The sequence below is a fragment of the Vicia villosa genome, linkage group LG5 (genome assembly GCF_029867415.1).
Source record: "Vicia villosa cultivar HV-30 ecotype Madison, WI linkage group LG5, Vvil1.0, whole genome shotgun sequence".
Lineage (NCBI taxonomy): Eukaryota > Viridiplantae > Streptophyta > Magnoliopsida > Fabales > Fabaceae > Vicia > Vicia villosa.
In genome coordinates this window covers 40966096-41038184 of record NC_081184.1, presented here as the reverse complement: position 1 = coordinate 41038184, position 72089 = coordinate 40966096, and the positions used below count along the sequence as shown (strand labels likewise).

Genomic DNA, 72089 nt, shown 5'->3' with positions numbered 1-72089 from the left:
TTTTCAGAAAGCGACTCAATTTGAAAAATAGAATGCTCTTCCAAGGGTTGTTGGTTTGATCCTTGAGCTTGCTGCATGGCATTCATCAAAGTGGAAAGCTGTCCAATTTGTGTTTGCAAAGTCTGAAGAGTAGAATCTATTTGTTGTTGATACTGGAGATTATTCATAGCCATTTGCTTGACAAGGTCCTCTAGTGAAGGTCCGGAAGATGCAAAAGTGGTAACTTGGGGAGGGAAGAATCTTTCTAAGAATACTTTTTTGAGATCATTCCAGCTTGTAACAGAGTTCGGCTCAAGGTAGTATAACCAATCTTTTGCAGCACCTTGAAGTGAGAACGGGAAGACTCTCAGCTTGATATGGTCTTCTGTTATTCCTTTAGGTCTCAATAATGTAGAACAAACAATCTGGAATTCCTTTAGATGCTTATGTGGATCCTCACCTGCAAGACCACTAAACCTTGGCAACAAGTGTATTAAACCAGATTTCAATTCAAAGGGAACAACAACATCAACATATTCAATATATAAACCATTATAATTAACATCAAGCGCAACTAGCTGCCTTAGTGTTCTTCACAGCTACAAATGCGAAACTGCCAACAATGTCCTATAACAGCCATAAACAAATAGAATGAAGGAACACAATTAAAATAAGTTCAGAAATATATAAAAACACAAAATTTAATCTAATTAGATGAAATGAGAATTTTGATAATTTTTTTAGGTTTTTTCGACTCTATGAAAACAGTAAAAAATTCATTAAAAATAGAAAAACGATAAATTTGGCAATTTTGGATTGAATTCCCTTACTCTTCTAGAGTAAGGGAGTATTAATCGCACGATTTTTCTACTTCCAGTAGGCAAAAACTTTTTACAATCGAATACAATTTTTTCAAAAACTGAATTTTTCGACTCTAAACGCGGATTGGCCAAAACCGCGAGGAAACTAAGGCCTAAACGCGAGAACACTAAACCTATGACTCTAAAAACGATTAATAATAACAAGAATCCCCGGCAACGGCGCCAATTTGATCTGCTGTCGCGCGCGGATCAAAAACGAGTTGTTTTGAACAAAACCGTAGAAAGCGACTGTCATACCCCAAATTTGTCCTACCCCTTTACTTCTAACTGGCTTAGGCTTTACATTCATGTACATACAACACTTAGGTCATAATCCATACCCATGCATGCATATCATTGGTATTAATCAAAGACTAGCAAGAAAGAACTCTTATGGCAAAGGAATTTCCTACCAAAGGTGAGGATCTGAAGTGTGATTATGTGGCTTTGTTTTCATTGAAGTCTTCCTGGATTAGGGTTCTTCTCAACTCAAGGCATTGGGGGAGTGTACAAGTTTGTAACTCATCTGGTTGTTCCTAATCAGGGTTTCCTTGACCAAAGTCAACCAGCTGACTTTCTGGTCAACATTTAATCAGGAATGGATTTTATGAGTGAGAAGCTTTCATACTGACTATGCGGATGCATTCATTTGACTGGATTTGACTGGAGAAGATTTAATCGGGAATTTCATCAATAATCGGAGAAAAATCAGAACAGTTGACTTTTGGGTTGAAATCGGAAGAATTAGTCGAATATTGACTTTTGGTGGAAAATCGGTCAAGAAAAGTCGAGGAATGAATAAAATCGGGAGTTTGACAAAAGTTGCCAAAAATAGAAAAAAATCAAAAGTGGAAAGTTCCATACTTAGAAAATTTTTTGGCCCTTAAAAAGTTTGATGAACAGTCCACTTCACCATCAGTTTACACGTGGCAAATGGAACTTTTTGGAGAAATTTACAACATCAAAGTTGTTCCTCTCATGGAGGAGAGCAACTTTGTAGTTGGACACTTTTTAATTTGAAGCTTGGTTGAAGAGTCATAAATGTATGAAGTGGGAGATTTTCATTTGAATCAAGTCATGAGGCTGGGCAGATTGCTGGGCACGCGTGAAGCAATTCATCGAACAGGTGGTGTGCCAATTTCAAGACTGATTATAGAGAGGTACAAGAGTCCATTGATTACAAACTTGACACCCATCAATTCCCCTCCATGTTCTTTACACAATAAGATAAGAATCAATCCAATTGGGTAAGTATGGAATCAATGATGAAGCTCCAAAGTCAAGCCCTTGCCAAGTCACGCATTGACAGATTACCAAGCAAAATCCTGGGCAGCACGCATGCATTTCATCAAATACGTGATGTGCCAAATTTGAAACCAATTTTAGGGCTCTATAAGTCTCCGTTCGGATCAGGCTAGGTACCACAATATTCCTTGCCATGCCCTCTATCCAACAAGTCAAGTACCAGTAATTTTGGTGGCATGGTCATTGAGGTATAAGGTTCTAAAGCGGCGCCTTCGCAAAGTTCCACTTGTACAAGGATGTAGGCTAGATTTCATGTCACGCGCGCGCAAGCCTTAGACAGCAGCAAGGCACCATGTCCCAGCCCATTTTTCTCCCATTCCTAAGCATTGATTCAAGAGATATTCAACATCAAAATCCTTTAATTCCATTCCCTCTTTGTAGTGATACAAAGCTCGACTCAGATGGTGGACCATAGAGAGAAATAGAAGACCTCAAAGTGAGCCTCATGAACATCCAGCCACGAGCCACACAATCCATGCACCATGCTTGCAATCAACTGCATATCACCCTTACAACCAGTCCATACACTACTGCACACATAAAAGAAAAAGCTACACTACGCGCATCCTCACCATAAGCCATACATGCACTCTCACTATATAAGGACCCTCACTCCACAAATTCACACTACACACTTCATTTTTTCTTCTCAGCTTCACATCACAACCGCACACTCTCATTACTCTTCTCTCTTCTCATAACAATCTCCATAACCAACCCTAACAACCTTCATCTTCATCCAACAAACTCCATAACCGAATCTCCTTCTTCAATCATCATCACCACCTTCAACAACCTCCTCCAACCACCATTAGCAACCCTCATCAACCTCCACTCAAAAACCGTCATCATCACTGCCATTACCACCACCATCACTACGTCTTCATCAATCTCTAGCATCAAGCCACGGATTCAAACCTCCTCCATAATCATCTGACTCAACCTCGATCTTCATCATCATCTCCATTCACTATCATCATCATCATCATCATCATATCTTGGCAAAGAGGAGCATAGCTTTGTAGAACTCTCTCCTGGAATCAAGAATTGAACAAGTAAGTGGTTCTATAAACTTCTCAGCATTAGCCACCATGGGATAGGTCATGAAGCATTTGTGCTGCACATTTACACATTCTTTTCATTCTTGGTAATTGGATCTGTTTTGCTCGAATAACTTGCTGTTTGAATGTTAAGATTGCTCGCTTGAGCTTTGTGAATGATTTGAATCTCGTTGTTGTGATTAGTTTGGTTTTTAATGGAAGTTGTTCAAGTTAGGGCTTTGAAAATGTGTTAAGTTCGAATTTTAGGGGAAGAATTAAAGAAAACTGAGTGCAGATTCGGATTCAGGGGAAAATTTTGAGTCGGGAAGTGGTAGACTTTTAAGTTTACGGGCATTTTGTTTTTTTCCGGCGGAGGTTGTGCCGGAGAAGATGACCGGAACAGTAGGTTCCGGCATCTGTTCTTTTTCTATCTTCTCCGAGCAGCTGAGATGGCGCGAGCCTATTGGTCTCTAGGGACTGATTTTGATTCCATTTTGTCCTTAGTACAATCATTGGGAACTGAGATGTTAATATCTTAGTGGCTGGGAGTTTATCTTGTATGTTAGTGATTTAATGAAAATGTGGCCCATTGATACTTATCACATTCTATTCTCATGTTACGTTGTTATTGGAAATAATAAAATGCCATGTTGTATAATTCATATAAGCCATGTCTGTTTGTAATAGAAAAGAAAGTGGAACGTAATAGAAAACGTGACGTAACATGCATGCTGGTTGGAAAATGGAAATGAAATGAGAATAATATGTGGCAGTAGTGAGTGGGTCACGCATCTGGTTGTATGGGCCTTAGCGCCATTACTGTTTCCACCCCTATCTTGCAGGCCCATGCGCCTATTTGACACAATCTCAGTTCATATTGAAAGTGATGTTGCACCCCTCCCCTTTGGTAGTTTAGATCTAGTTCATTTTTATTTTGTTTTCTCTTATTTTTCAACTCATAATTCCCTTTTTAATCACATAAAAAATACATAAAAATTGTTCATAGATATCTTAGGGTATGTAAATAATTGTCATGATTTTTGTTAATTTTTCTTAATTGTTTTAGTCCTTTTAATAAATCCTTTTCTTCACAATACATTTGAATTTCCTTGGATTAACACTTCTTTGTAAATAATTCTCTAATAGACTTAGGATTTAATTTTAGTCTCGATTTTTTTGTATAGAATTAATGGATGTATGTGTGCTTGTGAGTATCATTCGTTTGCTATAATTCTCAATTTTATTTGTCGCATATTGATTTTCCTTTACCTATTCCATGTATAGTTTTTGTTAAATTGTATAGTTTTATTTTCGATTCCCTTGTATAGACAACTTAGATTAGAATTTAGGATACGTTCCCTATTGCATTCTTTTTCTTTTCAACTTTTAAAATATGTAATAAATATCGATGAAGATCATACCGTTACTATATTTCATAGTAGGAAAGAAATGATTGGGGCGTAGGCCCCGATGTATGTTCTTTCCTACTTAGCGGAGAAGAAATGATTGAGGTGTGAAGCCTCGGTGTATTTCTTAACCGTTATTTAGAGAAACGATTGTGGCGTAGGCCTCGATGTGCATTCTCTAAATATTCACAAAAGAACTCCTTTTTGTATCTCTTTTACTTAGCGGAGAAGAAATGATTGAGGTGTGAAGCCTCGATGTATTTCTTAACCGTTATTTAGAGAAACGATTGTGGCGTAGGCCTCGATGTGCGTTCTCTAAATATGCAAAACAAAACTCTTTTTGGTATGATCTAAGTCACAAAGTTAAAATCCCCATAAAAAACACCAATCAAAAACACTTCAAAAAACACTAATAAATGGTCAGATTTAAAACAAAGTAAGGAAGTGATGCGAAGCCTTGTAGTAGGTTCTCGTCATCATGGAATTACCCTTAAAAGATACAAACCAATTCTCTCTCTCTTCCCTCTTTTCTTAAGGGCATTGTTATCTCCGCTCCATTGCATCCTAGGCTGTCCCCTTATGCAAGAGCGCGAGCGTTAACTCCACCCAACTAAAAAACACAAAAACAAACAGAAAATCGTGAGCCGAGCTACGGTAACTCTGATTCCTGAAAAGGATACGTAGGCAGCGGGGTAGGGCCCGTGCGAGTACAATTCTTTATTTTCCCTACATTTTGCATTCATTCGCATTTAGACATAGACATAGTACACACCCTTTAGATAGAAACAAACATAGGTGGATACCATCGAGTACGATGGGCGCGAGGGGTGCTAATACCTTCCCCTTGCGTAACCGACTCCCGTACCTTGATTCTCTGGTCGCAAGACCCTGTTCCTTCCTTTGTTAGGTTTTCTGATATTCCTTTCCCTTATGGGATAAATATATTGGTGGCGACTCTGTTGTTTCATTTTCGCGAGCGTGCGACAGCTGGCGACTCTGCTGGGGAACTAGCTTAGTCAATCCTAGCTTGTGTTTGCTTTCTTTTCTTTGGGTGTTCATTTATTGATTTATTGCTTTATTGCTTTACTGCTTTACTGCTTTATTACTTTATTTCTTTATGCCTCGCATATCATGACTATTTATTGCTTGCATATCATGTTTATTTTCTCGCATTCTGGACTATATTATGGGTCCCCGTGGGGGCCACGTATTTTCTCTGTTTGCAGGTTGGGTGGATTGTTTCTATGAGGTAAAAGGCCCAATACCCAGGCCAGAGTTGACACATAGGACACCTAGGATAGAGTGGATAGTCATGACGCCGATGAGATGTCAGGTCTTGTCTAGTGCGATCATGAGACCCACGCCCAGTCGAGGTCCAAATGGGGTATCATTGTTGGCATGTAGATGCAACAACATTGGTGCCTCAGGAGGACTGATAACGCTGGTTGCCATTTTGACCTACCTTGACCTAGACTACACCCGTGAGTGGGGAGGGATATACATGACAGGTACCGTTGGTGATTATTCTGTTCTGTTGATGACTATTGGTTCTCCTGGTATTCAAAAAGGTGTCGGACCTTTGATCCTGTGACATTTGACCTGTATCTGTAACACCCCATAATTTCAGTTTATTAATTTAATTTGGATTTAAATTAAATAATTGGAATTTTAGTATTTTTATTTGGAATTATTTGGAAAATGATGAAATATTGGCATTGGGCCTAGAGTGGTGGTTAGCAGTAAGGGGGGTGTTAACTAAGCAAGCCCATTATAATATTTTATTTTATTTTTCATAAAATAGAGGAATTGGGAAAAGAGAAGCAGTAGAAGCAGATTTTGGAAAAAGGAGAACACGTGAAAGTGAGAAGAGCCAAAGGGGGAGAAGAACTTCGAAGATTCGACTCTGAGGTAAGGGGGGATTCTTCGGGTTAGTATTCCTTATGTGATTGTAGGTAGTATGATTGATTAGGATTGTTGTCTAGTTCAATCGTACGTGTCGGGTTTGGGAATTTTGTTAGGTTTTGAGAATCTTGTATGAATTGGCATGATTTTGTTGATACTTGTGATATATGATGTTAATACATGTCAATAACTTGTTTGAAATGTGTAATTGTGTGAAAAACAATGATATTTGTGTGTATGTTCGTATGTACCTGAAATTGGGGTATTGGGATATGGTAAATGCTGTCAAAATGGTGATTTTTGCTGTGCAGGTACGTAGGAACCGGTTCCCATGTGGGACGAACCGGTTCCCCCTTGTAAAAACAGAGAAATATGGGTTCTGGGTAGCTGGGAACCGGTTCCCATGTAGGGACAACCCGGTTCCCCATAGTAAAAACCAGAGACGAGACTTTGAAGCTGCCAGGAACCGGTTCCCACGTAGGGACAACCCCGTTCCTGCAGCACTTTTTCTAAAAATGTTTTATCTTTGAAAACTCATAACTTTTGATCCGAGTATCCGATTTATGTGCCGTTTTGGGCGTTGCGAAGCTAATGAGATGCTTTATCTGATGAATTGATAAAATGGGCAATAGCCAACTTTACTTTTTAAACTCGATTTAATTATTAATGAATTGAAAGATAGTATATGTATATGTGCTTATATATATGACTATTGATGCATGTTCTGTATTGGTGATGAGATTGTGATATTTATTGGGTGATGTTGGTTTATAACATGTCGTAAATGAATACATATTTTGTGATTATGTTGTTGGGTTGTTTTGATAATTGGTTACATTGTGTGCAATGATGTTAGATGTAACGATGTATGAACGTGGTGATGATTGATGAATTATGAATGTTAATATACTGTTAATATTAACATGTGAACTGTGGTGAATGTATGTGTGATATGTTTGTATGAATGCTAAGAATATATACATGCTTATTGGTGATGATTTGGTGATGATAATGAGACGATGTGTTACATCGGATTGGTGATGTTGTAAGCATGTTATATGTTGCATTCATTGGCATACATTTTTGGTGATGGATCCCGGTGATGAAAGTGGATCAAAACGGTGGGCATGATTCCCAGTGTGGGGAATCGGTGCTGGATATTTTGGTGAGCATGATTCCCAGTGTGTGGAATCGGTGCTGGATATTTTGGTGAGCATGATTCCCAGTGTGTGGAATCGGTGCTGGATATTTTGGTGAGCATGATTCCCAGTGTGTGGAATCGGTGCTGGATATTTTGGTGAGCATGATTCCCAGTGTGTGGAATCGGTGCTGGATATTTTGGTGAGCATGATTCCCAGTGTGTGGAATCGGTGCTGGATATTTGGTGAGCATGATTCCCTGTGTGTGGAATCGGTGCTGGTTAAACTGTATCTCAGTGATGAGGATATCAGTTGGATGGGTATATCCCATGTATGGTACCACATGCATAGTGTCAGTTTAATCATATGCATTGGTTATAACATGATTGGATGGAATTCAGTGTTATGCCTTGGTGTGTTTATATGATTGATGTATTAAGAATATGTTGTTAATATAACTTGATCATTGGTATAATTGATGAGTTGTGGGCCGATGGCCAATATTGTTGGATTGATGTTTACTTGTTGTAATAATTCTGATTATATGTATGATTGAGTGGATGATAATTACTATGAGATTTTATTGCTTATGATTGCATAATGCTTATTAATTCGAATGAAACTCACCCTTACTTTGATGATTTCAGATTAAGGATGTAGCGGCGTCTTGATTGGGTGAAGATAGCTTATAGGCTAGCCCTTAGTTCGTGTCGAGTCATGCTCTGATTGTAACACTGGGGAACGCTAGTTTAGAGACGAATTATTATGTCGGTCTTTGTTGTTTATAATTGTATTAGAGAACTTGCATGAATGATGATGATTATGCAATGTTATGAATTATAATCCGCTGTGTTGAACATGAATTGTATTTATGTTAAATGGTTCCTCGTGTGGCATGACAAATGACTATAGTATTTTATGTTAAAGAAGTTGTGACATCCTTGTATTTCATGTTTACTCTGAATTTATATTATTTTTCCGTGGGGGTTTTAGAAGGGTGTTACAATAGTGGTATCAGAGCATTGTCGGTCCTTGCGACCAGAGTCTTGTTGTTAATTTCCTTTCGGTATGCGACATGTGTGTGAAACACTGTCGGTACTCAGTGTGTTCTAAATGTTTGCTTGCAGAAGTGGGATTGAAACTAGTGGGGGAGAAGTCATGCTTCTCGGATATGCCTCAGATGCAAGATGTTAGAGAGATGCGTGGGGCAGTAGTACAAGAGTGTGGAGTTATTGTTTTCTGAAGCGAAGGTGACATGGACTGAAGACCGTGGTTGTTGTTCAGTCGGAGTGTCTCGGAGTAGATGATGGTTATTTCTGAGAAATGGAATTTCGAAGTTGTGATGCTTCAAGTGCTACTGATGGACTGTGATGTTGTTGTGTGAGTAGCCCTATGTGAAAGGTCGCTGTTGAAGCAGTGATTAAAGGAAGTATTGTCGTAGACCATGCAATAGGATTACTAGTACGTAATTGAGATGATGGTAGAGGTTATCGATGTTGTTGAGGATGCTTTAAAGTGCGAGTAATGCAAAGAGACGAGTATGATCTCAAGGATAAGAAGGTTGATGATGGCGTACATGAATTTGGTTTCAGGATGTTGCAGAAATCGAACTTCAGCGATGAAATGTGTTGTTTAAGTTTTAAGAAGTTTGGAAGTGAAGAGATATGATGAGGGGTTGTCTGGGATTTGATCGAGTTGAAGAGAATGAGTTTTGGAGTGAGATTTTCGTAAGCAAAACGCAGGAAAACTGCTGAATCGTTATGAAATTTCGAAAATTCATAACTGGAGTTCTGGACATCCGATTTGAGTTCCGTTTGAAGCGTCGGAAAGTTAACGAGATGAACTTTGTTATAAAAATGATTGTAGCAGCTGTAACATATTTAATGGTGTCAGGATGATGTTAGAAAGAGGTGAAGTTACGGTTGCGCTTGCTCTTAGAACTAGACTGTTCGTTGGTGCTGCATGGGATGTCAGTGTCAGAGTTGAACGGAATAAAGGAATAATTAAAGACTTATTGAGAAGCAATTAAATGTACCAATTGAAGAGTTGGAGATATTGTATAGAATGTCGCAGCATGGTGTCGGTGTTGCAAATTTGGATAACGATTGGAAACGTCGTATCTTGAGCTCTGAATGTCGGATTAATGTGTCGTTGATGAATAAGATGATCATGATGATTTAAGCATCGATGGATTTGAGCGATGAGTGAATCAGTAGAAAAAGTGAAATGGACTTTGGAACCATTTGTGGTATATTGTGATGCGTCGTTGATGGGTAGTGTATTGATGTAAAATCAGTAAGTAGTAACTTATGCGTCGGGACGATTGAAAGCGCATGAAAGGAACTATCTGACACATGATTTAGAATTGGCAGCCATGATTTTGTTTTGATGTTGCAGTGACATTATTTGTATGATTCGAGATTGCCTCTAAAAATGTCGATGCGGATGGTGAAAGAGTTGGATTTAATTGAACAATTCAGAGAATTAAGTTTGGTATGTGAAGGTGCTCTTAATAATGCTAGATTGGGTATACTGAAAACTAACTAATGGTATTCTAGACAAGATTAGAGAAAGCCAGAAAGCTGATAAGTCGACCTTGAATTACAAAGGTAAAGACGGCGAATTCAGAATTAACGAGGATGGTGTAATGAGGTCTAGAAGTCGCGTTTGCGTTCAAGATGTTACCGGGTTGAGAATTCTAGAAGAAGGACACCGTAGAGAATTTGTTAATGAGTTGAGTATAAACTCAGGAAGGACACTATTATGTAGTAACAACGGTTTATGCTTAAACATGATTGTCGGCTATCTATTGACAAATTGAGGACTTGATCACCCTTAATCTCTTGTTGATAGTAGGCGGAGTCATATAGATAGTATGAGATTGCTTGTTACCTTAATGGTATAAGATGTGGTGAAGGTTGAGAGGTGAGAATAACCACTCACCATATTGTGGGAACTTATGAGGAAGTGAATATGAAGGGGTGCAAAGCATTGGGTGGTGACTTAAGACCAGTAGTCGTAGTCGTACAGCGAAAGTATGTTGTAAAGTGGTGTTATGAGTGCTACTCGTGAGTAGTGAGAATTAATATGTCGGGGTTCTACATGGAGAATATATGTTGATCTATAGGTTGGATTTGGAATCTCGTAGACATAAGGATGTCGTGCCAAAGGATTAGAACCCTTTTGAATAATTGCCGAGATGATGGATATCCTATTATGGTTGAATGTAGTTAATGAGTATGTGTTCGGAGAAGTTAAGACAACGAGTTGATACTATGTAATGCCATAATAATTTTGTACTGTTGTAAGGTGTTATGTAAATTTCTAAATATAATGAGGAATTACACTCTGCGAATGACGAAGTTGATTTGATTCTTAGTGGAGAGTGGGACTCGGTTGAGCTATCTTGTAAGCAATGGTATATTGAGGATGATGAGCTATGTAATTATAACTACTGATGTGTGCTTGTTCCGATAGTGGGAATGTTTTTAATAGATGAAGTAACTCGGGAACTTGCTCTTAGTAAGTGTAAGTATTACTTTATCGCTCAATTGGAAGAGTGTGCCTAAGGTTGGTACGTGGGTAAATGGAATCTATTACTACAGTGTTGATCAGTTGTGATCATACCATGGATTATGTAATTGTATTATTCAGTTGTTGAGCGTATTGTATGGATCGTACCTCGAAGTTTCATTGTTGTTAACCGTTGGAGTTATAGCAAGTGGTACACCTGGGGATGGTCAAATGAAACGTAAGAACTGAATTGAATGCATGAGATATGCTTGTGTTGGTTATGTCAGATGAATTTTGAGACTCGACCAAGAAGGTGTTAACGGAGAACGGGAGAGTCAAATGAAGCACTCTTATCTGGGACTTTTACTTGAAGTATGTTTTCGAGGACGAAAACTCTTTTAGTGGGGGAGAGTTGTAACACCCCATAATTTCAGTTTATTAATTTAATTTGGATTTAAATTAAATAATTGGAATTTTAGTATTTTTATTTGGAATTATTTGGAAAATGATGAAATATTGGCATTGGGCCTAGAGTGGTGGTTAGCAGTAAGGGGGGTGTTAACTAAGCAAGCCCATTATAATATTTTATTTTATTTTTCATAAAATAGAGGAATTGGGAAAAGAGAAGCAGTAGAAGCAGATTTTGGAAAAAGGAGAACACGTGAAAGTGAGAAGAGCCAAAGGGGGAGAAGAACTTCGAAGATTCGACTCTGAGGTAAGGGGGGATTCTTCGGGTTAGTATTCCTTATGTGATTGTAGGTAGTATGATTGATTAGGATTGTTGTCTAGTTCAATCGTACGTGTCGGGTTTGGGAATTTTGTTAGGTTTTGAGAATCTTGTATGAATTGGCATGATTTTGTTGATACTTGTGATATATGATGTTAATACATGTCAATAACTTGTTTGAAATGTGTAATTGTGTGAAAAACAATGATATTTGTGTGTATGTTCGTATGTACCTGAAATTGGGGTATTGGGATATGGTAAATGCTGTCAAAATGGTGATTTTTGCTGTGCAGGTACGTAGGAACCGGTTCCCATGTGGGACGAACCGGTTCCCCCTTGTAAAAACAGAGAAATATGGGTTCTGGGTAGCTGGGAACCGGTTCCCATGTAGGGACAACCCGGTTCCCCATAGTAAAAACCAGAGACGAGACTTTGAAGCTGCCAGGAACCGGTTCCCACGTAGGGACAACCCCGTTCCTGCAGCACTTTTTCTAAAAATGTTTTATCTTTGAAAACTCATAACTTTTGATCCGAGTATCCGATTTATGTGCCGTTTTGGGCGTTGCGAAGCTAATGAGATGCTTTATCTGATGAATTGATAAAATGGGCAATAGCCAACTTTACTTTTTAAACTCGATTTAATTATTAATGAATTGAAAGATAGTATATGTATATGTGCTTATATATATGACTATTGATGCATGTTCTGTATTGGTGATGAGATTGTGATATTTATTGGGTGATGTTGGTTTATAACATGTCGTAAATGAATACATATTTTGTGATTATGTTGTTGGGTTGTTTTGATAATTGGTTACATTGTGTGCAATGATGTTAGATGTAACGATGTATGAACGTGGTGATGATTGATGAATTATGAATGTTAATATACTGTTAATATTAACATGTGAACTGTGGTGAATGTATGTGTGATATGTTTGTATGAATGCTAAGAATATATACATGCTTATTGGTGATGATTTGGTGATGATAATGAGACGATGTGTTACATCGGATTGGTGATGTTGTAAGCATGTTATATGTTGCATTCATTGGCATACATTTTTGGTGATGGATCCCGGTGATGAAAGTGGATCAAAACGGTGGGCATGATTCCCAGTGTGGGGAATCGGTGCTGGATATTTTGGTGAGCATGATTCCCAGTGTGTGGAATCGGTGCTGGATATTTTGGTGAGCATGATTCCCAGTGTGTGGAATCGGTGCTGGATATTTTGGTGAGCATGATTCCCAGTGTGTGGAATCGGTGCTGGATATTTTGGTGAGCATGATTCCCAGTGTGTGGAATCGGTGCTGGATATTTTGGTGAGCATGATTCCCAGTGTGTGGAATCGGTGCTGGATATTTGGTGAGCATGATTCCCTGTGTGTGGAATCGGTGCTGGTTAAACTGTATCTCAGTGATGAGGATATCAGTTGGATGGGTATATCCCATGTATGGTACCACATGCATAGTGTCAGTTTAATCATATGCATTGGTTATAACATGATTGGATGGAATTCAGTGTTATGCCTTGGTGTGTTTATATGATTGATGTATTAAGAATATGTTGTTAATATAACTTGATCATTGGTATAATTGATGAGTTGTGGGCCGATGGCCAATATTGTTGGATTGATGTTTACTTGTTGTAATAATTCTGATTATATGTATGATTGAGTGGATGATAATTACTATGAGATTTTATTGCTTATGATTGCATAATGCTTATTAATTCGAATGAAACTCACCCTTACTTTGATGATTTCAGATTAAGGATGTAGCGGCGTCTTGATTGGGTGAAGATAGCTTATAGGCTAGCCCTTAGTTCGTGTCGAGTCATGCTCTGATTGTAACACTGGGGAACGCTAGTTTAGAGACGAATTATTATGTCGGTCTTTGTTGTTTATAATTGTATTAGAGAACTTGCATGAATGATGATGATTATGCAATGTTATGAATTATAATCCGCTGTGTTGAACATGAATTGTATTTATGTTAAATGGTTCCTCGTGTGGCATGACAAATGACTATAGTATTTTATGTTAAAGAAGTTGTGACATCCTTGTATTTCATGTTTACTCTGAATTTATATTATTTTTCCGTGGGGGTTTTAGAAGGGTGTTACAGTATCAGTTATTCAGAGGATTGTACAGTGGTTACTAAGATTATATGGACCGTGGATCCCATGCTTTTGCATTACATAACATCATTGCTTTATCCACTCCATTTATGAAAGATCCTAAAGTCTATTTCCAAAAAAAAAAGGAGAAAAGAAAAGAAAAGAAAAGATATGTAAAAGAAAAGGAAATAGAAAAGCAAAAAGAAAAGAGAAGAGATTCTATACAAAAAAAAAAGAGAAGCTTTGATTCCAAAAAAGAAAAATGAAAGTGTGTGAAAAGACTTTAGGATCTCTCATAAACGAAACATGCATTCATACTATCATGCATTTCATGGTTCTCTCAGATACTTATGGGACCCTTTCTCTTCAGATTTCAAGATCAACAACAAATTTGACTTCTCACCGCCACGACTCCAAAATCAACTATGGAACAACTCCGTGAGGAAATGGATGAGATGAGGGAACAAATGGGTCATCTTATGTTGGAGATGCAAGACTTGGTCCATAATCAGGATGCACTAAAAGAAGAGAATAGTCAGTTGAAGACTCAGTTAAGCTTGGTTATGGAAATTCTAAAAACAGTACTAAGAAAGGAAGGGGATGTTGTTCCTACTGCTGCAACAGAAGTCGTTGATCCCTTCTCTTCAGTAGGATCCCTTCCCACTCATGGAATACCTCAGGAAGTTCCTCCACAACTCCATGTGCCATTACCTCCATGCCAATCTGTTCTTCAAGGAGGCCAAATGTGTGGGAAAAAGCCTAAGATACCTCAGAGAATTCTCAATCCTATCCCGATGCTTTACGCTCAGTTACTTCCTTGTTTGCTGGAGCTTCAGTTGGTTGAGCTACGAGAATTGGCTACGCCTGAAAAGCTTCCCCCCAACTTTGATGCCAATGCTCGATGTGAGTTCCATTCTGGGGCACCTGGTCATGATATTGAGAATTGTAGGGCGCTGAAGCAGCAAATTCAAGATCTCATTGATTCAAAAGTGATTTTGTTCACCCCCGAGGGTATGTTTGTTCGAGGAAATGGGGTTCCAACTGCGGTGGAAGAAAAGGTTGATTCATACTTCTATGTCAGATCTACTTCAAATCAGAAGCATAATGCACCATCTTGGGTTCCAGGTTTCCCACCTCATCAGTCTCCATTTGTTTCACAGCCAGATCAAAAGAGGAAGACACCTGAACAGAATGGATACTGGAATCATTGCCATCAACAGGGTCCACAAGTGCCAAGGAGACCACCAAGAAGGATTGAACCAATTCCTATGACCTATAGTCAGCTGCTTTCTCATTTGCTCAAGCATTCTTTGGTCCAACTAAGGGAGTTTAAGCCCCCTCCAATACCAATCCCTCAAGGATATGACTTAAATGCAAGGTGTGAGTACCATTCTGGGACATCTGGACATTCAACTGAGGATTGTAATATTTTGAAACACAAAGTCCAAGATCTCATTGACTCCAAAGTAATATCATTCACTCCAAATGGCCTGCGCATAAAACGAAGAGTTCATGCATAAGTGAATGCCCGTATTCCAGAAAGTATCACAAAAAAAAAAAGGAAGAATAAGCCCAAATGGAGTTAAGGCTCCTCAACATTGGCAATCATCATTTCATTTCCGTATTCTCACTTCAGTATTCCCTATTTTGTTGAAGACTACTTCCTTGTCTGAGTTGGTTGGTATGTAACAATAAAAGCACCACAAATTCTCAAGCAACTTCTTCATAATCTTTTCCAAAAAAAAAAGAAATCAAGAATGTTTTGTAGAAGCATCTCTCATTCTCAAGGTTCTTAGGCTCAGTTGTATCCGTGGAGGTTGGTGTTTCAGTTGGTGTTTGAGTTCTCTTTGCAACAAATAGCTTCTCTAAGTTTGGTGACTACGCAAGGTTCCTCCATGGCAAATACTTCTTCAATGAATATGCTTGGGGATCCCGCACGAGGGATAAGCAAGACGCACTCTTATCTTGAGCATTGCATCATTCGCATTGCTCGAATCCCTAAAAGCATTACAAATTCCTGGATGACTTCGTCAGAATCTTCTTCCGTGTGATAATCAAGAGTGTTCTTCACAATGATTCTCATTCTCAAGGTTCTACTTCATATATCAGTTGCCTTTTCTCAGGATCTCCTTCTCAGTGGCTTTGCTAGTTAACAAGAGACAAGAAGAATATGAGAAATAAATTGATGTGATTGCCTTGTGCTCATTCGTTTCCTTGTTTGTTGGAATCACAATTGGTTAAGATTCTAGTATTGGGTCTTCTTCACCACAAGTGGCTCTCTTGAGTTGATAATCATACAAGATTCTTCCCATTTGTGATGGCGATTACTACTCTAGCAACTATGCTTGGGGCTCCCGCACGAGGGATAAGCAAGACGTACTCTTATCTTGAGCATTGCATCACTCGCATTGCTCGAATCCCTAAAGCAAGGCAAAAGTTTACAACTCATGGGTGACTTTGTTGGAGTTCTCTTTTGAAGTAATTTGAAGTGTTTGGAAGGAACTGCAGAAAGTATTCAAGTTCAACAAGTCCAGACGGAGTCAAGTCTCCTCAACAACGACACCCATTTAGTTTCTTACTGCATTCTCATTGTAATTTTTCATTTGTGTGTTTAAGCATCAATAGCATGTAAAAACTTGTTAATTTCTGAATGGAAATCATAATACATTGTCTATGTTTGTCTTGAAGTAATCCATTCGTTATCACTCATAAAATGTTTTTGGCATTACGATACCAACTTTACTAATTGCTTGCTTATGCAAAAAGCTGAGGGAGAATGATGAAAGATAAAAATGAAAAAATCTCTAATCATGTGTTTTCGAATAAAAACCCTACTGAGGATGTACAGGCATTGTTTCAAACCCCCAAACACCGGAGATATAAGGGAGATAGACCCTCGTTAACCCCTTTGGGCCTTGAAGTAGGAGTTTCTTTTCTAATCATAAAAAACCCTTATTTTAACCTTGGGGCAGGGTAGTTTTCATTTAACTTGATCGAGTGTTCAAAACTCACCAAAAGGGTATGCATCTAAGGATACAACAATGGTTATCCTTCAAAAGGTTGAGGAATGTCAAAACTGCAATGATTATCCTTATTTCATCAAGAGATCAAGAGATGACGATGCCACAATGGTAATCCTTCATCAAATCAAAGGAGTGAGGCGGTCGCGATCACCTCCAACGAATCAAAGATAATGCAAGGTCACACGACTTGTTCAAAAAAAAGAGAAAAAAAATGGCGAAAAAATAATGAAAATAAAAGATGAAAAGAAAATGGCAAAAGAAAAAGATGATGAAATTGCCAAGCAAGAACAAAGTCGTGTGACAATGAATCAGAAGAATAAAAGGTGAGCGACCGCCATGTCCAAGGAACCTCATTGATTCCTCAACCATTTCAAAATTCCTTGTGAGGGACGAACACTCGTATCAAGCTAAATTGAACGTAGGAATGGAGAACATCACGAAGGGGGTGGGTACAAATAATTTTGAGCCTAAAAATCCTTTGTTTCTTTAAACCGTGAACCCAGCCAAGTTACAACCCTTAAAAGTCCTAATTGAAGTAGGGTTTATCTCGAAAAGCACACTCCGATGAGATAGCGTTTAACTGACTCCCAATGAAGCGTGACACATATCCATGTTGGTATCGTATGCTTGCTTTATCTTCCATATGCAAAAGTCGAGGTTGTGTCAACTAGTGATTCGGTCACAAGAGGTTGCAACCTCATTTCATAAAAAGTTTCTTTAAACTTCAAGACTAACATAGGCTTTGCATTAGAATCATCATTCTTAGAATTAACATTCTTTTTGCATGCAAAATATGTGCTTAACATCAAGGAAATTTTCAAAGATCAGAATCAGTGAGTAACTTGATCATGTCAAGGTACAAGAGACTTGAGAACTCCGAGGAGTAAAAGCCAATCATCCCAAATGCTGACCACCAAGAGGCAAGTTATCCAAAGAACTCCGTTGGGCATGAACAATTAATACTTTCTTTGATTACCCTGAGGGGAAGATTTTGAAGACTCTGTTGAGCTTGGTAAAGTTGTTTCCATGTTGTTTGACTTCAAAACAAAGAAAGATTGAGGATGCTAGTAAGATATGCCTAATCAGGGGCAATCAAGTCGAGGAATCTCTCTCAAATTCAACCCATCAGGGGCAATCGAGTCGAGGAATCTCTCTCAAATTCAACCCATCAGGGGCAATCATATCGATAAATCTCTTCAAGCTTTGATTAATCTGGGGCAATCAAGTCGAGGAATCTCTCTCAGATTCAACCAATCTGGGGCAGTTACGTCGAGATTTGACAAATCTCTCCAAGGATCCACTGGGGAAATTTCCTTCATGGGTCATGAAACTTGGGGCACGATCTTCTAAGCTTTATTGGCCTCTCCCTAATCATAGGAGTTCATTTCTCCTGGAACCTGGGTCTCTCCCCAAGCACGGAGTTTATTTCTCCTGAGAGTTTGTTCCATTCCTCAAGTATAGGAGTTTATTTCTCCTAGGAGTTGTTCTACTTCCTTAATCAAAGTTCCTTACCTGAATTTCTCGTCCTCGACATGGTGAAGCGATGGAATCTCCTCGAGCTGAAAAACCTCCAAGCAGTGGCACATGGTGAGGAGTCAGAAATTATTCTTCAAGTCAAAGAAGGTGCATTTTACAAATCAAAGTCCAATATCTGTTGGCACCTCCACATGGTCCTTAACACTAGGGGGATTCTCCCTGGTGTTTACCTCATCAATGCCTTTATTTGGCATCCTGCATATAGTGTTCACTGCATATAACATTGCATCCTCAAAAGCGTAGAGTATCCGTCAAAGCGGATCATTACGCCATAGAAAAATTCAAACATGCATAACAAAGCATAAGCCAGATAATACAAATCCGCACCCAGTCAAGACAATAATACATCCCCACACAAAAAGTTGTCCTTACAAATTCTGATTGATATCTACTACTACATTTCAAATCTCTTCCAACCTCGGTGCCGAGGCGAGGTATCCTCAATCTCTGATGAGTGTCTGACACAATGTCTTCTTTTGTCCTGATGTCGAGTCGATGTTGAGTCATAGATCGTAATAGATCTTATTCTTTCAGTCCTGAAGATCATGCTTAGGTCTTCTCCTGGTGTCGAGTCGATGTTGAGTCATAGATCGTAAGAGATCTTATTCTTTCAGTCCTGAAGATCATGCTTAGGTCTTCCCCTGATGTTGAGTCATAGATCGTAATAGATCTTATTCTTTCAGTCCTGAAGATCATGCTTAGGTCTTCTCCTGGTGTCGAGTCGATGTTGAGTCATAGAACGTAAGAGATCTTATTCTTTCAGTCCTGAAGATCATGCTTAGGTCTTCCCCTGATGTTGAGTCATAGATCGTAATAGATCTTATTCTTTCAGTCCTGAAGATCATGCTTAGGTCTTCTCCTGGTGTCGAGTCGATGTTGAGTCATAGATCGTAATAGATCTTATTCTTTCAGTCCTGAAGATCATGCTTAGGTCTTCCCCTGATGTTGAGTCATAGATCGTAATAGATCTTATTCTTTCAGTCCTGAAGATCATGCTTAGGTCTTCTCCTGGTGTCGAGTCGATGTTGAGTCATAGATCGTAATAGATCTTATTCTTTCAGTCCTGAAGATCATGCTTAGGTCTTCTCCTGGTGTCGAGTCGATGTTGAGTCATAGATCGTAATAGATCTTATTCTTTCAGTCCTGAAGATCATGCTTAGGTCTTCTCCTGGTGTCGAGTCGATGTTGAGTCATAGATCGTAAGAGATCTTATTCTTTCGGTCCTGAAGATCATGCTTAGGTCTTCTCCTGGTGTCGAGTCGATGTTGAGTCATAGATCGTAAGAGATCTTATTCTTTCGGTCCCGAAGATCATGCTTAGGTCTTCCCCTGATGTTGAGTCGATGTTGAGTCATAGATCGTACGAGATCTTTTTCCTTTCGGTCATTGTTTCATACAACCATCCTCTTTGAAAACCCCGTGTCGACACCGCTACCACGTTATAAGCTATCTCCATCCAAATCCATTGTTCACTGTAAATATTGCCACCAAAAAATAAATAAATTTCTCTTTCCCCAGCAGATATAAAAATCAGAATAACACTTACACCATCTTCTTTTTAGGACAAATTTTTGGTACTTTGGTATTTAATCTTCTTCTACCTCGAATGTTCGAAAGGCTAACGCCAATCTCACCTTCAGGTTTAAGATGATTAAATAGGGGCAGCTGTCATACCCCAAATTTGTCCTACCCCTTTACTTCTAACTGGCTTAGGCTTTACATTCATGTACATACAACACTTAGGTCATAATCCATACCCATGCATGCATATCATTGGTATTAATCAAAGACTAGCAAGAAAGAACTCTTATGGCAAAGGAATTTCCTACCAAAGGTGAGGATCTGAAGTGTGATTATGTGGCTTTGTTTTCATTGAAGTCTTCCTGGATTAGGGTTCTTCTCAACTCAAGGCATTGGGGGAGTGTACAAGTTTGTAACTCATCTGGTTGTTCCTAATCAGGGTTTCCTTGACCAAAGTCAACCAGCTGACTTTCTGGTCAACATTTAATCAGGAATGGATTTTATGAGTGAGAAGCTTTCATACTGACTATGCGGATGCATTCATTTGACTGGATTTGACTGGAGAAGATTTAATCGGGAATTTCATCAATAATCGGAGAAAAATCAGAACAGTTGACTTTTGGGTTGAAATCGGAAGAATTAGTCGAATATTGACTTTTGGTGGAAAATCGGTCAAGAAAAGTCGAGGAATGAATAAAATCGGGAGTTTGACAAAAGTTGCCAAAAATAGAAAAAAATCAAAAGTGGAAAGTTCCATACTTAGAAAATTTTTTGGCCCTTAAAAAGTTTGATGAACAGTCCACTTCACCATCAGTTTACACGTGGCAAATGGAACTTTTTGGAGAAATTTACAACATCAAAGTTGTTCCTCTCATGGAGGAGAGCAACTTTGTAGTTGGACACTTTTTAATTTGAAGCTTGGTTGAAGAGTCATAAATGTATGAAGTGGGAGATTTTCATTTGAATCAAGTCATGAGGCTGGGCAGATTGCTGGGCACGCGTGAAGCAATTCATCGAACAGGTGGTGTGCCAATTTCAAGACTGATTATAGAGAGGTACAAGAGTCCATTGATTACAAACTTGACACCCATCAATTCCCCTCCATGTTCTTTACACAATAAGATAAGAATCAATCCAATTGGGTAAGTATGGAATCAATGATGAAGCTCCAAAGTCAAGCCCTTGCCAAGTCACGCATTGACAGATTACCAAGCAAAATCCTGGGCAGCACGCATGCATTTCATCAAATACGTGATGTGCCAAATTTGAAACCAATTTTAGGGCTCTATAAGTCTCCGTTCGGATCAGGCTAGGTACCACAATATTCCTTGCCATGCCCTCTATCCAACAAGTCAAGTACCAGTAATTTTGGTGGCATGGTCATTGAGGTATAAGGTTCTAAAGCGGCGCCTTCGCAAAGTTCCACTTGTACAAGGATGTAGGCTAGATTTCATGTCACGCGCGCGCAAGCCTTAGACAGCAGCAAGGCACCATGTCCCAGCCCATTTTTCTCCCATTCCTAAGCATTGATTCAAGAGATATTCAACATCAAAATCCTTTAATTCCATTCCCTCTTTGTAGTGATACAAAGCTCGACTCAGATGGTGGACCATAGAGAGAAATAGAAGACCTCAAAGTGAGCCTCATGAACATCCAGCCACGAGCCACACAATCCATGCACCATGCTTGCAATCAACTGCATATCACCCTTACAACCAGTCCATACACTACTGCACACATAAAAGAAAAAGCTACACTACGCGCATCCTCACCATAAGCCATACATGCACTCTCACTATATAAGGACCCTCACTCCACAAATTCACACTACACACTTCATTTTTTCTTCTCAGCTTCACATCACAACCGCACACTCTCATTACTCTTCTCTCTTCTCATAACAATCTCCATAACCAACCCTAACAACCTTCATCTTCATCCAACAAACTCCATAACCGAATCTCCTTCTTCAATCATCATCACCACCTTCAACAACCTCCTCCAACCACCATTAGCAACCCTCATCAACCTCCACTCAAAAACCGTCATCATCACTGCCATTACCACCACCATCACTACGTCTTCATCAATCTCTAGCATCAAGCCACGGATTCAAACCTCCTCCATAATCATCTGACTCAACCTCGATCTTCATCATCATCTCCATTCACTATCATCATCATCATCATCATCATATCTTGGCAAAGAGGAGCATAGCTTTGTAGAACTCTCTCCTGGAATCAAGAATTGAACAAGTAAGTGGTTCTATAAACTTCTCAGCATTAGCCACCATGGGATAGGTCATGAAGCATTTGTGCTGCACATTTACACATTCTTTTCATTCTTGGTAATTGGATCTGTTTTGCTCGAATAACTTGCTGTTTGAATGTTAAGATTGCTCGCTTGAGCTTTGTGAATGATTTGAATCTCGTTGTTGTGATTAGTTTGGTTTTTAATGGAAGTTGTTCAAGTTAGGGCTTTGAAAATGTGTTAAGTTCGAATTTTAGGGGAAGAATTAAAGAAAACTGAGTGCAGATTCGGATTCAGGGGAAAATTTTGAGTCGGGAAGTGGTAGACTTTTAAGTTTACGGGCATTTTGTTTTTTTCCGGCGGAGGTTGTGCCGGAGAAGATGACCGGAACAGTAGGTTCCGGCATCTGTTCTTTTTCTATCTTCTCCGAGCAGCTGAGATGGCGCGAGCCTATTGGTCTCTAGGGACTGATTTTGATTCCATTTTGTCCTTAGTACAATCATTGGGAACTGAGATGTTAATATCTTAGTGGCTGGGAGTTTATCTTGTATGTTAGTGATTTAATGAAAATGTGGCCCATTGATACTTATCACATTCTATTCTCATGTTACGTTGTTATTGGAAATAATAAAATGCCATGTTGTATAATTCATATAAGCCATGTCTGTTTGTAATAGAAAAGAAAGTGGAACGTAATAGAAAACGTGACGTAACATGCATGCTGGTTGGAAAATGGAAATGAAATGAGAATAATATGTGGCAGTAGTGAGTGGGTCACGCATCTGGTTGTATGGGCCTTAGCGCCATTACTGTTTCCACCCCTATCTTGCAGGCCCATGCGCCTATTTGACACAATCTCAGTTCATATTGAAAGTGATGTTGCACCCCTCCCCTTTGGTAGTTTAGATCTAGTTCATTTTTATTTTGTTTTCTCTTATTTTTCAACTCATAATTCCCTTTTTAATCACATAAAAAATACATAAAAATTGTTCATAGATATCTTAGGGTATGTAAATAATTGTCATGATTTTTGTTAATTTTTCTTAATTGTTTTAGTCCTTTTAATAAATCCTTTTCTTCACAATACATTTGAATTTCCTTGGATTAACACTTCTTTGTAAATAATTCTCTAATAGACTTAGGATTTAATTTTAGTCTCGATTTTTTTGTATAGAATTAATGGATGTATGTGTGCTTGTGAGTATCATTCGTTTGCTATAATTCTCAATTTTATTTGTCGCATATTGATTTTCCTTTACCTATTCCATGTATAGTTTTTGTTAAATTGTATAGTTTAATTTTCGATTCCCTTGTATAGACAACTTAGATTAGAATTTAGGATACGTTCCCTATTGCATTCTTTTTCTTTTCAACTTTTAAAATACGTAATAAATATCGATGAAGATCATACCGTTACTATATTTCATAGTAGGAAAGAAATGATTGGGGCGTAGGCCCCGATGTATGTTCTTTCCTACTTAGCGGAGAAGAAATGATTGAGGTGTGAAGCCTCGGTGTATTTCTTAACCGTTATTTAGAGAAACGATTGTGGCGTAGGCCTCGATGTGCATTCTCTAAATATTCACAAAAGAACTCCTTTTTGTATCTCTTTTACTTAGCGGAGAAGAAATGATTGAGGTGTGAAGCCTCGATGTATTTCTTAACCGTTATTTAGAGAAACGATTGTGGCGTAGGCCTCGATGTGCGTTCTCTAAATATGCAAAACAAAACTCTTTTTGGTATGATCTAAGTCACAAAGTTAAAATCCCCATAAAAAACACCAATCAAAAACACTTCAAAAAACACTAATAAATGGTCAGATTTAAAACAAAGTAAGGAAGTGATGCGAAGCCTTGTAGTAGGTTCTCGTCATCATGGAATTACCCTTAAAAGATACAAACCAATTCTCTCTCTCTTCCCTCTTTTCTTAAGGGCATTGTTATCTCCGCTCCATTGCATCCTAGGCTGTCCCCTTATGCAAGAGCGCGAGCGTTAACTCCGCCCAACTAAAAAACACAAAAACAAACAGAAAATCGTGAGCCGAGCTACGGTAACTCTGATTCCTGAAAAGGATACGTAGGCAGCGGGGTAGGGCCCGTGCGAGTACAATTCTTTATTTTCCCTACATTTTGCATTCATTCGCATTTAGACATAGACATAGTACACACCCTTTAGATAGAAACAAACATAGGTGGATACCATCGAGTACGATGGGCGCGAGGGGTGCTAATACCTTCCCCTTGCGTAACCGACTCCCGTACCTTGATTCTCTGGTCGCAAGACCCTGTTCCTTCCTTTGTTAGGTTTTCTGATATTCCTTTCCCTTATGGGATAAATATATTGGTGGCGACTCTGTTGTTTCATTTTCGCGAGCGTGCGACAGCGACAAATGACTCGCGTATTGTATCACAAGGATTCTTGTTGATTATTAACCAAAGGTAAATCGATTTAGGGGAGGGTTGTTTTAGATTTCGATTAAACAAAATAGTGAAAATAAGTGATTATCAAAATAAGCTGAAACGATTAATCTACTGTTTTGGCTTCCTAACTTATCATCGATCCAAATAATTTCCAACTCACAAGCGAATTCAATTCCCTTTTCGATTATAACAACAATTATACAAGCGCAATTGATATTATATGATGTATGTTCCTAATTCCCGAATTAAGCAAACAGATTATATATAGCAATCGTGAATTAAGCAAACACGACAAACATACGCGGATTAAGCAAACACGATTAAAGTATAGGAACACGCAACCATCGAAATAAATCAATTTAACCTTGGATAATATTGAATTAAGCAAACAACATATCAAAGATTAGAATTGAAAGGAAATAGATTAATTGGAAAATATAAGAACCTCAAAGTATCGGCGGAAACCGTTTACAGCAGATTAACCTCTAAGAATTAGTTCTTCATGATCAAACATACAAGCTCTCAATCGTGAATAGTAAAATCATGAATAGTGAATAGTGAACAGTGTTTTGTGGCTGCTAGACCTGTTAGGAATCAGCAAAAAAATGTTTATGACCCAACTGGGTTGAATTACAAAACCCGACCCACTACTAGCGACCCGAAACTGAAAATATAAAGTGCTGCAGCTTCAAACGCAAAATTGGGAATTATAGGCTCCGAATCTGACTTTGACTCCAACATTAAATTCGTTGCTCTCTCTCTCTCTCTTAGCTTTCCGGCGATTATTAGAACGCCTCAATCGGACTCCCGAAACTCCAATTATGATCGTTTCCGTGGAGACTGCTAAAGCTGAAAAATAAAGTGCGAAAATTAAATAAAGCTAAAAATAAAATAAATTATAAAAACATATTAAAACATAAAAGTAATTAAAACAAATGGAAGAAATGCTTGAGTACAAACCTGGAAGAACACGTGCATCAAAATGCACTGATCAGTGATAGCAAATCTTTGTTTTCCGCAAGCGTTTATGCATATTGTATGGAAGCATGAGATTTACATTATTGTGTTACAATATGATCTTTGCATATTTCAAATGTGGTATGTATGTTATTTTAGGATTTTCATTTTGTGGAAATCAACATGTGGCACCCTTTTTCCTTATGCATGATTACTCTGTGAGATTGTATGATATATTTGTGGTTAGAAAAGGGGTGTTACATTAGCGGTATCAGAGCATGGTCGACCAGTTGATCAGAGTCGTTAATGTCTTTATTCCCGTTATATTAGATTTGTGTATCTGACACGATCAATACTGTTTTATCTGTTTTGGTTGTTGGTTGTCGTAGGACGATGGTTGCTGGAAGGAACGATGATGCCATTGCCGATGCATTGAGGATGTTGGCTAGATCTCTTGGTCAGATTCCTTAAGCTAATGCTGGAAATCGGAATGGTGATGATGATGAGTATCGTGCTTTGGGGAAGTTCCAGAGGAACAATCCTCCAACCTTTGAGGGAGAGCATGAACCGGATAAAGCTCAAGCTTGGTTGAAGGCGATTGAGAAGATCTTTTGAGATATGAATTGCACCGATGCTCAGAAAGTGCAGTTTGGGACTCACATGCTGGAGAAGGAAGCTGAGGATTGGTGGGGCAATATGGCTCAGAGGTTTGATGAGGAAGGTATTCAGGTTACTTGGGATCTTTTTCGCGATGCATTCTTGGAAAACTATTTTTCAGAAGATTGTCGTGGAAAGAAATAGGTGGAATTCCTTGAATTGAAGCAAGGAAATGGTACTGTTGCTGTATATGCTGCTAGATTTCAAGAGCTTATCAATTATTGTCCTCCCTACAATACTATGAATTCGGAGAGGTCTAAGTGTTTGAAGTTTGTGAACAGTTTGAGGCGTGACATTAAGAAGGAGATTGGTTACCAACAGATTACTCTGGTTAACAAGAGTCGGATTTATGATAAGGATAGTAGGGAGAGTGCTTCTCACTACAAGGCTATTAATGAGAAGAAAGGCCAATTTCATGGGAAATCGTATGATGACAAGAGGAAAGAATCTGGTTTTGGTAAGAAGCCAAGTGGGGGAGGAACTTCTAATCCACTTAAGTGCTTCAAATGTGGTGGTGAAGGACATTGTGTTGTTGATTCTGGTAAGGATTCTGTGACATGTTTCAAGTGTGGCAAGATTGGTCACTAGGCAAACAAGTGTGGAGTTGGTCCGAGTGTGACTTGTTACAATTGTGGAGAGCAAGGTCACATTAGTACCAAGTGTGACAAATCAAAGAAGGATCAAGCGAAGGGGAAAGTGTTTGCATTGTCTGGTGCGAAAGCAACTATCGATGATAGGCTAATCCAAGGTACGTGCTTTATTAATGGTACACCTTTGATTGCTATTATTGATACCGGTGCAACATATTCTTTCATTTCTTTGGATTGTGCTAAGAGATTGAATCTTGTGTTATCTGATATGCGTAGAAGTATGTTTATTGATACACCTGTTATGGGTTCTGTTTCTATTTCTTATGTGTGTTTAAATTGTCCGTTGAGTATCTTTGGTAGAGATTTTGGGATTGATTTAGTTTGTCTTCCGTTAGAGCAGCTTGATGTGACTTTGGACATGAATTGGTTGGAATTTAATCGTGTGTATATCAACTGTTTTGATAAGACGATTGTTTTTCCTAAAATTAGTGTTAAGGAAGATTTGTTTTTGTCTGCTAAACAAGTTGATGAATCTGTGCAAGATGGGGTTGAATTGTTTATGTTGTTGGCAACCTTAGATGTTCATGAGAAGAGAACAATTGAAGAATTGCCGATAGTTTATGATTTTGCGGAGGTATTTCCTGAAGATGCAAGTGATTTACCGTCGAAACGTGAAATGAAAGAATATGTTGCACCGGTATCAATAATAGCAATCAAAGGTGTACCATAAATAAGGGACGTACCTCAGATTAGCCTATCATCAACAGTGGTCTCAGCACCAGACAATGCAAACACTTTTCCCTTCGCTTGCTCCTTCTTTAGTTTATTACACTTGGTACTAATGTGCCCTTGCTGACCACAATTGTAGCAAGTCCCATCTGAACAAACTCTACAATCCACACCTTTGTGACCCGACTTGTCACACTTGAAACACCTTCCAGAATTCTTGTTGCAATCATTAGCACGATGTCCTTCGACACCACACTTGAAGCACTTAACCAGGGCATTGGATCCTCCCCCTCTTGGCTTCCCCCCATAACCAGAACACCTTAGGGGGTCGGAATTTTTTTATTCATCTAACCCTTTTTTATTTATATCAGAAACAAATGCAAATAAAAGCCATAGATAATACCCTTTTTTTTTGGTTTGGAGTGTATCAAGGAATTGAAGATTCAACATATGATCTTCATGGACACTTACTTTTTTATTCTGTGTAAAAAATAAATAGTTTGGATAAACACTATAGTTTGTAAACAAATTATTTTATTAATGTTCTGTGTAAACAATGTAACGAGTTTGATTATAAAAAAATTTATAATCTCTCGGTTTCCTTAATAAACCGAGATAAAAAAGGCGCAAGATTTTGTAAATAATAAAACTGTAGAAACTGGGGTTCGAACCCATGCGTTAATAAAATTAGACCTCAGTGTTTTAAACACCGAGGTGATACGTCTTTACTTTTTATGACGACCTTGTTTATCCTGCTTCTAATGCGAGATAAAATGCATTTCACGTCCGAAGTTATATGTGTTATTTTTGTAGTAGTGTTTCCGCCCTGTTGATCTTGCCAGGCGAACTATAGCCTCTCTTGGCGAGCAATGTATCTTCACCATGAAGTTTCTGCCACATCATCCTCTAAACCACATTGTTTCGCTGCGACGTCACCAAGTGAGAATGCTAAATTTGAAATTTTTTGCCTGGCCTCGCCTAATGCTCGCTGATGACTTTGTTAGGCGAGAAAGCTCGCTTGGTTCTCCCCGGGCTACTGAGCTGATTTTTCCGTCTAGAAACATTCTGTTTCTCCTCGCCTGTTGCTCGCTTTAGGCATGTTGGGAGAGATGTCGCTTGAATCTCACTGAAACCTTGTTGGGCGATGTTAGTTGTGTTCTACTCCATGCTTTGAGTGACCAAATCTTCCAAGGAAATAAAATACCTACGCAAAATGAATGGAATCAGTAGTAAAATGTTCAACACACTTGATCTCCTAATAGAACCCTAATGTTATCAATAATTGGAAATTTTACTACCAGAAACTTGCATACCAAGTTAATAAATGCCTCTTTTCAATGTATCTAATTACCATATTTTTTCACTTATCAACCACGTTGGTGCTAAACCTCTCCCACTTCTCAAATCAATGACCTTGGTGCAGGGATCTCGATTCAATTCTCTAAAAGGTTTCTTGCTGTTACGCCGTCTGTAACTTTAGGGACAACTATTTTGTATCTCCCAAAGGCCCAATAAGAGGAGGCCTATCAGATTTAATCTAGATCTAGACCGCTTCAACTTATAAGTCTCAAATATAAAGGACCTGATGTGAAGGGAAAAATATGATTTAAATTCATTCTCACTCTCAGATAATTTTTTATTCTCTTACTGACTTAGTGTTGAAATGCTAACTTTGTTGGTCATTCTCCTCTCCGCCATATTAAATGCTTACTCCACCGTGTGAAGGTTTTATTTTACCGTTCACCAAACAGTTTTAATTCCACTTTAAACACAACTAAATAATGTTAAATTGTTTATTGATATAAAATTTATAGATTAAATTAATTTCGATTTTAATTAGCATAGCCTAGCCATGAAATAGAAGTGGAGTTGTATTGAGGCATAAAAAAGATACACGTGTCATAAGATGGTAGATAACATAAAATTGATTTAGGCAGACACGTCATTCATCCTTTTCATGTGAAGTTGTTGCTGGTGAACACCATTTATAAATGGAATAGCTAGTGTATTATTATAAAACTCATAACACTTCCTAAAATAAACATAACACATACTTTACTTAAGAAACAAGATTACTATTTATATCATAAGCCACGTAAACAAATCTATCACACTAAATGGCTCATTCGGCTCATTTTGTAACTAACCAACAATATATAATCATAATCCATATACACAGAAAATTATCGTACCATCTCCAAGTTCTCTTATACTTTTAAATATTCTATCATTTCTCAATAAATAAATTGATTTTGATTTGAATTAGCATAGGTTAGCCATGAAATAGAAGTTGGTGGACTTGTGATGAGGCATCGAAACAGTACACTTGGTCAGTCATAAGATGATATATACCAAGATGAAGCTTTTAACCAAACTGTCTCAAAATCTAAAAATTTCTATTTTCAACTTGAACCTTTTTCTTGAATATCTCATTTCTACTTGAACCTTTTTCTTGAATCTCGCATACAAGTTCTAATACACTATTCACAAAACAAGTAAACAACAAGTCACTGTCTATGGCTTTCTTGAATAACAAGGCATTTGCTCATGCAACTTTTAAGTGGTATACCATTCTGCTTTGTTGGTTTTTGGTTCTTTGTTCCTATATAATTTTGAAATTGTTAGGGCAAGAAATATAAGATTAGCTTAAGAGGGTTCAAAACATGAGTAGCATAAAGAGATATCTATGTTTGCTACTGTGTTAAATCTATTATCAATCAAAAGTGGAGTTCCAAATACTAAAACAAGAAACAAAGTTTTTAATATGTTCTAACGTAGTAATCAACTCAAAAGTGGTTGCATCATACATAAGTTGTAAATAATAGTTACAATATGCTCTAAACTAAAATAATTGTTGATTGATCAAGTATAATCACATATCTAGAAAGCCTTCCAAGAGTTAAGGAGATCATCATCTTCTATGCCTTCCCCCATCTTTCTAATGTCCTCTAAAGTCTGAGGATCTGTTTCTTCAACCGAAAAGTCAATAAAAGTATCATCATTCCACAGATTATTGTTTGTGTCTTCCAAAGAAACAGATGATCCAACAATAATTGGCTCTACATTATGTGCCTGCTGTGAATTGTTCATTGGACTATTTTGACTTGTTTTGTGAGACTCCAATACCGGCAAAGAATTGTGGGGAAACGGAAGTAGCTGAGGTTCCCTTCTCAGATCTTCATAATCCAAAATGCTTGTACTTTTTGAAGAAGGTCCAACAAAAGGGCAGTTAGTAGCCCTAATGTCATCATGGAAGTGGGATGTTGTTGGAAATCCAAGTAGAGTTGTAGATTGGTTAACATCAGTTGGAAAAGTAGGGCTTTGATGATATATTGGAGACTTGTACGGTGGTGGATGGATGATTGACGACGAGGTGTTGATAGGTTGAATGAGTGTTGAAGAAGCAGATGATCCATCAAATGTCCCTACATCATGGAAGTCGAAGGTCGTTGGAAATCCAAGTGGAGTTGGAACACTAGAGGCGTAATGATATGTAGGAAAAGTGGATGGTGGTGGATGGTTGTTGATATATTGAGATTGAATTAGTGTTGAAGGCGTAACCCCATTCATGTTGAAACCGGTTGGAGAGTACATTTGTGTGTGAGATTGATGGACAGGCTTTTTGATAGGGAGGAGTAAAGTTGAGTTTTGATTTGCATGAAACTTGTATGATGGTGGAGGGATGTTAAAGGAGGTGTTGATGATGTTTTGAGATTGAGTAGGCTGAAGAATCTTTGTTGAAGGAACCCTATCTCTATCAGCTTGATGTTCAGCCTTTTTCTTTTTGTGTCTATATTTCTGCATTACAATATCGGTCACTTTAGTCAGTCACCGCCGTCTAACAAATATTTAAAGAATTATACAAAACAATATTCATCAAGAATTATCAAGATTATTGAAAAACATTCATCAAGAATCATCAAGATTTGTGAAGAAACATTGATCAAGAATGATAAAGAATATACGTACGTACCTGGAGATGGCTAGCGACATGAGAGGTAGTAATTCCATCAACATTCATTAAAGCAACTATTTTACTCGGAACAACCTTTGAATTTGAAATGCCAATAAGGTTAACAGCATCAACAAACTTTGCATGGAGATCATCAGACCAAACCACACGACGAGGTTTCTTATTATTATGTGACAATGAGTCATTGTCATCATCATCATCATGATGTTGCTCTTTCTTTCTTTTAGGCATTTCGTTAATCACCACAACCATCTTTATCAAAATTGAAGTGATGAAAGTGTAACTTTATATATATAGAGAGCGCTTTGAGTGGTGGGTGAGAGAAATCAGCAAAATCTAGAAAGATTGTGTTAATAAATATCAATATAGATTCTATTTTTACTGCTTAATCCACCGACTTAACTTGAGTTAACTTGAGTGACCGTTGCATTCACCAGAGGTATACTAGGGCTCAAATCATCCATAGTACTATATATTAAATAAAATAATAATATTAAAAAGAATTAATTATTTAATTACTTGACAAATGTCAAAAACCGTAACAATGTCTCGTTAATTAGGCCTTCTATTTTTATGTCTCGTTTTTTTTTAATCTATTTTTATGTCTAGTTAAAAGAGTATTTTTCTGGCCATTTATTTTTAAATCCCTATTATTTGAGAAAAAAATTTATACACTTACAGTGTAAAATTATTTTACATTGTCAACCAATCACAACCTTATATTAGAATAAATCACACTTTAAATTAAAAATTCTTTTAATGACAAGGCACTTTGTTAGTTTTCTATTAGACGACAGTGTAAAATAACAAATGTATAACTTTTATGGGATTTAATATTGTATTTATAACTATTTATATTGTATTTATCACTATAAATTAAACTCTATTATTTTTATGGGATTTAATATTGTATTTATCACTATTTATATTTGTTGATAAAATTCGTCATGCGTTTTTTTTGTGTGTAAGCAAGATATATTAACGGGAGAACAAAGGGGTTCTCCAACCCGGTTACACAAAAAGCGGGAAGGACCCGACACAAAAAGGAAAATTACAACCAATTACAATTATGAGAGAAAAAGAAGCGGATCTTTAGTGAACTCATAAAACGAATAATTTATTGATTTAATTTATTGTATATGAACAAATTTAGATACGATTATTTAGTTATGGTTTATATTATTTTTCGATAAAAAAGATGACAAATGTATAATTTTTTGTTACACAAAAGCAATTTTTTTTTTACTACCTAAAGGATATTTAAGTACACTTGTCATATTTTTATTAAAAAACTAGTCAAAGACCTGTGTTGTAGCCCGAATGCATTAATTGTGGTGTAATATTTTTTGAACGATACGAAAAAATATAAAACAAAGGTATACTAAGTCTCAGATCATCCGTAGTACATATTAAATAAAATAATAATATTAAAAGAAATTAATTATTTAATTACTTAATAAAAAATCTTGTGACATGTCGCAACTTTAAATGTCAAAAACCCTAAACGACAAAGTCTCCTTAATTAGGCAATCTACTTTGCCTTTTATTTTTTGTCTCCCAATAAATGAGTTTTTTTTGGCTAAGTAGTTTAAAAAGATATGTTTTATTCATTAATTATTTGTATTTAATATAATAAAAATTAAAATAATTGACTTTTCGATTAAATATAAGATATATATTTTTAAAAATATTCATATTTTATGTATTGTAAATTAAAATAATTAATTTATTTAAAAAATATTTTTTATATTTAGAATCTTTAAATAGTGTCTCCGAGACACTCGTTATCATAATCCTATTCTTTTTTATCGAAATTAAGTAGGATAGAAATGACAAAAATTTTGCACTCGAGACTATCTACGGATAGGTTTGATTATGTATCATCGGATAAAGTTAACAAATATTTAATTATTGGTTAGTTAAACGGTACAGACATGGATTTAATAATATGACAAAACTTAGGTACAATTCTTTAGGTGTGGTTCTTATTATTTTTCAATAAAGTTATGACAAGTGTATAATTTTCAGTTACACGTATGCTAGAATAAAGTTATGACAAGTGTATAATTTTCAATAAAGTTATTTTTCAATGAATGATGCGCAAAAGTGGTAAAATGCGAGAATAGGTAAAAAGGAATAAGAGACAATACCAAACGGATATAAATTCGTGAATAACAACAACTAAAGCGAAAGAAACCCAGAGGTCCAGTTAAACGGAACTCCAGTTAAAAATTCAACTCAATCGGGTAAACGGTGTGAGAGTTATGAATTTTTTAGCGTCCAGAAGACAACGGTTCAACACTATTTTTCCACCGTAAAACCTCAAGTAAATTGAGAATTCGGGGACCTTCCTCAAAGAATCAATTGTCAACCCCAACACATGAAACATAGTGGACCTCAAGACGGAACTTTTGGCGTATGGCTCGCTTCAAACGAATTTAACGGAAAGAAGTTACGAATTTTCAAATATCCGAGAGACAGTGGAACTACAACATCAAAATTTCAGAAACAATTAATTCCCGCCACTTTCCTTGATGAATTGGCCTCCAGGCTGAACAGAAAAGATGTTGAGAATGTTGAAACAATCCAAACTGCGCGAGAACCAAGCCCATATAACCTTCCAATCGGAAGTTATAAATTTTGCATTTGCACCGTGAAAACAAACATTCGCACCGAACTGTCTGAAAATGATGAAACTCTTTAATATTTTTCTTGCTTTTCGAACGACAAAATAAACGCTTTCCATAACTTATAGCACAAATGAATAGGGAAAATTTTGGGGTGCAATAGAGATAAGTCTTTACTTTTTATGACGACCTTGTTTACCTCGCTTCTAATGTCGAGGTAAAATGCATTCCGCGTCCGACGTTAGATGCATTATTTTGTAGTAGTGTTTCTACCCTGTTGATCTCTCATGGCGAACTATAGCCTCTCTTTGCGAGCAATGTTTCGTCACCATGAAGTTTCTGTCACATCATCCTCTAAACCGCATTGTCTCGCTGCGATGTCACAAAGTGAGAATGCTAAATTTGAAACTTTCTTCCTGGCCTCGCCTGATGCTCATTGATGACTTTGTTGGGCGAGAAAACTCGCTTGGTTCTCCCCGGGCTACTAGGCTAATTTTTCTGTCTAGAAACATTCAGTTTCTCCTCGCCTGTTGCTCGCTATAGGCATGTTGGGAGAGATGTCGCCTGAATCTCATCGAAAGCTTGTTGGGCAATGTTAGTTGTGTTCTACTCCATGCTTTGAGTGATCAAATCTTCCAAGGAAATAAAATACCTACGTAAAATGAATGGAATCAGTAGTAAAATGCTCAACACACTTGATATCCTAACAGAACCATAATCTTATCAATAATTGGAAATTTTACTACTAGAAACTTGCATACCAAGTTAATAAATGTCTCTTTTCAATGTATCTAATTACCATATTTTTGCACTTATCAACCACGTCGGTGCTAAACCTCTCCCACTTCTCAAATCAATGACCTCGGTGCAGGGAACCCGATCCAATTCTGTAAAAGGTTTCTTACTGTTACGCCACGTGTAACTTTAGGGACAACTATTTTGTATCTCCCAAAAGCCCAATAAGAGGAGGCCTACCAGATCTGATCTAGATCTAGACCGCTTCAACTAACTCTCAAATATAAAGGACCTGATGTGAAGGGAAAAATATGATTTAAATTCATTCTCATTGTCTAATCACTTTTCATTCTCTTATTGACTTAGCGTTGAAATTTTAACTTTGTTGGTCATCCTCCTCTCCGCTATATTGAATGCTTACTCCACCGTGAGAGGGTTTTATTTTACCGTTGACCGAACAATTTTAATTCCACTTCAAACACAACTCCGAATAATGTTAAATTATTTATTAATATAAAATTTATAAATTAAATTAATTTAGATTTCAATTAGCATAGCTCAGCCATGAAATAGAAGTGGAGTTGTAAGGAGGCATCGAAAAAATACACTTGTCATAAGATGGTAGATAACAGAAAATTGATTTAGACAGACACATCATGTGAAGTTGTTGCTCGTGGACACCATTATAAATGGAATAATATAAAACACATAACACTTCCTAAAATAAACATAATACATACTTGACTTAAGAAACAATATTACTATATATATAATCATAAGCCACGTAAACAAGTTTATAACAGAAAATTGCTCATTCAGTTCATTTTGTAACTAACCAACTATATACAATCATAAACCATATGCACCCAGAAAGTATTGTACTTGTGATGAGGCATCGAAACAGTACCCTTGCTTTCTTGAATAGCAAGGCATTTATTTGATCATGCAAGTGTTAAGTGTTAAGAAGAGTTCAACTAATATGATTCTGTTTTGTTGGTTCTTGTTCCTATACTTTTGAAATTATTCTTATATAGATTAACTTAACAAGGTTCAAAACATGAGTAGCAAACAACCATATTTATGTCTGTTACTGTGTTATAATTATTGTCAATCTGCATAATCAGAGTTCATAAACAAGACTTGTATACTAAAACAATAAACAAAGTTTGTAATAAGTTCAAAATAGTAATCAACTCAAAAGTGGTTGCAATATACATAAGTTGCAAATAATTGTCACAATGTGCTCTACACTAAAATAATTGTTGTTGATCAAGTAGAATCAACATACTAATGCCAGCTCACATAAGATTAGTGACATCCTCTTCTAGAAAGCGCTTCCAAGAGTTAAGGAGATCATCATCTTCTATGCCTTCCCCCATCTTTCTAATGTCCTCTAAAGTCTGAGGATCTGTTTCTTCAGCGGAAAAGTCAATAAAACTATCATCATTCCGCAGATTATAGTTTGTGTCTTCCAAAGAAGCAGATGATCCAACAATAATTGGCTCTACATTATGTGCATGCTGTGAATTCATTTGACTATTTTGACTTGTTTTGTGAGACTCCAACACTGGCAAAGAATTGTGGGGAAACGGAAGTAGCTGAGGTTCCCTTATCAGATCTTCATAATCCGAAATGCTTCTTGTGGTTTTTGAAGAAGGTCCAACAAAAGGGTAGTTAGTAGCCCTAATGTCATGGAAGTGGGATGTTGTTGGAAATTCAAGGGGAGTTGTAGATTGGTTAACAAGAGTTGGAAAAGTAGGGCTTTGATGATATATTGGAAACTTGTACGGTGTTGGATGGATGATTGACGAGCTGTTGTTAATAGCTTGAGATTGATTAGGTTGAATGAGTGTTGAAGAAGATCCAAGAAATGTCCCTCCTACATTATGGAAGTTGTCGAAGGTTGTTGGAAATCGAAGTGGAGTTGTAGATTGGTTACCAATAGTTGGAAAAGTAGAGGTGTGATGATATATAGGAAATGTGGATGGTGGTGAATGGATGATTGACGAGGTGTTGTTGATAGCTTGAGATTGAATAGGTTGAATGAGTGTTGAAGAAGCAGATGATCCATGGAAGTCGTCGAAGGTTGTTGGAAATCCAAGTGGAGTAGTATATTGGTTAACATGAGTTGGAGCACTAGAGGTGTAATGATTTCTAGGAAAAGTGGATGGTGGTGGATGGATGTTGATATTTTGAGATTGAATTAGTGTTGAAGGAGAGACTCCACTCATGTTGAAACCGGTTGGAGAGTACATTTGTGTGTGAGATTGATGGACATGCTTTTTGTTAAAGGAGCTGTTGGTGATGTTTTGAGATTGATCAGTAGCCTGAAGAATCTTTGTTGAAGGAACCCTATCTCTATCAGCTTCATGTGCAGCCTCTTTGTTACGAAGTCTGTATCTCTGCAAAACAATATTCATCAAGAATCATCAAGATTTGTGAAGTAACATTCATCAAGAATCATCAACATTTGTGAAAAAACATTCATCAAGAATCATCAAGATTTATCAAGATTATTGAATAACATTGATCAAGAATGATAAAGAACATATGTACGTACCTGGAGATGGCTAGCGACATGAGCGGTAGTAATTCCATCAACATTCATTAAAGAAACTATTTTACTCGGAACAACCTTTGAATTTGCAATGCCAAGTACATCAACAGCATCAACAAACTTTGCATGAAGATCATCAGACCAAACCACACGACGAGGTTTCTTATTATTATGTGACGACAATGAGTCATTGTCATCATCATCATGATGTTGCTCTTTCTTTCTTTTAGGCATTTCGTTAATCACCGAAGCCATCTTTATTATCAAAATTGAAGTGAAGTGTAACTTTATATATAGAGAGAGCTTTGAGTGGTGGGTGAGAGAAATCAGCAAAATTTAGAAAGATTGTGTTAATAAATATCAATATAATCACAGCAGCTTGTGTTGTATATATACACCAATTTTACTGCTCAATCCGCGGACACCTCACTTGTTAAAAGTCACCCTTGCATTGACCAAACTTTACTAGTGCTCAAATCATCCGTAGTATGTATTAAATAAAATAATAATATTAAAAAGAATTAATTTTTTAATTACTTGACAAAAAAGTCTGGTGACATGTGGCCGTTCTAGATGTCAAAAACCGTAACAAAGTCTCGTTCATTAGGCCTTTTTTATGGAATTTAAATAGGATAGAAATGACAAAAAATTTGCACTTGAGAGTATCTGTGGATAAAACCCTTCACAAATACGGGTTCGATTATGTATCCTCGAATAAAATTAACTAATATTTAATTATCAATTAGTTAATAGGTATAGACATGAATTTAATAATATATGTACTGATAAATATTCTTATTCATTTATAATTATCAAAATTACTTAAATATTACTTTATGAAATCTTAATTATTATTATTATTATTTTATTCTTAATTATTATCATTATTATTATTATTTTTTTTTTAATTTGGTATAATTTTATCACCGGACCCATCTTTATAGAATAAAGAATGAATCTCGAAGAAAAAGGTAACAAGAGAGGTTGAAAAATATTAGAAATTTTGACCAGAAATGGTACTGAAACAAAGGCTTAAAAAATTGAGTGAAAATACTTTCTATAAAAATTTCGGTGTCTCTTCGCCTTATATAATGCAACCGTGTCAAAATTCTTGTTACTTAATTGAAACTTGAATTTTTATGAAACTGTAATGTATTTTGTAATTACTGTTAAATTATTGTTTTTTATATCAATCCAATTGTTATTTTTTAATTCCCGTTAAACTTATATCAACCGTGTTTAATTCTGCTCTCTTTAAAAAAAAATAGATATTCTGCATATTTCAAAAAGAAAAGGGGAGATGCTGTAAAAAAGTTTTACACTGTCAACCAATTACGATCTTGTTGAGCGCCAAGTCATACTGTAAATTTTAAGTTACTGAAATGATATGGCAGAATAAAATGTTTCTATTGAATAACAGTATAAAGATTTTTTACACCGTCAATACACTACGTTTTAACTCTATTTCAAATATAAAATCTTATTTAATAACAAACCATTAAAATATATAGTTGATAGTATTAAATTATAGCAATTTTGACCATTTAAAAAACCAAAATAAAAAAAAAAAACTAAACAAGCATATTTATGTCTTGAAAAAAAAATGCAATGACAATATAAAATAATTTATACTATCAATCAATCACCCACACTACAAGAAAATTGGCTTTCCGTGACACTAAAAAATTGTCACTAAAAGTCAATAATCTGTAGCTAAATGTCTGCAAAACTTTTAGTGACACCCTCCTTTGGCGTCAACTTTAAGGGGGTGTGGTGTGACGCTAAATTAGACGTCACGGTAACTTTTGGCTACAGACAAAATACCTACAACTATTGACTGTCACTATAGGTTATCCTAGTATTATAATTAGTAAAACTTATACCTACGACTTTTTAGGTGTCACTAAAACTTATATAAATTTTAATTTTTTTTAAATAATAATTTTCTTTTTGCTACCACTAAAACTTCAATAAACAAAAATTTTATTATATGAAAATATAATAAATTTATAATTTTACATTGACAAATATTACTAATATTAAAATTGAATGACTGATTATAAATATTTTAAAATATATTAAGAACCATGACAAAGTTAAATCACTAAAATGAAAAAATTATCCTATTTTACATTAAATTCAAATATTTCAACATAGAAAGTTTCATTCAATATACTTAAAATCTTACAAAAGAAATCACATATATTTTTATTTTAATATTCTTGTATCTTCACTTTCATGTAAACATCTGTATAGCAAAGGGAGGTGAAGAGTATCTTGAGATGAACTTCACCGGATTGTGGTCAATAGGTGACACAAAATCAAACCTCTTCGGTTATAACTCGTAAGACCTCGTTAACTTGTCGATCTTCAGAAAACTGCACTTGAAGAATAGAAATTAGATTTCCAAGCAAATTCTCTAATGTTGCAACTCTATTATCAGCATTGGAGCTAAAACTGGCATGTCAGGGAAGCTTGCCAGGACAACGCACCTGTCCTCTCTTTTCGGGCCCTTTAACCTTTGAATAAGTATCATTCTTTCAGCTTGTAGAATCTTTGATGGCTTGAGAATTATGTGAGCTACCTGCCTCCTCTACCATGTGCTTCTTTAACTCTTCCTACATGCAACACAAGTAACTTTTCATACTCCAGATTACATATTAACATTGAAACTTCCCTAAAATACAATTCAGTCCCTAAAATACAAAACAGTGTACTTCTATAGTAAAATGCCAAATTGTGAACATATTCTAAATGAAAGCACTGAAAACAACTACCACTGATTATTAAGCTTACATTTCTTGAACTCACTTATACCTCAAGTAAAACAAGAATACTGCAAAAGAAAACCTGGAGAGAACTAGATCTCCTCCATGTTCATCATGACTTAAGAGCTAAGCAAGTGTATACCAATGAATAACCCACCCACAATTCCACAAGAAAGATAAGTATATACTTGGTTTAGAGTGTGAATTATAGTAAATGCAATATCTGAAAACAGAGGACTACATATTTGTTGATATAAAAAACAGAGTAGATGCCAAGGATAAGCGTACAACCATCCCTCAATAAAATTGTTCTATTATATATTAGAATATCGATATCGGTATCTACGCCCCAACAACCCTGACATGGGAAATTTCAAATCCTCTCAAATCATTACTTGTGGTTTGGACAGGAATCAAGTTTTGGAGGAATTTATTTCAAACACATACTACTACTAAGCTGAGGGTAAAACTATCGCTCAATGCACACTCGGCAATTTCCAAATTCCGCGAAAGTAAGCAATACGAGAAAGAAGAGGTCTATGTCTTTCTAACATGAAAGGATACAATGCATCAAGTAACCTTAGAATAGACATCAACATCTTAAAGAAATGATATAAAATGAAGCAAAATACATAGTTTAAGAAAACAAAAACACATGAAAGGATATCTATCTATAATAGACTACTAACAAACTTACTTTCCATATGTTAGTATCAAGATCCACCTCATGCTTGCCCGACATATCAATAGCATCCACACTCAAAACTGCCCACAGACAATAACAAAGAATATCATTCATAATCTTCATCATTATACATAACGACAAACCCAAAACGAAAAATAAACTTGAAAGCAACATCAAGCAGATAAAAAAATTTTAGTACTAACCATCACAAGGTAAAGAAGGGAATGTCATATTTATATGAATCGGAAGAGTCTCTCCACGATTCAAGTCCACTGACATCTGCAAAAGATCACAACATTTACTAATATACGTATACAACTAGCTAGCATCATTGATATTAACATCAAATTAAACACAAAAACGGAAAAATCAAGATTGTAAAAAAGAATGCAAACCTCATGAACAATTTAAGTTGTGAGATAATAACCCATCTCGTGCAGAAACAGCGTAGCCATTATAATTAAACCAATTACCGAAACCGCAACCCAATAACAAAAAAATAAATATAAAATCTAAATAAAAAAAATCACCGAATAGGGGAAAATGGATCAGGGAAGAAAGAAACGAGGATTACCGAGAGCACCGGATTGGGTTTTCTGCAATAAATTGGTTAAAACTTGATGCACTAAACTAGAATTGTATTAAAGGACCGCATTTATTCCAACAATATACCTCACAAAGGTGAAGGCTGAAGTTGACTGTGATCACTCTCTTGACTCCGTCTAGCTCCCCTACTTGGACTTTCATGTTAAGTTTAAGTGTATTCTGAACTGCATCTGTGTAGTTAAATAACATGTTAACTTAGAATTAGCAAAACATTGAAAATAGAAAGTATGCTTTCTAAAAGTCCAAGAGAAGAACTCCTTCAGCTGATAAGATAATGCACCTTCTACCTTCAGCAACCTAAAAAAATTGAGTCGGCATTTCGACTCAATGAATAATATATTGGTGATGCAGAAGACTCAAAAAGATAGAACTTAGATATGTACCACCTAAAAGTGCTTCTTTCCTATCACTGTAAATCAGAGAAGGGGAAATTTTATCGTGCAAATTCTGATTAGATGGTTATTAATATGAAACAATGCTCTACTAAGACTGTACCAATTCAACTGGACTTTGACATTCGGGAGAAGGAACCACTATGGCTTGGCTTCTTGATGACAACACGTGTTGACAGGACAATGATTCAGGTAAACCAGTCCTCACGGCACGATGAACATCTAGACCGTTGGTAGCAGATACACCAGAAGTTCCCTTTCCTTTCTTGACCTTTGTTACAGTACTTAAATTGATCTCTCCTGATCCGTATTCAGCACTTATATACTGTACTTACTTAGAGATCACACCAGTTGCCAATAATGCATAACTTTATGTCATAAAGCTGGTGCAAAAATATATAAATTAAATCTAAGCTTTTAGATGCCAACGAGTAAATAAATTTAAGAGAGCTGAAGTTCAATACTGAGTAACTTATATGTCATAAAGCCATAGCAACATTTCTATAAAAAGACCCATAATTAATCATTACAATAAGCTCAAAAAAAGGAGAGTAGGTCTAAGAATCACAGATACAATCTATGAAGCACAGAGACAAACACAAATACCAAATACAATACAAATACCAAATACAATATTGTCACTGCCTCGTAGACACAGACATAGGTAAAAAATTGAGGAAACAAAAGTGATTAAATGTAACTACATGTGTCAGTCATATGCCTTTAATTTGTTGTGTCTATGCTAAATAGGCTACAATTGCTTGAAGACATTTACTAGTACATTCTAGATATTAATTATTTTGTGTCATCATGAATCAATTAAAGATACATGGTTCATACATAACACAACTACAACATGCAAACACCGTCCAGATGAAGCGAGACCCAACACTAGTAACTAATAAGTTTCTATGAAATGGAAGACTGTGACACCTAAGCACCACTATGCATCGGAATGTCATAGGTGTACCATTTCAACATTTGGAATGATAAAAATATAACTAACAGACATCAGAACTCTAAAACCCACCCTCTTGCAATTTTCAACAAATCTAAGACTAAATAAAGGAACCAAACAACAATGAATTTGCTTTAATGTTGAATATCAACCAATGCCTTCAAGCGCTACAACACTACAATAACAAGTATCTATTAAAGTAAACAAGCTAGTTAATCACTCTAGTATTACAAAAACAATGAATAATTGCACACTCTAATCTAACACATACACGCAAGTGAAGTTTCATGTTTGCGTAATTCCAAACAAATCAAATATCATGAATTGAAATTGAAATCAATGTTAAATGGGAATGGCAAAATCATCTAAAAATCCACATCAAAGGCACAAACAAAAAGCGTGCATGATGAAATGGAGTGAGCAGAGAGTTGAGATCTGACACCAAAACATTCAACTACGCAACTCGGAATTATAACAGAAACGAAAACAAAAACACGAAGCTGAGAAAATTGAAAGGTGGGTCTAATTCATGAAAATAAGGGGAAATCAGATCGAGGAGGGGAATTGTGAAATCTGACCTTGTGATCTGACTCGGAAGCGAAGGCCGGAGAAAGGAGAAGAAGCAGGAGGAGAGAGAATCGGAGGAGCATGGTGGTGGTGGAGGAGATGGATCTCCAACGATGATGAGAGAGAAAGAGAAATTTAGAGAGAGAAACAAAAAAGAGGACTTAAGCTTGAAGAATTTGAGACTCTATTATCTCACTGCCCCCATTTTTAGACATGACTTTTAGAATACTCTCACTATGGTTTAATCTAATAAAAATTTCTAATCATTTTTCTCATATTTCACAAATCATCAAACAACAACAACCACTACAATGTCAATGATGAAGAAAATAAAAACCATCGAAATCGTAAATTGATTTCAGGGTACATAAATTAACTACACAAGAAATTGAAAACAATCGTGAATACATATAGTTATGGTTTTCAATGATTTCAATTACGATAACACAATTCAACAATTACGATTCGGTGCAATTTGAGAGGGCGAGAGAAAACCTTAGAAAGAAAGAGTCGAGTTGTGTGGCGGCGATTGAACAGAGAGTTGATGGTGGCGGCGGTTGAACAGAGTTTACGGTGGCGGCGATTGAACAGAGAGTCGACGGTGGATTCTACAATTTCAGATTTACATCACTTCTACAAGCAAGTTGCAAGCTGAAATTGAAATGAAAATGACAATACTATCCTTTTTGTCCTAATTAGTATAAAAACATATATTTTATAATTAAAATTAATTTTTAATTTTTTAATTAGTAATTAGTAAAGTTGAGTTTTGACAATGAAAAAAAAAACTTAAGTTTTACGTTTTTTTTATGAAAATAATAATTTTATAATTTATAAAAAATATTATTTATTTATAATATAAAATTATTTAAAAATTTAATAAAGTAAAATATAGCCGTAGGTAAAGGTAATATGGGTGTAGGTAAAAGTAATGTATAAAATTATTTAAAAAATTAATAAAATAAGATATATCCGTAGGTAAAAGTAATATGACTGTAGGTAAAAGTAACATGTAGTGACAAAAATTAAGCGTCACTAAATCTGGGTGTCACAATAGGTCAGTTTTCTTGTAGTGCCACATGTATCAATCAATCACCGACATGTATACCGCTATTTTATATTGTAATTTTTAAGTTGATTGTATAATCCGGATAGATGTTAAAATTCTATTGAACAATAGTGTAAATTATTTTAAATTGTCAATGCATATTCATTAAACTCCATCTTTAATTTTACTTTATTTTTCATTGCATTTTGACTTAACACTGAAAATTCATATTAATATCTATGGAAATTAAGATGTTTAACAAAAAGGAATGATAGTATAGACTCTAAAAATCTTAAACAAAACGGGCAAAGATATTTGAGATTGGGCAATGGCTAAAGATTTTATCTCTCGATTTCTTTCTATTTTTTCTATTTTTTCATGTTGATTTTAGAATGGCTTTTGTTCTATAGTTTTTAACATAATTTGTATGTCTATTTTTATGTGTTTTAGTTTTTTAAGGACTATTCAAGTTGAAGACATTTTTCACTATCTGGTCATCAAGTACAATATAATGGTTTTAGAATCATTACATCTTTTGTCTACTTCATTTTATCTTTTTTCTTGTCATGTTTCATCAGTTTTATGTTTCATTAGTTTTATGTTTTCAAAGTCAGACTATTTACTAATAACTTTATGATGATAAACGAAATTTAAAACAACTAAAATTTTGTAGCTGTTCTGCACTGAATCTGTTTTTATCATACAATACATGGTAATGTGTTGGTCGACTATTCTCCGAGAGAGTTTAGTTATCTTGGATAATGTCTAAGAAGTTATGTTTTACTGTTGTTGTTGGCTTGACTTTTTTGGGACCTTATTTTATTTGAATATGGATTAGAACTACTAGTCTCATCGGTTTCAGTTTGACACACTTTTGATGTATATATTTTTATTAGATTGATGTAATTTTATTTTTATTATGTTTGACACTATTTAGAAGATATGTACGATGTTTTGTTTTCGTGTACTATATATACCATTACATTTATACTACACTACTATGATATTCTATATTTTGACAGAAATTGAAAGTTTTTAAAATGTAATAGAATATTTTGTAGGTACATCTACGGAACACTCTGTTTTTAGCAAGTTCTGTAGATATATTTACGGAAGATTCACTAAACTGAAATATTTTGAATTTTCTCAACGTTCACTGTATTTTTTACGCTTATGTAGATCCACTTACGGAAAAAATTATTATTTTTTTAAAAAAAGTATTGCATCTATGGAAGTAGGATGTAATGAAATTTTCTCTAAATTTACTGCTCAATCCACTTATTTAACAAAGAGGAGAGGCTCAAATCCTCGTATTAAATACAATAATAATATAAAATATATTTTAGAATTTAAATAAAATAATTAAATATTAAAAAAATTTAATTTTTTTGACTATGTGACAAAATTGTGTGATTGTCAAAAACCCTAAATGATAAAGTGTCATTATTTAGACCATCTATTTGACTTTTAATATTCATGTCTCCATTAAATGAATATTTTTTGGCCTTTTATTTTTAAGTCCCTACTATTATTATTATTATTCTTTTTTTTTTAATGAAATCTGAGTAGGGTAGGGATGACAAAAACTCCTTATTAGTGGATATTCTCAGATAAAACTCGTCATAGACACAGGCAGAGCCGTCTTAAGTTTTTGGAGATTCTGTGTAGGTTAGTGATAGTTCAAACGTGACAAAATAATTAAAGGCCATATTTAACCACATTTTAATTGGTTCAAAGATTTATGAGGCCCTATTTAATTACAGTTTAATCGTTAAAATTTTGAGGCTCTGTGCTGTAGCCTGCCTTGCACACCCTCCAAAACGGCCTTGGACACAGGTTCGATGTTTTATTAAATATTCACAGATAAAATTAACAAGTATTTAATTATGTGTTAGTTCATGAATATAAACACAAATTTAATGATATTCATACACGTATGTATTCTATATTTGTTTATAATTGTCAAAATTATTTAAGTTTTACTTTTTTAATCTAAAAGTATTATTATTATTATTATTATTATTATTATTATTATTATTATTATTATGATTATTATTATTATTATTATTAGGGTTAAATGACTTTTACCCTCTGCCATATGAGTGTGTTTTGATTTATCCCCCTTAAAAAAATTGTTAAACAGATCTTACCAAATAAAGATTCCATCAAATTTGACCCTGGATCAAGATTCCAACAGAATCAGCATACGTAGCACGCCATGTGACATTTTTATTATTTTTAAATTTCCACGTGTAAATTTATTTTTTTTATTTTAAAATTTTTTTTAAAATTTTTTTTAAAAAAAATTCTTTTTATTTTACATATATTTTTAAACTTTATTGATTGGTTGTTAAAAGGTTAAATATTAAAACTAAAGTAGTTTGTCTACAATGAGTGTTGAACCCAAGAGTCACAATCTACCATTAGGCCAATTGCTCCTATTGTTTAATTTCTTGCATTAAAAATATTAAAATAACATATAGTTTGAGACTATTCATACTTCTAAATAAAACCATGGTAGATTGTGTCTCTTGTATATATTGTGTCGTGTGTTCAATACTCATTGTAGACAAAATATTTTAGTTTTGATATTTAACCTTTTAACAACCAACCAATAAAGATTAAAAAATATATATAAAATAAAAAGAAATTAAAAAAAAAACAAAATTTTTTTAATTTTTTTTAATTTTTAAAAACAAAATTAAAAAAACGAATTTCCACGTGGAAATTGAAAAATAAAAAAAAATAATAAAAAATGCCACGTGGCGTGCCATGTATGCAGATTCTATTGGAATCTTGATCCAGGGTCAAATTTGATGGAATCATTATTTGGTAAGGTCTGTTTAACAAATTTTTTTAAGGAGGTAAATCAAAACACGCTCATATGGCAGGGGGTAAAAGTCATTTAACCCTTATTATTATTATTATTATTATTATTATTATTATTATTATTATTATTTGATCTTACCTGATCAGATGGACCTTCAAGGCCTGCAAAGGTCTGGATCTTCAGTGAACTGGGGGGGTGTACCTGCAAGGTACTCCGATGCTAAAGTAAGAAGACGAGCAACAGAGCGCAAGTACAAGGTAAATTATAAGAAGTGAATACCTGACCCTCTAGTGAAAGAGGATATTTATAGCCCCCAGCGCTGGGCCAAGATCTCTCTACTGGACTGTATGCCCAGACATAATTAGGAGACTGCCAGGATTCCAGGCGAAAATGTCGGAGGCCAGTCCTTGGTCTCCGTCCTGGTCAACCACTCCGAAGTTTAAGGGAGACGTGGTCTTTTAGGGACTATGTGGACTCTGTATTATTCGGGGGGTTAGATGTGAAGTAACCCTACGAGGAGGAGGGTCCTCGGCATAAGGCCATGAGAAAGAGAGTCCTCGACGGAAGGGACGTTCGCAGGGAGCGTGCCTGGTGAGCTTGAGTCTGGACGAGGAGGGAAGTCCTCGTCGGATGGGACGCTCGCGGGGAGCATTATATGCCGAGCATGTGCTGTAGTGCCTCAACGCTATTGGGATTTCGAGGATCCGAGCACGGGTTCGCTCTTCCAAGGCTTAGAGATGTTTTGGGCTTCCAAGTTCAATTGGGCCGAAAGTAGACTGGGCAGAATCCTGACCCAGTCCAGAATAAGATCCCCCAAAGTCAGGGTTTCCGAGCAGGAAGCTTCGACTTCGCAAATGCTCGGCCCATGTTTAGCTAGTCTTTGCTCGCATGTGGTGCTCGGGGGAAACCGTTCATGATGAGAAGACATTAGGTTGCACGTGAAAGGCACTCGTTGACGTGGAAGCTAGTAAATGAGGCAATTATTACCTATGAGTAGGCGACGACGCCTAGGAGGAGATCGCATTAATCGATGCGACGCTTCGTATTCCGGGCATTTGCTTGTAAAAGGAGCTTAACCCTCTCATTTAGGGTTTTACATTTTCGCTCCCTAGACTGATAACTCGCAAACCCTCTCATTACACCTTCGTTTTCTTGTGAAGAACTGAGTTTTAGCTGCTTGAACATGTTAACCTCAGGTACAATTCTGAATCTTAGCAATGATTTTGAGTACTTTTGTTGCCTTCTGGGAGTCTGGGGAGTGGGTCCCCGTCCCCTTCGTATGAATTGTTTATCTAAGCCGACAATTTCTCTTAGAGAAATTAAGGGAGACTTCACTTTCCCGAGTTATTCATGTACGAATATGTCTTCAAGGAGATTGGTTTCCGACTGCCCTTCTCAAGTTTTCAGATTGCTTTGCTCGCCAATCTCAGCCTGGCGCCTTCCCAGTTACATCTGAACGCTTTTGCTTTTATGCGGGCCTTCGAGATAGTTTGTGATTATCTTAATATCGGCGCTACAGCAGCCTTGTTCTGCCGTTTCTTCCGAGTTCAGCGACAGGCGGTCGGAGGGAGGTATGGTTGGGTTTCTTTCAAGAATGCCAACCGGAGGCTTTTCAAAATGTTCACTGATTCTATTAAGGATTTCAAGGACCGGTACTTTGTAATGCGCTTGGAGAGTGAGATGTCGTATACCTCACTAGCCAAGTTGGTGACGGTTTGTGGTGAGGATGGTAGCCCGGAATATGATGATGTTGGGCAGATAAAGACGAAGTTATGCGGTATGTTCCCATTTTTTTTGGTGGAAGGGTCACTCCAATGCTCCTCCTAAACACTATGCTTGGGAAGACGAGGACCTAGACAAGCAGGATGTGGCGTCCTATGCGACCCTACGCAAGTATGTTGAGGGCTTTAGCTTTGCCCAATGGGTGACGAGGAGCGGGGAGCCGGTACTTGACGACAAGGGCGAGGTGATCGTTGAGGCCCAAGCGATAAACACGAAAGCTCTCCTTTCGTGCAAGACACTCGAGGAGGCTAGGGCTCTTCTAGGTTGTACTTAGATTGCTCTTTTTGATTTTTGCTTTATGTTTCTCGCTAACTCGTTTGTTTTATTTTTCAGATGCCATGCCGACGAAGGATGATAAACTCATTAAGCTGGCCCAGGACGCCAAGAGGCTCCGCGTAAAAAAGGCAAGTCGGCTTGGGAACCAGGGCGACAACTCTGGGGCGTCTGGCTCTCCCGTGATTAACCTGGATCGTGAAGCTCCGACTACCGGAAAGGTTGATCCGAGGAAAAGGCCACGCCAAGGTGATGAGGGTCGTGAGGAACCCTCGAACTTAGGGCTCGACCGAGCATTCCTGCTTCCTCCCTGCCTCACAGATGGGCAATACCTGGAGCGGTTCCCGCTGGCTGTTTCTCCTACTGATGCTCAGAAAATCGAGGAGATGGACACTCTCGCCGGTTTCAAGCAGCTGGCTGATGATAGCACCGCTGTCATAAGGGTCTTGGAGATGGCCCAAGTGCTTGCAAAGGGGGATACAGTGTCTACTGCTACCCTGAAAAAGGCAGAGTCAGACAAAAGGGTTGCCGAGGAGAAGCTGGATAAGGCGGAGGCCGCTAAGGAGAGAATGAAGAAGAAAGTCAAGGAGCTGTTGAAGAAGAAGGATGAGGAGCTGGAGGCGGAGAAAAAGAAGTTGGCGGCCCTGCAGGCAGATTGGGCGCCGACTACGGAGGAGTCCGAGGACATAGCTGGGTTGAAGACGAGGCTCGAGATGGTTGAGAAGATTGAGTCTCTCAAGCTCGACTGTATCGAGATGGCTGAGGCGGGTTTCGGCCGAGCAGTTGAACAGCTGAAGCTTCTGAATCTGGGTCTGAAGGTGGATAACATAGGACTCTCGTCAAAAATCATGGACGGTCAGGTGATGCCCGGTACTCCTTTTTATCATCGTGTTTAGATTATTCTCCATGGCTGCTTCTTCTTGTTGATATTGTTCGACAAATTGATCAACATCTTGCTGTCGACCCACCATCACAACCTGTTGATGTCTTCCTTGTACTCCACCTTGATTTGGTCGCAGTATGGGAATTTGATTCAGCTGTACTGTTTTTTCATCCAATGGATCTTCTTCTACAGGTGTGTGTACAACCACTTGCCTATGAGCTTGAGGGGGTTGTCGACCAGTCGTTTGAGGTGCCTCCAGGAAGTTGCATAGTCGAGTGAGTTGATCGACCACCTGTCTGTTCGACTCTGCTGATTCCTGCACTATAGGATTGAAAACAGTTCTCCTTTGGTTAGTTAACATATTTACTAACTCATGATTGCTATCATCCATCTGTTGCCTAAGCACAGCCACAGACGTGTTTGACAAAGGCACAACTCTCTTATGGTTTTCCCTGTTTTGGGTACTTGGTGTGGATCCTTGTGTGTCCGACGCTAAAACAGGACTCGATGTCGATTGACTTCCAACCATTAAGGAATACGGCATTCCATATATGGGGTCAGCGGTCCCAAAACGAGGCAAGTTAGGTCGAAATGGTGAAAAAGGAGTTCCTCTTGTTCCAGTTCCCCCTGGTGGTATTACAGGGATATCTGTCGTCCCTCTTCTCAAAGCCGCTGCCTCCGTCGCTGTACCAGTTTTCGGGTCGATTGGAGTGATCACTGTGTTTGAAGATTCCAGAGAATGAGAGGGAACTTCATCAACGTTATTTAGGTCAGGAGGGTTCGTCATCCTAGACCTAACCTTTTTGGGTGGGTTTTGATATTGTTTCCCACTCCTAAGTTTCATACATATAATAAAACGAAAAAATTAGCACGATGGTCCCACTGGGCGTGCCATTTTGTTTACTGTGGAAATTGGTAAACAACCGCTGGTCCTCCCAAAGCCTTGAAACGAAGGGTTACTTGCAAGATCGACCAGTTGATCTTAAGACCACGTGCTAAAGTTCTTTGGGATTGTATCTGTCTCGTCAAAGTGTTTGCCTAAGAAACGGTTTTCTAAGGCTGGTAACAAATACAATGTTTTTCCACGCTAACTGTTAGATTCGATCGACAGGTGACTCGTGACCGACGGGACAAACCTAGACTTACAAATTCTTGTGAGATTATGAGTGTTCCAACCTTGACCTTCTGGGGTGACTCGTGACCACCAGATAGCGTCGACTCAGAAGATGTTCTATGACTGCAACAACCAGTTTCGGTTTACTTGGTTGAAACAACGATCAAAAGACAAAGTAAATGTTGATTAAAGAACACAATACAAATAAAAGCTTCGAATCATACAATTAAAAAGTAAAAGGATTGCATTGAAAATAAGGATGGTGATTCACATACATCAGAACTCTCAGCAACTCTTGTTTCCTGAAGGGCGGAAAATGGGCAGAGTATAAGCAAGTAGTTTGATTGTAATAGTGAACACACTTTTCTACATTATTCTGGCCTATTTATAGGGTTTACATGAAGTAACTACCTAGTACAATCTATGGCTAAGATTTAAACTAGCAGCAACCGTCTCGTAGGATCTTCCTCTGTGTTTGGCGCTTTTGATGCACGATCCTGGCTTGATTATCGCTTTATTAACATTTCAAACTTTGAATATTTGAATTCTCGTGCTTTATTTGTTTCTGATAACCGTCTTCCATCGACACCGTTTCCCACTATCGAATGCTTTATCTAAAAATCTTCTAAGTATGGAACCCCTAGGTTTGACTTTTATTGTTGCTTCGACTCCTAACAATTTCGACACCATCTGCTGTCGACATTTGCTTTATTTCTCCTTTGTACGGATTTCTTGTTAGAATGAAAGATTCCTCTTATGAGGACACATGTCTTGCTTTGCCTCTAGGATTTTTTCTTAGGGTAACAAAATGCCCCCTTAGAGATGCCACTTCAACCTGCAGATGATGCATGAAAGTGGCATCTATGAAAAATCTTGAATTCGACCTAACGTTTCCTCTTCCCTCATTTTGACTTGAACGTTTGTGTTCACCTAGTGGAGTAGGTTCACTGTAATGTCTTGTCTGTTGACGTCATGCCATCATTGCTTCCCCCACATTTTACTGCCTCGAGACGTGGGCTTATTTAATATGGTGTGATGGCTCCGTTTCCGTGGCACTAGTGGGCTCCACGCGTGCGAAAACCTAGTTCCACGTGCCTCCTTTTTCGCCATGTCTCTGCTCACAAATGACATTTTCTCACTGGCTATAAGTAGCCTTTCTCATAAAATCTCTTTCTTCTCCTTTTCACGTCTTTGGCATTTCTTCTTCAACTCTCTGCGTTTCTTGCTTTCTTCTCAGACTGTTTCATCTTCCAAAAGCTTCTTCTTACAACAATGGTGGCCTCTACTTCAAACGTATCTCCACCTAAGTCCTACGAGCTTCGCCTTGTCGACGGTAAACCCTACGTCCCAGAACCCCCATTCGCTGATGAAAAAGCTAAAATCTGAAAAATCTCAGGTACTTATTCCCTTCCAACTTGAAGGTGCCCGTTATCTTTCTTAGGTCCATTACCCGTTGATGCTCCTTCTGAAATTTATACAACTGATGATGGAGCCTTCTTCCCAACTAGCAGAGACTCCAGGCCGTTGATATCCTCTCCAAAACCTATCTCCTTGCGTTTTTATGACAGGAACTTTCGAACAGCCCCTCCACTAAAATGCCCCAAGTTCGCTGCCTGGATGGCACGTTTGAAACCCAACAAGGGAAAACTGTGGGAAGATCTAGGTATCGACACCCTCTTAAACATGTCGCAAGAAGGCATCTCTTACTCTCACAGCATGTTGACAGCTGCACTCTTCTTCTGGGAAGGTTCGACGAACACTTTCCATACTGGCTGTGGCATGATCACCCCTACTCTTTTGGATGTTGCTGCGATCACAGGCTTAAAACCGGCTGGCCTGGTGTTTAACCATGTGGACGTCGAAGTGGTCCCGGTGAAGTTCGACATTAGCGAAACTAAAAGCCCGACATTCAATAACTTCCTCGCTCATCATCATAAAGACACTCCTGATATTAGTGATGAAGAACATGTCGCTTTCTTGACATACTTGTTATCAATGTGTGTTTTCTGTTCTAGGTCTATGCAGGTGGAAAAGCAATTCGTCTATCTTGCCAGCCATCTACACCATGGTGATGGCGTCGCTTTGGGACACCTAATACTGGCCAAACTTTACATGTCTCTGACAGAAGTGGCTCGACAAATCAGATTCTCCAACCCCAGCGGCACAAAAAAGAAAAATGTTCTGGTGCATGGGCCCTTTTGGTTACTGCAACTATGGCTGAATGCCACTTTTTCTGAAGAAATAAAACCTTTCAGGAACTCGAAGATAGCTTGTGCTCCGACTAGAATATGTAGTGTCTGGGAACGCTTGTCCACTCTGACCCCAGTCGATAAAGCTACCCCCAACTTTGACCTTTTCAAGTTGATGTTCGACCTGATGCTAAAAAGGGTCGATTTTCAACCCTCTATGGCCCCTTTCGCTGACGGCAAGTCTGGTCCCAAGTGGCTTACCAACATCTTTCCTCCTGTGAGGGAAGAACACAAAAAACCTTCTGTTAACACCTGGCGGCGATTTTTGGTCCCTATTTTTCTGTCCTACTCCATTGCAAGCACAAGCCCTAGTTTGACAGCCTACCAGCCTAATCTGGTGGCTCGATAATTTGGCCTCTCTCAGTTGGTCCCCAAATCTCTGTACACCTCTCATGAACTGTTGTTGGACGTCCTTAATGACGAAGCATGGGAACATGTTAAGGAAGATTACGACAACATATGGAATGGGCGACCCTCTCTTACCTTCACCAATTTTAAACCATCGCTTTATTGCACTTATGAGTTTGAAACTTGGTGGCGAACTTATTTTGTTACCTTTATTGGCGATCTTGACAAAAAGATTTCAGATCTGACACCTGCTATTGGTCATTTATAGGGTAAACCCACTCAATGTAAGGCTACTAATATCAAGCAAATTCAAGCTTTCCAGAAGTACTTTGGGGTAGTATATTTGCCTACTGATCTTCTTCGAACCATTTCTCAAGCGGTTGAGGTATTAAGGGATAAGGTAACCAGTAAGATGCCTTCTTTAAAAATCCCTGGTTACGCGAAAGATAAATATCTCTTTGCACTTCATTTTGTAAAACTTAAATTTCCTCCCTTGCCTACTAGCCCTTTGGCTTTGGCATTTCGACCGCCAATTCCGAATTGGTATTATTGTCCTTTGTCGGATGTCCAGAACGCTTATAAGAAAAAGGCCGCTATAGTGGAATCGACGAAGTATAAGTTGGACAACTATCCGGGTGCTTTGCATATTGCTCCTTAATATATGAAGACACTCACTGCCATCTCCAATGGTAACAACTTCTTGGAAAGCTCCTTCATTTTCTTTGACTCTTTGTGTTACTAACTTAGCCATTTCTTTAGCCATTCCTCTTGCAGTTGTCAAAGAAAATCTTGTCACCAAGTCAGACAAAGCTGCTACTTCCAAAGCAAAGGTACACCTTCAAACTTGTAGATCTTTATATTTATGTTTTGTCTTAGTCTGACATTTCCTCTGCAGCCAAAACTCGACACTCCTACTTCTGATGACGAACCTATCTCTTCTACTCTGAAGGTTAGATTTATGTTTCACTTAATGTCTGACTTATTGTGTTTGTTTTTATTGTCTGCATCTGATCCTGAGCATCTATCTTTGTACCATAGTCGAAAACACTCTGTGGTCTCGACTGCTCCGCCTTCCCAATCCAAATCGTCCAAGAAGGACAAAATGCACACTTCTGAAGGGCCGAGGGTAATTTTCTCTGACTTGACTCTTTGCATCGAATCAGAACTTAGGCTTTACATGACACATGCCTTTTTTCAGCCATCTCAGGATGCTAAGCCCCTTCATCAATTCCCCAGTTCCAAACATAAAAGAAAGCAGGAGTCTTCTCCTGGAGGTGGGGCAGTCAAAAAACAAAAACAAAACCCCAAGATCTCTAAGTCTCAAGGAGTTGCGCTTCTTGTCGAATCGGGTGAGGAATCAGAAGAAACTCATCCGCCTTTAGTCCTGAAACGAAGGAGTAAGATTTATGTCCAAAATACCACTATTTCGGCCTCGTTTGGTACTAACTTTTAGTTTCATATGTAGCTTCGGTAACTCCCCCTCCAACATCTCCAGCCAAACAACCAGCTTCTCCCAGAGTCATAGAAGCTTTAAAAGGGGATGATGCGCAGTGGAACTTTGACCCGGCGTTTCAGGTATGAACTAGTTACCACGAGTTTGTGATTTTAGCCAAGTTGAACTCTTTTTAAAATCTCTGTTTATTCGCAGGCTGGCCCTACTGATCCACAAGCTGATGCTGCTGGTGTGGCTGAATATACTCCTCTCTCCAACGATGCTTATTCTCAAGATGATCCTGCCTTAGCCGCTGATGATTTAGTCGACTTAACTATCACAACTATTCGAAGTGATTCTGATTCTGCCACTAGTCCTGCCACATGCTATACTTTCTATTCGACTAGTTCTGACTCTAGTCTTTCAGATCACTCACCGGATCTGGGAACTATTAAAGGCGACATTCACCTTGTCGAAACTACTCCTCCCTAGCCTAGTGGCACACAGGGTGATCTTCCGGTTGTTGAGTCTACTCCTCCTTTGAAATCTGCTGAAACTTCCCATGTCAAAAAGCCTACGGTTGTCTTGCCAACTATTACTGAGAAGGTTCCTTCGCCTCCACCGGCTGTTGATGACAATGTTGATCAATCAGCAGAGAAAAGTTTGGCTTCGACAGCGTCCATTGAAGATAACGCTTCACCTTCCCTGATGGACATTGATATTGACTCTGCATTAGCGAGGCTGAACAGCTTCGTGAGCCAGTACTCTTTTCCTTCTGACTCGGATCAATCTAGGGAGTACACAGACAAGATGGGGCCTAAAGCTACAAAGATCAAAGCCTTGACTGACAAGCTCAAACTTCATGCCTTTAGTCTTGAATTGGTCAATTCACTACGTGATGACCCTGTTAGCTGAAGATTTCGTTTGGGAAGAATATCCTTCGAAGGTTTGAAATTCGAAGGAAGATGGTTACTGATGACCATCTTTGAGATAAAAAAATGGCTACTGATGGCTATGTTCGAGAAAGATGGTTTAAGTTGGAACGGAGATAGTTCACATTGAAGCTAAATTCGAAAAGAATTATCTTTGGGGACTTAAACGTTTTGCGAAATATGCAAAGTACTGAAGTTTAGCGTATTTTCGTGGTATTCTTTGATTCTGATTACGTTTCCACGCGTCAAAAGAGGATTCAGGCGGGAGGATTTGAATTTCGAAGTAGTTTATATAACTGCACAAAGGCAGATGGCGTCCCAAGGATTCTCGCGAGTAACGTGGCATCAGATTAGTGTAGGACCGTTAGGGTCGAATCTAGTATAAATAAGGGTCTTAGTATTAAGATTCCGTGTGTTCATTTTGTACAAATCACTCACATATTGCTCAAGTATCAAGTGTTTAGAGAACGAGTTTACGCTGAGACATGTACGTATGACACCGCCATCAATTTAAATATATTTGTATCTTTCTTTATTCAAGTATCTTCTGATATTACTGCATTTCGTTTACTTTCTGCCATTTACATTCCTGCATTCTTTATTTTCATTCTATTTAGTTTCGAAGCATTTAAGTTTCTGCACTTTAAGATTCTTGCACTTTACAATTTATCTTATATTTTATCTTTGTCTTACCCTTCGCTGATGTTATATTTATGTGTATAACAAGGTGATTGCTAATCTTCATTTATTTGATTAAGTATTTCTTATTTCGAGAACAAGTCAACCATAGACATAATTCGAACTATCATAAATAACAACCTTTTTTGACTATGTCCTAGGATCAATCTAGTCGATCCTGCGAGTAACCAAATCATATTTATTATAGTTTGGAAGACTAGCGGTTGTTTACCGGAAATCACCGTAAACAAATTGGCACGCCCAGTGGGACAGTGCCAAACAAATTGTTATTAATTGATTGCTTTGTTTTGTCTAGAGAATATCAAGACCTTGTATGAACCTTAGGAACGGTAAATTAACCAACAGTGCACAACCGATTCCTAAACGAAGGTACAACAAGAAAATGGTTAGCGTGGCCAGTGCAGGGGGAGATCAGGATCCCCCACAAGGGTCAGGAACGGTGGCTGCAAGTTCTTCACATGTTTCGACTTCTGCTCCAAAAACCCAGGCTATACCGGTTTCGACGGAATCTGATCCTATAGGTAATTCCCAGGCGATACCTGAAAATACAACAGGAACAACAGGGACTATACCAGTTTCGAGTTCGACCACCGCGCCTCCATCCATCAGCGCAAGCGAGATACCACATTTCGCAACTAATACTACAAATCAGATGTTTACCCCAAGACCACCACCTGCCTCAGAGATGTGGAGATCCCATTTCCAATACGGAATGCCACCTTCATACTTGACAAGATTAGGAGGAGCGGGGCCTACATACACTACAACTAAACCAATGCCGTTTTCGCCTAATGTTGGTTCGATAGGTCGAAGCGGGCAGAATTCGGGTTTCTCTGCCCAAGTACCCCCTTTTACCACAAATAGTCAAGCAGCATTTCGACAAGAAATGGATGCAAGTAACCATGATATGTTAGTAAATCTTGCTAAAGAATTGGGGTCCATTTTGAATCCGTTAGCAACAAACATTGCTAGGTCTAACCACGATAATGTGGAAACTTTCTAAAAAATATCATCTCAAATGAATCGAATGGCGAATTTTTTAGGAGTTCCACAAAATAGACGAAAGAACAACCAATCAACTTATCAAGAAGGGGGACCCATTCTAGAACAAGTTAGACCCCCAGTACCGCCACCTAGGCCAACATCAGTTGAACAAAACCGAGTCGAACAAAACCGAGTGATAGACTTAGAAGCTCGAAGTCAGACAACTAACGTTGGCCAACAAGCAGTTACCCAGCCACAACCTAATTTATTGGTAGTAAGAAGAGACGAACATCCTGATGAAGTGGTGCATAGGGTTAGGAGAGACAATTTGGCAACAGAGAACAATCTCACTGCCATGATAGAGAGAATAATGGCCAACAATGGCCTTAATACCGGGCTTCGACGCCCAAACTATACATCCCCAATAGCAGAATATGTCATGCAAACAGAATTGCCAAGGGGTACCAAAGTACCAAAATTCACTAAATTTTCAGGGGACACCAATGAGTCTACCGTGGAGCACATAGCCAGATATCTAATGGAAGCAGGGGATCTAGCAGGGAACGAAGACTTAAGGATTAAATACTTCCCTAGTTCGCTAACAAAGAATGCTTTTGTTTGGTTCACTACGTTGCTCCCAAATTCCATAGATGCATGGGCACACTTGGAGAGATTATTCCATGAATAATTTTACATGGGTCAAACCAAGATAAGCTTGAAAGAATTGGCTAGCATCAAGAGGAAGTTCACGGAGTCTATAGATGATTACTTAAACAGGTTCCGTTTGTTGAAATCAAGATGCTTCACGACTGTCCCAGAGCATGAATTAGTTGAAATGGCTGTGGGTGGCCTAGATTATTCAATTCGAAAGAAACTGGATACTCAATACCTGAGAGATATGGCCCAATTGGCAGACAGGGTTCGACAAGTCGAACGGTTAAAAGCAGAAAAGGCCAGAGCGAGTAAAAGTTATAAGAAGGAGAGAGTAGCATACGTCGAAGCAGACGAAGTTGATGGCGAACCTTTCGAAGATTCATACGACATGGAAGAGGTCGAAATAGATCTTGCTGAGTTAAAAGAGGCGCCACCCTATTCTTGCAAATTGCTCACCCCTTCTAATGGAAGAAATCCAGTAGAGAATGATAAAAGCGATAGATTTCCTAAGAAAACTTATACATTTGATGTCACTAAATGTGACGAAATATTTGATTTATTAGTAAAAGATGGCTAGATGATAGTACCTCCCAATTCAAAAATTCCTCCGTTAGAACAACGGAAGAAGCGAGGTTTTTGCAAATATCACGGTTTTTTAGGCCATAAAACTTCACAATGTTTTCTTTTCAGGGATCTAATTCAGAATGCTATCAAGGATGGACGTCTGAAATTCGCTGACAAAGCCAAGAACCTTATGAAAGTTGACGCAGACCCTTTGAATGTGGCTGACACTAACTTGTGTGAACCACTTGACGTCAACATGGTGGAAGTATCTGAAATTGACGCTGCTGAATCGAAGATAATTTCAGGTGGAAAGCATGCTACTGAAAGCCTAAATGCCAATTCGATCTTCAATACTGACGTTGAAGGATCCTTTGATGCTGAAATGACTGAAGATATGAAAGGAAAAACAAGTGAGGCCACTAAAGACCTCACAGTGAAGCTTCAGCAGATACGAATTTCTGAGGCTCCTCCGGCAGGTGTTAACATGGTCAATGTTAGACGCCCTTTGTCTGAAATCGAAGAACTAGAGAAATGGCTGATAAGGGAGAAAGGAAACATTGAAATCCCACCAAGGGGAAACAGTCTGAAGGATTATCTCTGGGATTGCCATGTGAAAAATGGTGGAAAAGGCTGATGTGCCCAAGATGTTCGGTTATGTTAAATCGAAGGGTTCAAGCTAATTTCGAGAGGGCCCTGCGAGAAAGAATGGAGCAGCCTTGGAGAGGAGGAAACTTGTTGCTGAAAGTATACCCAAGGTCTGAAGAAAGCTTGGTTGGTTTCTTAGTCAGATATCACAACGACAACTCTGAAGTTGCACTGTGCCTCAGATGTGGTGCGGTCTATGACGAACTACTAGCAAGATCATTCAAAAGGGTGTATCTCTACATGGGTCGGGAGACTCAGGGACTTCGTCCTAATTTGTTTACGTTCGACAACTGGACCCCTGCGAAGAGGCCTGACAGCCCACACCCTAGAGCTCGAAGGGTCACATTCAGAGTCCCTGCAGACATACCCAGGGATAGATGGATGCAAGCTGGTACCAGAACCAACAAATGGCGAAGTTGGGACCAAGGAGGAAGAACTACAATGGCATATAGGAAGCAATTCCAGACTTCCAATCGAGAGATGTACATATTGGAGAACTACAAAGGCAAAAATCCTATGTCCAGATCCCAATGGAGAAGGCACCAGAGGATGAAGAAAGCCCAAAGAGAATACAGACCAAGGGAGGCTGGAGAATCAAGTAGTAATCAAATCCCAATGCAGGGGGCAAGGATAAGTAAACCTCCAGTGGAACGTAAGTTGTTCGACTCTGAAAATGAGAAAGAAGAAGAAAAAATGCATTCCAGCCCTTGGAAAGAAGACGATAGGATGACAAATGACTTCGACTCAGACAGAGTGTCATCTATAAATCTCAATTGCAATGTTGTGTCAGTACTCCTGTCATACCCCAATTTTTGACCTAAGATACCATCTCATATCATTTGCATCTCTAACAAATGGCATAGCTTGTGTTTGCTACTTGTGACTCAGCAGGATTTAAACAAGAAATCACTCATCAGTACAAGTAACAATCAATTAGGGTTTTGTTCCCCCTTCATCTCAAATGAATCATCTTCATCAACAATCAACATTTGGTCCTCAGAGATTCATTTCAACAAGCTCAAAGGCACTGAATCAACCAGATCAGGGTTTTGACTGAAGATAGCATACTCCTGACTTTTGCTCAGAATTTGATCTAATGACTTGGGACATGACCTCAAGACCCCAAGTGCATCATTTTGACCTAATTCATTGGCTCAGAACATCTCCTACACAAGGATTGATCAACAGTGAAATTTCAAATCATCAGATTAGGGTTTTGAACTATCAGGGACTAAAATCAGGGATCACATTTGGGAAACCCTAAAAATCCCCAGGGAGTCAATCAAAGGTTTCAATCATCCTCAAATAATCCCTATGACAATATCCAATGGAAATTGCATCTCAATTCAAGATCCACAGTCATCAATTTTATCAGGTCGACAATTAGGGTTTTTTGACCTAATTCAATGAACAACTGACCTTTTAATCAGGACATGGTGTCACAACTCAAACCATGGCTCAATATCCTCTAATGCTTCAATATGATTCATTCATACCATTCATTTGGTGAGGATAGCCTGGTTCATTTGAAATCTCCAGAAACGCGATTCGTCTGAAAAAGTCAACTGTACAAGATCACCATTGACTTTTGGGGAATTTTGGTCAACCATGACTTTTGAAGTTTTGAATCATCAATATATGATATATGAAGTCATTTGATCAAGAAAAATCAAGAAAACCAATCAAGAATCAAAATGTCAAAAGTTTGACTTTCATACTTAGAAAATTTTTCTAAGTGTTTTTCATGGTTTTTTCCAAACTTTGGAGGGGAATAACTCAAAATTTCACCTACAAACTGAAAAAAACTTCCAACATGAAAGTTGTAGATTTTGATCCAATAAACAACTTTGACACATATAAATTTTTTTTCATAAGATCAACCATTTAAGAGATATGGAGCTTCAAAGTTGGCATCTTTGGAAAATTTCACTTGAAACTTCATTTTTCTCAAAGTTCATGGATCTTTTTCACCCACTTCCTTAAGGATCTTGAAGAAACTTTCAACTAGGGTTTTGAAGTGTGTAATATGAGCTTTCCAAAATGTCCAAGAGCATGAAAAAATATGGAGTGTAGCTATGGTTTTGAATTTTGCAATTAGAGGTCATTATGCATGAAATTACAAGCCATTTTCACTAAGTTCAATACTATATGGCCTATAATTCAAGCAATGACACACCAAAGCAATGATTGAATGATATTTTCTGATTTGAGATCAGAATGGAAAGAGATAAGAAGCTTGGCCAAAATAACCATGGTTTAGTTACTTTAACCATTTGCATTTAATGTGAAAGATTCCATTTTATCTCTTAAGCCAAATCATCATTCTTGATCAACTTGCAAGAGCTTTGTATTCAGAAACTTTGGCCTATAAATAGAGGTCATTTCCACTCTTCAATTCACACCAAAACCTCATAATCATAGGTTTTCTCTCTTCTTTCTTAAGTTGCAAGTTTCATGAGTTTCAAAGAGGGAGAATTGCAATTTCCATCTCTTGCAATTTCTGGCCAAAGTGAGGGTTCTAACATCTCATAAACATCAAATGTGATGTGTTTGATCCATCCACACACCCCAAAAACACCTAAATCTCAGAATCACTCTTCAACCACCATGTTTGCATAAAGAGAACCTTAACATGCCAATTCTCACATCAAGCCATATCTGCCCAAACTATCACTTCTAACATCATCCATATACTTCATGTAAACTATTCCAATCATCATACATGCCCAGAAACCTCGGAATCATTAAGCTCAATTCATACTTGGCTCTACTGCAGATCGGGTTCCATGGAATGATCCAGATGTTTTCAATCCACTCCAAGCATCCAGACACCTTCCATATGGTCCATTGAAGCTATCCAGATCATCAAACAACTTCTGTAACACCTCTATTGCAGAATTCGATTCTCACTTTTGCCGTTTTTGAAGGTAAGCCATTTGAACTTCAAACTCATACTTGCACGCATCATAAATGAAATATGAGCATACCATCTTGTTTCTGCACCTATGAGGATCATTAACCCTCAATCAATTGCATCATAACATGATCATACACGATTTCACATTGAATTTCAGTTTTAGGGTTCTTCATGTTCATCACAAAATTGACCCCCTTAGAGTGAAAATAAATGAATTTTGAGGGCACCATCATGTTCCTCGTGAAAAAACGAGCAAGATAGACCTTTCACTTGTTCAATTTGGTTCAGTTTTCAGAAAATTCAAATTCAAATGGGGATTGTGTTCTTGGCACGTTTTTTGGTTCATAAGTTTTGAAATTTAGTTGGAAAATATATTTTACCAAGCGCGTATTACTAACAAGCCACAAGCGTGGCTCAGCTGGTTATTGTTTTGGTTGGTGACCTTAAGGTCACGAGTTCAAGTCCTCTAGGGACCAAACCTATTTTTTTTACAACTAATTTTATTTCATTTTTTAACAAACTTCATCAATTAATTAAACCAATCAAAATTCATCATTTTCACTTCATTTTTTTTTACACTCTTTATTTAATATACATATTTTGACAATATCAAAAAAAATCACAAAAAAAGATTCATTTAATATATTTTTAATTGAGTTTAAAATGACTTGTTTTTAAGTACTTTTAATACTTTTAAATACTATTTTTCATTTGATTTTCAAACTTAAACACTTGTAAATATTTTTTGAGCAAGCCCTAATCATTTAGGTATTAATTAAGCATAATATTTTTGTTTATCTTGATTAATTTGATTTCTTTCAATTTCAAATCGTTTTAAAACAAGCGATCGCAATTCTTTTCAAAAAAACGATAAACCATCTCTTTTTGATTTCAAAAGAAACTATTGATTAAATCTTTTTATTTGATCAATTGATTTTCAAAACGATGTGGAGCCTCTCGAATATTAGAGAGTATAAGACCCACTCCTTTTTCTTTTTACACAGTCTTTTATTCAAAATAAATAAACTTTCTTTCAAAACAAACTTTCAAACAGTTTTTTCAAACGACGCGTCTGTAAATAAAGCAATCGACCATGTTTTGTAAAATACCACGGGCCTCCACATAGGTATAAGTCCCAAGCCCCTTTTGTACATACCCATTCCAGTACATAAAATTAGGTATTTCATTGTACGCCTTTTGTACATATCTCAATCAATGCGTTTTTTAAAACTTTGAATAACAAACCAAAAATGAAGGTTTCTTTAAATCTTCCCAAAAATACCATGGGCCTCCATGTAGGTATAAGTCCCAAGCCCTTTGTAAATACCTGTTTACATAGCTTTGAATAAACTCAAGTGGACATCTCCCCGAGTGTGAGTCCCGAGCCCTGTGTATACAAATGGATCATGCTTACAGGTATATTTCCTTCATAAACTCCATTATATACACACACTTTGTCATATATATAATTGTTCATACCTGTTCATGTTTGTTCATACTTGTTCATGTTTGTTCATATGTGTGATATGTGTACTTGTTCAACTTAGTACAACACTAGGTTCCCCATAGCCTCCTATTGGGCTTCGTGCAAAGAATCTCCACTAGTTTGGGTTAGGACATAGAGTATGGTTTCCCGGTGAAATCGCTCTAAGAGCTCAAACCAACTATACCATGCCTCCCCTTGGGCTTTGTACAAACGAGTGACCCTCCCATAGCCTCCTCTTGGGCTTACAATGCAAGGACCCTGGATTGTCCCTCCCATAGCCTCCTCTTGGGCTTACAATGCAAGGACCCTCGGATAGCCTCCTCTTGGGCTTCGTACAAGGACCCACGGGCTTCTTATAAGCATCCCCAAATATCCAAAACAAATACCCTAGGAGATTAGACATTTTTCATCTCTATGCTAGGAGTATCTCTTCTATATCATCACAAACAATCAATCAATCAAAATCAAACTTTTTTGCCACAAGGCTGGCTAATCAATCAAACTGTTTTACCACCGTACTGGATGATTAATCAAAGTTTTTGTCACAAGGCTGACTTCATTGAAACTTTTGCCACAAGGCTGGCTGATTAATCAAAGTTTTTGTCACAAGGCTGACTTCATTGAAACTTTTGCCACAAGGCTGGTTAAACACAAAAACATCTTTATCATTCTAAGCACCCTAAGTGGCATGGCCCCGGGCTTATAATGAAAAGATTTTCAAACAAATCAAATAGGTGTATGTGATGATATAGATTAGATACATCTAGCATTTAGACGACATTTGTCTATTTTCCTTTGCTTCCACTAGCATAAGTGGGAACTACGATTGCTCTGACTTTCTCAACATCCCTTTGAGAATACGTAGGCACAAGGTCGATCCTTGGCGAGCAAAACAAAACAAAAAAAACCATTCAAACCTTAGCACCCGTAGACCCCGAGCTACAGATGCTCTGATTCCCTCTAGGGGATATGTATGCAGAGGATCGCGATGATCTTTGCGAGCATAATCAAACAAACACCTTAGGTCCCACCTATTTCACAAGAACCTCCACCACAACAAGAATGGAATAAACAAAACAAAGAAACCTATAGAGTACTATAGATACGTTGGGTGCTAATACCTTCCCTTCGTATAACCAACCCTCTTACCCGGAATCTCTCCCCCACTTTTTAGGTTATTGCAGCTTTTTTCCTTTTCCTACTTTGGAAACAATAAAAAGTTTGGTCGGTACAAAAGAAAAATCATTTTTTTGAGCACTCGAGCCCAAAGAAGGCATCAGGTGTCTCATCCAGAAAAAAAGATAACGATTTTTCGCCCGCGACAGAAAAATGGCGACTTCACTGGGGACAAAACTTTTTGTTGTTTCCAAAGAAAGGGTTATTTCTATTTGTTTTGTTTTTATTTTTGTTACATGTGTGGTTCCTTGGTCCTGTTACTTGTGTGATTCTGTTACAAGTGATACATTATGGACAAATCCTAACCCGGATTAAGTACACATAAGAATTAGGTGGAGGGTATAGTCATGTATGGCATACAAGGAGTTCAGTCCTTAAAAAGTCAGCATGAGAATCCTTCCGCTCAGTGGAGGTTCCTTGTTGGTAGTACATGTTTAGCAAGTTCAGTTGCGAAGACATTATTGCTTTCATTGAACTGTAGAAGCTGAGTTGGCTGTAGAACCGCAACCCATCCTGGCCTTATTAGGTTGTGGTGCAGAAACTATTCAGGTGTGGACTTGGATTAGTTGTCATGCGGAGAACCACACTCAGACGAGTTTTTCTTGAGAATATTGCTGGCTCACAAGTTCAGTTGTGCAAGCCGGTAATATCCGAAAGAAAAATGTGGACTCTGACGTATCAGTAGAACATGTTTTGCAGGTGATAAACCCTAGTACTGTAACACCCGAAATTTAATTATTTATTTAATTAAATTGTATAAGGAAATTATTTGTTGGAATTAGTCGAAGTTAGAATTATTGACATTATTATAAGAGGCGTAATTCGAATTTATACGTTGTGTTGGGCGGATAAATTAATGACCGAGAAATTAGTCGGTTTAATCGGAGAATAATATTAGAGATAATATTACTATAATGGACTATTATTAATTTAAGTTGATTTAAGCCGTAGAGAATGATATTGAATATGTTGAGTTGGTGGTTCGGACGATTTATTTTATAGTCGGTAGTTAGTCAATTTGGTGGAGAGAAATAATAATAGAATTAATATTATGGATTATGAGAGTGTTTTATTTAAGTGGGCTTAGACGTTGCGTTGGTGATAGTAATCATGGGGGTGTTAATTAGTAAGCCCAAATGAAGATTATAATTATAATAATAATTATAATAAAATAAAGGAAATAAGAAGAGAAGTTAGGTCTCAGTAGACGTGGAGAAAGAAGAAAACTTGGAGAAAGAGGAGAGGTGAAGAAGAGAGCCATGGCGGAAGAGAAAAACTAGAGGAAGTCCAATTTGCGCAGCAAGTTTCTGCAGTGAGACACCTTAGTAATACGGACGTTTCTCCCAATCCAACCGTTGGATCGTCGTGGTTCTTGGACACAACGTTCCAGACTCGTAGAGGTAACTTCTGACCGGAGCGATTTTCGTTTTGATGATTTTAAGTTCGTCTGACAAAGCGATTTCCGAACAGGTTTTTGGTGCGTCTCTGCACGTTGTTAGAAAAGATTTTCGGAGAAAAGTTGGAAGCGGCGGCATAAGCTATGGCAACCGGGAGAGTAAAGCAATCTCATATCCAAGGTAAGGGTGGGGTTCTAGCTCTATAAACGGGATTATGATGAATGATATGTGGGGGTTATGGTTGTATGATTGCCTCTATTTTGTGTGTTGTGATTGTATTGTTGAATGTTGAAATTGATTGACGTCGGTGAATAAGGTTATAAAAGTTCAATCAATGATTGTGGGAAATTAACCTAGGGTTTATAATTATTATTATTGAGGAATTAGTTGTAGAAAATTGCTAGATGTTGGTGGAGTATAACTATAATATTGCTATGTTCCTGTGATGGTCGAAATTGAATTGTACTGGAATCGAAGGAAGAAAATTGAGTTTTAATTTTGTTGGAAGATGCTGTCAGCGCAGGTAAGTGCCAAGGTTTGGACGCGGCGCAAACTGAAGGTCTCTGTGGTGTTCGCGGCGCAAAGAGAGGTTCGCGGCGCGTGCTATACGAGTGTTAGAAATATGTTTTGATTTCTGGCTGTTGATGTTTTATGTTGGTTGTTGGGATCAAGCCTTAGTAGGATTAACTTGAGAAGAATTATAATTATTATTAGTGAAGAAATTGGTTTAAATTAATTAGAATATTATACCGTTGGAATTGATTAATTTAATTAGTAGAAATTATAGTGATGATTCTTAGTGATGAGATATGTAGTTAATGGATTTTGTATAAAGATGGAATTAGTGTGAAGAAGAAATAGCAGTAGTAATAACGATGATATATGTAGCAGGCTGAATTAGTAGCATAATTGGATTTAATAATAGAATTAACGAATAGTAGAATTGAAGAATTAGTACCTAGATGTTTAGGGGTTGTTTTGTAATGATTAAGTTGATGCAATTGATGCATGTTTAAGTTGTTGTTTTCGTTGCTGCTGTTCTGGTTGTTGTTGATATGTTGATTAAGTTGCAGGTCTTATGACCAATGTTGTTTAAGTTACTGATAATGCGTTGATTAAGTTGCAGGTCTTATGACCAAGGTTGATTAAGTTGTTTGTGGTTGTTGCATTGTTGTGTTGTGACGTTGTGGTTGTTGTTGCATGCATACATTTGCATTGTTTAAGTTGGCCTTGATGGCATCACGTTGAAAAGTTGAAGGCTTATGCCTTGGCCTTAATGGCACCATGTTGAAGGCTTACGCCTTGTTGAAATGCCTCGATAACCTGGCATATGTTTAAGTTGGGAGTTTTACTCCAAATGGTACCACATGCATTTGCACAATTGAGTCGCATTTGAAGTTGTTGTTGTTGTTTCGTTGTTGTTGTTGTTATTACGTTGTTGTTGTTGTTGATATAAGTTGTCGTTATTGTAAGTTGTTGTTGTTATAAGTGGTTGTTGTTATTAAGTTATGATGATTTAAATTGTGAAATAATTATTATAACTATTGCTATAGTTGTTGTTGCTAATTGTTGTTATACTTGTTACTGAATATTGTTATCATAATTGTTGTTGGTAAATAATTATTATAACCGTTGTTGCTATTTGTTATTATAACTGTTGTTTGAATAAGTATGAAGTGGTGATATTGTATGATCTAATCTTAATATATTATTTATCACACGCTTGCTTATATTGTTGGATATCTCACCCCTTCTGTAATGATGTTACCTATTATGGGTAATTGAGCAGGTACTCAAGAATAGCTGTGGAAGTGAAGTAACTTTATGAAGTCTTTAGTTACCGTTAGTTCGAGTTGGTCTTGCTCTGATACGTAGCACTCGGGGGATGTTTATGTGTTGTTTCTAAGTTGCTGTTATTACTAATTGTTGAATAATTATAAATTGAACAATGTTTTAGTTGAATAAAGTTGCTAACTGATCTATAAGTTGGAAGTTGTAATTCTGTGGTTTTAATATTAAAAAGGTTGTTATGTTCCTATGAATAAATATGTTGTGAGTTGTTCAGCCGAATGCTATGTATCATATTAAAAGAAATACAGGTTGCTTTGTTGTTTTATGTTGAAATGTGACATCCTATTTTATGTTTGAAAATTTTAGCACTCTGATTTTTAATATAAATGTCGGGTAGAAAATGGGGTGTTACATTAGTGGTATCAGAGCAGGTCGGTCCGTCCGGCCAATTGTCGAGTCAGTTGAGTTGCGCGACAGTTGTATACTGTCGACCTATTATCCCTTGGTACGCGACATGTGAGTGAATCACTGTCGGTACTTGGTTGTTTGTTGCGGAAGTTTATTTGAAACAAGTGAGGGAGAAGCTTCGCTTTTCGGTTATGTTTCAGTTGTAAGATGATTGATTCGGTAGGCTGTTGTTGGCAACAGTGCAAGCGTTGTTGGAGTTTGTTGTTTCCCGAATTGAAGGTGACTTAGAATTAGGACTTGGCTAGTAATCAAGTTGGAGCACCTTGAAGGAGGATGATTATATGTAATTGAGGATTATTTGTAGGAGAGGAAAATTAGAAAGTTGGAATGTATCAGCTCTGCCGGTGTACTGCGAAGTTGTCAGTTGAATAGCCTTGCGTCTCGGAAGAGGTTCAGCTGCAAGTTACAAACAGGATTGCAGTCGTAATGTTTCAGAAATCCCACTTCGGCAATGAGATGTGTTGCTCAAGTTATAAGAATATTTGGAAGTGAATAGGTATGATAAGGGGCTGCATAGAATGTGATTGATTTGAAGAGGATGAGTTTCGAAGTGGAATTTCGGCAAGCAAAACGCAGGAAAGTTGCTGAATCGTTATGAAACTTCGAAAATTCATAACTGGAGTTCTAGACGTCCGATTTGAGTTCCGTTTGAAGCGTTGGAAAGCTAACGACATGAATTTTCTTATAAAAATAGTGGCAGCATCTGTAACAAATTTATTGGTGGCAGGATTATGTTGGAAAGAAATGAAATTGTCTGTTTGAGTAGATATCGTGTCAACTGTTGACGAAGGGACAATGATTAAGTGTAGGATTATTATAGATGTTGTTATGGATTGTTAATAAGTAATTATAAGAGTTGTTGCAGTTGTTAGAAGTACGAAGAGCATAACTTCAAAAATGAGGAGTGCTGATGATGATAGCACAAGGGAATTTTGTTCTGATAGTATCACCAGGCGTGTGGTAGTATGAAGTTGTAAGACGTCGGTATTAGCAGATTCAGATGGTTTTGCAGATGTTGAACTATGATGCTTTTGGTGGTGTGAGTGCAATTTCTGAAGGAACATTTTGTAGTTTGTAATAATGGTTATACTCCATTACGATTGTCGGATATTTATTGACAAATTAAGGACTTGATCACTCTTAATCTCTTGTTGATATTAGACGGAATTGTATTGGATGTTATAGACTTATTTTACTATCTCGATGATGTAGAAAGCGTTTAATGTTGAGGAAAAAATTGAGGCTCGGGTAAAGCTTGTAAATTATAAGTTGATAGAAACTCTAATGAGGACGGTGAATTAAGATGGATGATCAGAGTTGCGCAGCTGAAGTGTGATGTGCCAAAGTGTTGTGTTTCCTTGTAAATAGTGCTGATTGAAATAGGATTTCTTGTAAGTCATTGGTCAATGATGAGTTGAGTGGTTATCGGTCAAGTTATGTTGTCAGATTAGTATTATAATAATTTAGTCGTTGTTGCAGTAATGTTGTTGTTGGTTACCGTAGGTGGCGAGTGATATCCTGAGATATCACGAAGTTGATTAAATTAGTTACTTTGAGGTTATTATGGGAGTGACCTGACAAATGATGATGTGGAATGAAGTTGAGGTAGGAGTTGGTGGATAGAATTTTCGAGGACGAAAATATTCTAAGTGGGGGAGAGTTGTAACACCCGAAATTTAATTATTTATTTAATTAAATTGTATAAGGAAATTATTTGTTGGAATTAGTCGAAGTTAGAATTATTGACATTATTATAAGAGGCGTAATTCGAATTTATACGTTGTGTTGGGCGGATAAATTAATGACCGAGAAATTAGTCGGTTTAATCGGAGAATAATATTAGAGATAATATTACTATAATGGACTATTATTAATTTAAGTTGATTTAAGCCGTAGAGAATGATATTGAATATGTTGAGTTGGTGGTTCGGACGATTTATTTTATAGTCGGTAGTTAGTCAATTTGGTGGAGAGAAATAATAATAGAATTAATATTATGGATTATGAGAGTGTTTTATTTAAGTGGGCTTAGACGTTGCGTTGGTGATAGTAATCATGGGGGTGTTAATTAGTAAGCCCAAATGAAGATTATAATTATAATAATAATTATAATAAAATAAAGGAAATAAGAAGAGAAGTTAGGTCTCAGTAGACGTGGAGAAAGAAGAAAACTTGGAGAAAGAGGAGAGGTGAAGAAGAGAGCCATGGCGGAAGAGAAAAACTAGAGGAAGTCCAATTTGCGCAGCAAGTTTCTGCAGTGAGACACCTTAGTAATACGGACGTTTCTCCCAATCCAACCGTTGGATCGTCGTGGTTCTTGGACACAACGTTCCAGACTCGTAGAGGTAACTTCTGACCGGAGCGATTTTCGTTTTGATGATTTTAAGTTCGTCTGACAAAGCGATTTCCGAACAGGTTTTTGGTGCGTCTCTGCACGTTGTTAGAAAAGATTTTCGGAGAAAAGTTGGAAGCGGCGGCATAAGCTATGGCAACCGGGAGAGTAAAGCAATCTCATATCCAAGGTAAGGGTGGGGTTCTAGCTCTATAAACGGGATTATGATGAATGATATGTGGGGGTTATGGTTGTATGATTGCCTCTATTTTGTGTGTTGTGATTGTATTGTTGAATGTTGAAATTGATTGACGTCGGTGAATAAGGTTATAAAAGTTCAATCAATGATTGTGGGAAATTAACCTAGGGTTTATAATTATTATTATTGAGGAATTAGTTGTAGAAAATTGCTAGATGTTGGTGGAGTATAACTATAATATTGCTATGTTCCTGTGATGGTCGAAATTGAATTGTACTGGAATCGAAGGAAGAAAATTGAGTTTTAATTTTGTTGGAAGATGCTGTCAGCGCAGGTAAGTGCCAAG

At 37.4% G+C, this 72089-nt stretch overlaps 3 protein-coding genes across 12 annotated transcripts; all 3 read right to left on the bottom strand.

Moving 5' to 3' along the window:
• Positions 1-30552: 30552 nt before the first annotated feature.
• LOC131604559 (two-component response regulator ORR24-like) lies at positions 30553-31897 on the bottom strand. The gene is made up of 2 exons (XM_058876992.1): positions 31646-31897; positions 30553-31470 (listed from the first exon to the last, which is right to left on the bottom strand). The coding sequence occupies exons 1-2, from the start codon at positions 31895-31897 to the stop codon at positions 30553-30555; spliced, it is 1170 nt and encodes a 389-aa protein (XP_058732975.1).
• A 4408-nt stretch (positions 31898-36305) lies between these two features.
• On the bottom strand, positions 36306-37819 carry LOC131604558 (two-component response regulator ORR24-like). The gene is made up of 2 exons (XM_058876991.1): positions 37568-37819; positions 36306-37409 (listed from the first exon to the last, which is right to left on the bottom strand). Exons 1-2 carry the CDS (start codon positions 37817-37819, stop codon positions 36306-36308), a joined length of 1356 nt encoding a protein of 451 aa, XP_058732974.1.
• A 1850-nt stretch (positions 37820-39669) lies between these two features.
• Positions 39670-44195, bottom strand: LOC131601605 (uncharacterized). 10 transcript variants are annotated; one of them, XR_009283742.1, is made up of 8 exons: positions 43552-43909; positions 42119-42398; positions 42007-42032; positions 41413-41793; positions 41221-41296; positions 41030-41097; positions 40057-40182; positions 39670-39942 (listed from the first exon to the last, which is right to left on the bottom strand). XR_009283742.1 is itself a non-coding variant. In XM_058873467.1 (7 exons), exons 3-6 carry the CDS (start codon positions 41762-41764, stop codon positions 40105-40107), a joined length of 297 nt encoding a protein of 98 aa, XP_058729450.1. In that variant the 5' UTR covers positions 41765-41793; positions 41904-42398; positions 43552-43911; the 3' UTR covers positions 39670-39942; positions 40057-40104. The 10 variants fall into 10 exon arrangements, 5 of the variants coding, with proteins under 5 accessions (XP_058729450.1, XP_058729451.1, XP_058729448.1 ...); XR_009283739.1 differs by having other exon boundaries at positions 41904-42398; positions 43552-43911; XR_009283741.1 differs by having other exon boundaries at positions 42007-42398.
• Positions 44196-72089: the final 27894 nt, after the last annotated feature.

What these genes read in the sequence shown, in the direction of transcription:
- LOC131604559 (XM_058876992.1), bottom strand. Translation starts at nt 31,897, where the DNA reads ATGGTTGTGGTGATTAACGAAATGCCTAAAAGAAAGAAAGAGCAACAT. An exon ending in ATGTCGCTAGCCATCTCCAG is followed by an intron (nt 31,471 to 31,645) that starts GTACGTACGTAT and finishes ATTGTAATGCAG; the next exon opens with AAATATAGACACAAAAAGAA.
- LOC131604558 (XM_058876991.1), bottom strand. Translation starts at nt 37,819, where the DNA reads ATGGCTTCGGTGATTAACGAAATGCCTAAAAGAAAGAAAGAGCAACAT. An exon ending in ATGTCGCTAGCCATCTCCAG is followed by an intron (nt 37,410 to 37,567) that starts GTACGTACATAT and finishes ATTGTTTTGCAG; the next exon opens with AGATACAGACTTCGTAACAA.
- LOC131601605 (XM_058873466.1), bottom strand. Translation starts at nt 41,812, where the DNA reads ATGTTATTTAACTACACAGATGCAGTTCAGAATACACTTAAACTTAAC. An exon ending in TCAGCCTTCACCTTTGTGAG is followed by an intron (nt 41,297 to 41,689) that starts GTATATTGTTGG and finishes GATCTTTTGCAG; the next exon opens with ATGTCAGTGGACTTGAATCG. An exon ending in TTGATACTAACATATGGAAA is followed by an intron (nt 40,183 to 41,029) that starts GTAAGTTTGTTA and finishes TGTTGCATGTAG; the next exon opens with GAAGAGTTAAAGAAGCACAT.